Raw genomic sequence first — 72,089 nt, 5'->3', positions numbered from 1 at the left:
GCATGAATAACATAACACAAATCTTCATATATGCCTTTATATTAAACCTAACATGTTCCTATTATTCTTCATGCATACCACAATTTATTGATACATAATCTCATATACACCCTATCATGTTTCTAGATTCACAATTGATTTTAAAACATACAAGAAAAGCAATCATGCTTGAACATCATCCCTAGGCCGAAACACCTAGGATACCCAACAAGAATTTACACAACATCCTCATCTATAAACACATGAAACCTAGCATATTTCTAACATGTATGAAACACTAGAAAATCAAACAACCCAATATGCCCAAACCCCATAGGCTGAAACATACATATATAAAATCATAAAATATTATCAGCACCATATTTCAATAATCATCTCATTACACATATTATGAACATACAACAATAAAAATCAAACCAACACCATAAACCCCTACTTACGCCTAGATCAATCTCCCATGCATCAACATATTGAAAAATAACCACAAATCCAATAACTCAAGAGAACACCATAGCATTAGGGATAGAGATTCAATACCTCTCTTGATTGTAAAATCAAGAACACAACTTGATCAACACCCAAGTGATAATCACCCTTGAATACCCTAGGGTTTTTGAAACCCATGATGAAGAAGAACATAGAAAAAGACTTAAGATAATGAGGAAGATAAACCTAAATCTCAAAACAACAAGGAATCATAAGAAAAACCATACCTAAGACCTCCTCCTTCTTCTTCCTTTCTTCTCCTCCTTCTCTCTCTTTAACGCCTCTCTCTCTCTCTAATTTCGGCTGCCACAGCAAAAGAATGCCAAGGCTTCCATGCTCTCCTATTTATAGCCTCTAGTGACCTAACCTTAACAAAAGGACTCAAGTGTGAAAAGCCAAATTCCTATCCCATAATTTAAGCTAAATCCCATCATTTCCTCTCCTTACACCTCACCTATACCCTTATCCTAATGTGAACCAAATCAAAAATAAACCTTGGCATTTTTTCCTACAAGATGACAACTTATATTTCTTTTCTTTTCTTTTCATAATAAAAGGAAAAATGCCCAAAACTCATATTAGGTCTAGATTCATACAACCCCTTTCCTTTTCTATAATGGGAACAATAACTAAATAAATAAATAAAAGAAAAATAAAACACATTCACATACACACACACATTTCGGCACACTTAAAATAAAAAAAATAACCTATTTTAATCACATCAATTGTCACACTTATTTAAAATGTAACACTAATAGTAAAATAAACAAGTTACACAATTATTCACATATTAAAAATAAATAATCAAACAAACAATTAACAAATTTAAATTCAAAAAGATTGTACCAAACAATTCTAACAATTTATTTAGATTAACAAACAACTAAATAAAGCCAACAACAACTAAATAAAATAAACAACATTTAAATAAAACAATTCACCACACATAACACTTAAATAAAATAAAACACAAAAATTTTAATAAACTAAAAAAAAAATTTGGTGCACTTGATATGATGGTGGCATTATGTCGACGTGGATATGTTTATGTTTATGATATTGATGCCAATTTCATGATGATGCTATGATGTATAAAGATGAATGATAGTGTTTGTAATTTGTTGTATCTTACTTGCTTGTTGTTTGTACTTCCTCACTAGGCTTTTAGCTCACCCCCTTACTTTCCCTTCCAGGTAGCAAATAGGTTTCTCTATGGCACGCGTGGTGATGTGGGGAGTTCTATCGTCATGGTGTGTATGGCGTGGAGGCATCCTATGGACGAGAAATGATCAACTTTAAACGCCATTTTTAATAATGTTATGTTTAATGGGATTTTTCTTAAAATTGTCAGTGGGACTTAAACTTATGTTTGTTTTAGAACTTTGCATAAAACTAATATTTTTCTTTTTTAAACTTTTGGTCCCAATTTGCATGTTTTAAGCGAGACCCCACTGAAACCTTTATAATAAGCGGCTTTCTATTATAAAACATTGAAAATATGAATGTTTTATTAAGTACTAGTTAAGGGCGCTTTGCAAATGGTATCAGAAACGATCGTCCATGTTTCCAAGGACCCCCCCCCCCCTATACACACTAAAGACGGGAAAAACTCACCTCACCTCACTGCGTCGTAAGTATTTGTTTATGTGCTATTACTTGTTTCTGTTTTACTTAATTTTATAGTTTCGTAACTGCAGTAATAAGATGCCTCCTGTATTGAAAATGATTAAGAAACAATTGCTTAAGGAGATCTGCACGATTCCTAAAGTCCAGCTTGACGAGGACCCCTACGATTGGCGCATAGTAGTCTTGAAAACGACAAAGGAGGTTTGTGATCACATCCAAGGGATGATGAATAAAAGGGAAGCCTTACTATGGCCCATTGAGCAACATTGGGTCATGAGGGAAGCATTGTTGATATACTCGAAGGCCTTTCTTCAGTGGGATAAATCATGGAACCTTGTTGAACAACAAGACCTGGAGTTTAGCACCATGGATTACGCAATTCGCGAATTTCTGGGTTACTATGAGTTTAGTCGTCTGGAGTTGGTGCTAGTAAAGGCGGATGACGGGGAACTAGAGGAGTGTTTAGAGACAGTGCATGACGAGGAAGGAGAGTTGGCAGTTGAAGAAGTAATTCGAGCCATACCGCGTCTGACCGCGAGGATGGAGATTATGGCGAGCGCTCCCAGCTATTTCCACATTCCGGAGAACGTCTTTGACTATAGTTCACGGGACGAGTCCACCGTTGAGGACTGGAGTCCATTACGTAATCGTTGCATGGGGTGCTAATAAATAAGATGGAATAATAATAATTTTCTAAGACGTTAAGGGATTTATGTTTTGGTTAATTAAACACTTTTTGGGATCGTTTATTTTTGGAACAATTTGAACATTTTGAATGATATGGATATTCTGTTGCAAACTCTAAATGACGAAGTTTGAATGTATGATTTTACAAATATCTATCAAACCAATATGAAATGTTCCTTCCTTATGATTTTCCTTTGATTGCCATAGAACATCATGTCGACCAGAGGAAGATGAGGAAAGGGAAGAGGAAGAGGCAGAGGAAAGGGTGCCTCCACAAGGTTTGAAACTACGACCACTCCTGATGTTGAAATACCATCGGTTCAACCTGCAGCTCCAGCAGCACCATCTGTGGACCTGGCCACAGAGGTAGCAAGGTTAAGAGAATAGTTGAGACTGAGAGATGAGGAATTAGCACAAGCTAGACAAGCACTGCAAACATCTCAAGCGTACCAAATACCTCAAGTACCACTGGCGCAACCTCAGTCGCAAGTACCACCACCTGCACCACTACAAGTAACCTATGGGTTCGAACCAGTATATGAACGCTTCTGGAAACAGGCCCCACCAAACTTTGAGGGGAAAGCTAATCCAATGGTGGCAGAAGATTGGTTAAGGTTGGTTGAGGCTATTTTTGATCATATGGAGTTAGATGATCGCCAAAGGGTTTCCTGCGCAGTTTATTTACTTAAGATGGATGCACATATTTGGTGGGATATGACTAAACAGACCCGTGATCCAAATACCATGACTTGGGCGGAGTTTTTCCAGGCTTTCAGTAAGAAGTATTACAGTCCAGCTGTGCTAGCAACTAAGGTTGATGAATTTATAACTCTGGTACAAGGGAATCTTTCGGTCACTGACTATTCACAGAAGTTCGATCGATTGGCCAAATTTGCCCCTGAAGTGGTGCCAACTGATGCATTGCGAGTTCAGAGGTTTGTAAGGGGACTCAAACTGATGATCGCGAGTGATGTTAGGATGACCAGTGCTGAAGTGGTAAGTTATGCAGAGGTACTGGATAGAGCTCTTGAGGCTGAATATTTGGAAGAACGGTTATGAAAGGATAATGCTGCTAGAAGAGAGAACAACCGAAACAAGAACTTCCACAAGAGCAACAAAAGAAAGGCTAATGAAGGGCAGAATAGTGGGGTTGATAAAAGACCTAGACCTCCAGCCATGAATAGCAACAACCACAACTCTCAGAACCATAGCAACTGCAATAATCGCTTCAATGACCGAAACCGTGGGAACCAACAAGGCAACCGAGTCGAGCATCCTATCTTCCCTAAATGCTCGAAGAGACACCCAAGAGAGTGCCAGGACAGGCAGGACACTTGAGAAAGAATTTCCCACAATGGAAGGTGGGATAGAATAGCATTAACAATTTGGTGCCAGCAAGAGTTTTCGCCTTAACCCAGAATGAAGCGGCCAATAGCAACACCGTGGTTACATGTCAGCTCCCTATATCTGGCACAATTTGTAGAGTCTTAATTGATTATGGAGCGACTCATTCTTATGTTTCCATGAATGTGATTGATAGACTGAATATGCCTTATAAGATGTTTGAACATAACTTTAGTACATTGTTGCCATCAGGAGATATGGTGTTGTCAAATAAGTGGTTACCGTCAACACCTGTAACGGTAGAGGGCAGGGAGTGCCCAGCAAATCTTATAGAACTGAATATACCAGATTATGATGTCATACTCGGCATGGATTGGTTATCCAAACATGGGGCTACGATAGACTGTCGAAAGAAGACCGTAGAGTTTAGGCCAATGGAAAGAGAGGTCTTTTCCTTTAGAGGCGAAGTAGCGGGCTTTCGAACACCCATAATATCTGCACTGTAAGCACGGAATATGATGCAACATGGATGTTCGGCATTTCTAGCCAGTGTGGTGGATAAGTCCAACGAGTCGGAACTAAAGCCAGAAAATGTACGTATTTTTTGCGAGTTCCCGGAAGTGTTTCCCGAAGAATTACCAGGACTACCCCCGGATAGAGAAATCGAGTTTGTAATTGAGCTTGCACCTGAAACTGCACCGATCTCTAAAGCACCCTATCGAATAGCACCGACAGAGTTAAAGGAACTTAAGAACTAGCTACATGAGTTGTTGGATAAAGGGTTCATAAGACCTAGCCATTTGCCTTGGGGAGCACCAATTCTATTTGTGAAGAAAAATGACTAGAGTTTGAGAACGTGCATTGATTACCGAGAACTCAATAAGGTCACCATTAAGAATAAATATCCATTTCCTAGGATAGACGACCTTTTTGATCAATTGCAAGGGGCTTCAGTATTCTCGAAGATCGATTTGCGATCCGAGTACCATAAGTTGAAAGTGAAAGAGGGAGACATTCTGAAAACGGCCTTCAGAACTCGCTATGGGCACTATGAATTCTTAGTGATGTCTTTTGGACTCACCAACGCCCTAGCAGCCTTTATGGACATGATGAATAGGGTATTTAAGGATTTCTTGGACAAGTTTGTAGTAGTTCATTGATGATATCGTCATTTACTCGAAGACCAAGGAGGAGCACGAGGAGCATTTGAGATTAACTCTGAACAGATTATGGGAACATCAGTTGTACGCCAAGTTCTCTAAATGCGAGTTTTGGCTGGAACAGGTAACTTTCTTAGGGCACATAGTGTCTAAGAATGGGATAGCAGTAGACCCATCGAAGATCGAGGCCATTAAAGACTGGCCCCAGCCAAAGAATGCCTCAGAAGTTCGAAGTTTCTTAGGGTTGGCGGGTTATTATACGAAGTTTGTCGAGGGTTTCTCGAAGATCTCCATCCCGTTGACCAACTGAACCCTTAAAAATCAGAAGTTTGCATGGACAGAAAAATGTGAAGAGAGTTTTTAGACCATGAAGGATAAGCTGATTTCTGCGCCTATCCTTTGTGTTCCCATTGAGGGTGGGAAATTTGTGGTGTATTGTGATGCATCCAAGAACGGCTTGGGATGCGTGTTGATGCAAGATGGGAAGGTGGCAGCTTATGCTTCTAGACAATTCAAGGATTATGAGCAATGGTATCCCACTCATGAACTTGAATTGGCAGCAGTAGTGTTCGCACTAAAGATATGGAGACATCACCTGTACGGAGACAAGTGTGAGATATACACTGACCACAAAAATCTGAAATAATTTTTCACACAAAAGGAACTGAACATGAGGCAGCGAAGGTGGTTGGAATTAGTAAAGAACTAGGACTGTGAGATTCTATACCACCCAGGCAAGGCCAACGTGGTTGCATATGCTTTGAGCAGGCGGGGACATGGGAGTGTCTTAGCACTACATACAATAGAGATGCCTCTTCAGAAAGAGATCATAAATGCCAGCATCGAAATTGTGACGGGAAGTTTGCCGAACCTCACATTGCAATCCTCCCTATTGGAACAAATTTGAGAAGGACAGTAATTGGATGAAGCCTTAGTGAAACAAGAGGCTTTGGTACAAAGAAGATGGTAGCAGTGATTTCACAATGTCCAATGGTGGATTGCTGAGAAACAAGGATAGGATTTGCATGCTTGAAAATGCTGAAATTAAGGAAAGTATTATGAAAGAAGCGCACACAAAGCCTTATTCTTTGCACCCAGGGTCCACGAAAATGTACCAAGACCTTAAGGCATTATATTGGTGGCATGGAATGAAGAGGGACATTGCTGAGTTTGTTGCTAAATGTTTGACATGCCAGCAAGTCAAAGGGGAACACTAGAGGCCAGCAGGGTTGCTACAACCGCTCTACATTCCTGAATGGAAATGGGAGGATATAACAATGGATTTTGTGGTAGGGTTGCCTAGAACCACCAAGCAGCACGACTCAGTATGGGTGATAGTAGATAGACTCACTAAGTTTGTCCATTTTCTGCTAGTCAAGACCACATACTCGGTGGATCAATATGCTGACTTGTATGTTAGTGAGATAGTGAGACTTCATGGGGTACCAAAGTCGATAATTTCTAATCGTGGGTTAGTTTTCACATCAAACTTTTGGAAAGGGCTACAGAGAGCTATGGGATCAAGACTAAATTTTAGCACCGCATTTCATCCTCAGACCGATGGCCAGTCTGAGAGGACCATTCAGATTTTAGAAGACATGTTGAGGTGTTGTGCCTTGGACTTTTCAGAGTCTTGGAATCGATATCTACCCCTAATGGAGTTCTCGTATAATAACAGTTACCAATCTACTATTGGGATGGCTCCCTATGAGATGCTTTATGGGCATAAGTATAGATCTCCTCTGCACTGGGATAAAGTTGGGGAGAAACATATTGTAGGCCCTGAAGTAGTAAGGAAAGCTAGTGAGGCGATTGAGAAGATTCGCCAAAGGATGCTTACTGTGTAGAGTAGGAAAAAGAGCTACGCTGACCTCAAGAGAAGGGACATCGAGTTTTCAGTGGGCGAGTTTGTTTTCTTGAAAGTCTCACCAATGAAAGGTGTGATGCGTTTTGGAAAGAAAGGGAAGTTAAGCCCTAGATATATAGGTCCATTTGAGATTTTGGACAGAGTAGGGCAGGTTGTGTACTATTTGGCACTGCCCCCAGTATTAGCTGAAACACAACGTCTTTCATATCTCGATGTTGCATAAGTATGTGTCAGACCCCTCTCATGTGTTGAGATACGAGTCGTTACAGCTGAAGAAGGACCTGAGTTATGATGAATAGCCTGGGCGCATTATTGAAAAGGGAATCAATGAATTGAGATCCAAAAGGATTCCACTAGTTAAGGTCCTGTGGAAGAATAGTACGGAACAAGATGGATGTCAAAGAACTAACATAAGCTAACTCAGGCCAAGAACAGGGTTTCCATAAGGCGATCTAGAGACTATGTGGTTGTCGTAAGCTTTCAAGTTTGACTCGAGATACTCACACCAAAGTTAGCTAGATATTCTACTTGTACACTTTCTCCATGCGTTTATCTGCCAGCTATACCCCGTGTTGAGTGATTGAGTTCGCATTTATTTTGGGGTACAACATTTGCCCCCCAAGCTCCTGCTCATGTATGACATAACCTCTGACACACACAATAGAGGGTTTTCGGCTTCTGTTATGTGAAATCGTGCCCACCCATTACTCAAGTATGACATGTGTTAGTCTGTAATAGGTCCATGTTTGGGTTTCAAGTAATGTGACAATTGTCCTATCAACTTTATGCCGTCACAGGGGTTAGTTAACCTAGGCCCTTTGATTCGGAACTGACTTGATCGGGTGGCCCAGATTGGTTCTTGAAGTTTATGTATAAATAGGAGAAACAAACCTGAACCTCACCACCTTAACATTCAAAAAATTTCTTTTCCTTCTCAGAACACCTTCAAAATCCTTCGTCATTCCCTCATTTTCCAGAAGCTTTCAGGCTACTATCTTTGGAGCTGTCATCACTTCCCTCGATCGAACATCTAATCTGTAAGTATTTCTGTCCCAGGTTTAAATATCATCCACTTATTTTTCAATATGTTTTACGAAACTTTTTAGTATAGTTTCTTACTTCAGTCATGTTCGAGTTTAATATGGTTTTTTGTTAGGCCAAAAAAATAGTACTAGGTTTGATTATAAATAATGTGCATAAAGAAATGGGTAATTTTCCAGGTTTTGAAAGAGGATTGCCTGAGTATGTGTGTAAAAATTTGAGGGTTTCAGGTTGAGTTCTGGGAAGCTTAAGGGTTACGATTTCCTTAGTTGTTTTGCATTAAACTACTTTGAAAAAGGTATTGGGTATGAACGCAAATCCCGAAGTATCATGGGATTTCCCGAGTTTAAAGCACGTTGTTACTGAACACGCGTGGACACATGTATTGTTGCTAGGGGATATCTTAGGTCGTGTATATGTTAGGTTGAATAGATCAAATTCAAACCCTAGGGTCGCCATAGCTTTATCTCTGTAGAAAGGTTTAATCTTAGATTGCCTCTAAAAGGTCGCTTTGTTGCCAGGCAAGCTAAATCATGGCCTACTAGAAGAAGTCAGTTGCGAGCTCTTCTTCCCAAAGCAATAGTAAGGGTAAGCAGATTGCATCTGAGACCTCTATTCCCCACTATGGCCCAGTAGTGGATAGGGAGATCGTAATTGACCCCAACGCATTTGTTGAGGCTGAGCGCAATCTAGGATAAAGACTTAAGGCAAGGTGAATAAAATTTTGCTGAGTAATGGGATTGAATTGGGATCTAAGGGCCTTGTTGCCCGACCTCCGTCGGAAGGAGAGTGGAGTTGCACTCCACTATAGGGTGACTTCAAGGCCTAGAGTGATGAGAGACTGAAGGCAGGTGCCTTTCTCGCTCTAGACAAGTACTTCATAGATTTTTCGAACTACGTCGAACTGGCACCATTCCAGCTTCCCCCAAATTCGTATCAGCTTTAGGCAAAATGAAATATTTATTCTTGAAGAACGAGTGGGAGGTTCCCATTCCCCCCGACATCATGTACTTCTTTTGTCCCAAAGCCAACCCCGAACAGAAGGGGCGAGATGATGGCATCTACTACCTCACCAAAGTCTCAATTACGACCTCTGTCATTGTCCTCCCCAACCACTCGAATGACTACAAGGATCAATTATTCATGTCAAATGGGTTAAAGAACTACACCCATCGGTAATTCAACCATCCTGTTAAGTTTCTTAGCTCCTTGAACTTTGTACTTGAATTCCTTTTTAATCAAATTTAAACATATTCTGATTGAGTTGTTACTTTGTCCAGCTAAATACAAGAGAGCGGGGCAGTCAAAGACCCTCGAAGGTCAATATAAGATGCTTTCTCGTATTCTTGCCAAGGAAAAGGGGTTATGGATGGTAGTTTGATCTGGAAAGATCAGACACTGGCAATCAGAGCTTGAGGTCCTCCTCATGAGCTCCCTCCTCCTCAAGAAGTCATCCCTATCATTGAAGACATTGAAGAAGAAGAAGAGGTCGCACAACTGGTGCGCAAAAGAAAGGTCTCTGAAGATGGATAACATCCAGACCAAGGTCGAGCTGAATCGGTGGCCGCAGCGGGCACTTCCGGTCAAGGTAACCCATATAGGGAATTAAACTGAGTTGCTGCCATTTTTAGGCTAGTTCAATTCAACCCACGACAGCTAGTGAGTCGACACCCTATTGATCCAGACCTGAACGTGACCCTCCTTCAGTTTGTGGATCACTTGGTTTTACGCTACGACCATAGCTACCACTGGTGTACCCTACTGGCAGATAACACCCTTCACTTTAGATCCACCATTTTTGAAGATTACGGTACAAATATTTCCCTAGGTATTAGGCAAGTCGCGCATGAGTCTAGTTCAGATGAAGAGCTTGAACCCTGTAGGTCCCAAAATGTAATAATATTACAGTACCCCCCCCCCCCCTTCCAATAGTCCAAGAGTTAGAGGTTTTACGAAGCCTGGTTCATAATTTAGAACCAAACATAGTAGTTTCCTACTCTATCTTGGAGGGCAGGGTTCTTGCTCTATTCTTTTCCTTGTGTTACCCTGACTAATCATTTCTTAGATCTGTGTTTTCTGCTCGTCTTTTTGCAGGAAAAGATATGGACCTGAAGGGCACCTTCAATTCTTGTGCGGCTGGAACTGGACCCGTAGTCAAGAAGGAAAGAATATCAAAGAAAAACATTTCTAGATCCAGAGCTATGACTGGATCTCTTGTAAAGGATAAAGATGCCAGCTCCACTCAGAAATAGTAGCAGCAAACACAACCACCAGCTCTAGTAACTGTAGTTACAATTCATGAGGCTCCTCCTCCTCATCCTTCTGAACCTGCTCTAGTTCCCATGGTTTTTCACGGTGAATCCCCATCTGTCCAGCTTCGAGTCAAACCACTCGAGGTTGCAAGGATCCTAGAAGCGCTTTGAGGGCCCCTCCATGACATGGCGAACCACATGGAGGGTCATGCCAACTAAGCGAACATCAAAGACTTGAGAGCCATAGAGGGGCGTTCCCCAGGGGACGTCTTGGAGTCAGCCTTGGGGATGAACTTAACTGTGTTATCCTTCATCATCCTATAGTATTTCCCATTTTGTTTTTACTTTCGCGAGATAGTTTAGTCATGCGTCTTTCTTTTGTAGTCTTAATAGCTCAAATCCGTGGCATTTCTCGGTTCTGAGCTCAAAGAGAGGAGCTCAAGGTCTCCCTGACTGCATCCCATGACAATGAGTGAATAGCCAAGGACCAAGTTATTTAGGTGAGCCAATGACGAGACCAGCTGAAAGTTGAGTTTGACAACCTCAACAAGAAACTTGAGGAAGTTGATGTGCTAAAAAATAAGTTGTTTGAGGTCGGGGTCAAAGCCAAGGAGGATGTCGAGAAGGCGAAGCTGGATGTTTCCAAAGCAATGAACACCCTAGAGGAGATTCTTTATCGGTGTTGGAAATACAACCAGGAAGGGGATTTATCTTTTTTGGATGCGGAGCTTCGGGGATGTTATCTTCTCAAGTTCCAGAGTCGACTTTCACAAGAGCCCTTCGAGACCGCAGATGCTTCTAGAGATGTTGAGGGGGTGACAATTAGTTGACATCACAAGGGCTAGTTGTCAGAGCTCAGTGATGTTTTAGGGTGCCTTCATCTTTTTTTTTTCTTATTTCGATTTTTTTATATTCCTTGTAGCTATGCTTTCGCAAGCCAAAATAATTGCCTTCAGGCTTAGTTCGAGGTTATTTCTCCTCATGATATTCATATAATTTTTAAGACATTTTCATTACATTTATGATCTATTTTTGTTCCCCTTAATCTATTATCTTGCTATGCTTATGAATTTTAAGTTCTTACACACTCACAATCATATGGTTTATCTTTAGATTGAGATAGGTTTCTGATGGCTTGACCAATCAATTCTGGTTGATATCCTGGTTATACGCAGGAATTTCCTTGCCTAATAGCGCTATACCTGTGAGGAATCTGGTCTCGGACCTGGTTATGTCCAGGAGTTTCTTTTCCTAATAGCATTATACCTGTTAGGAATCAGGCCTCAGACCTAGTTATGCCAGGAGTTTGTTCGCCTAATAGTATTATACTTGTTAGGAATTAGGCCTCGAGCCCAGTTATATACAGGATTTTGTTCGCCTAATAGCATTACACTTGTTAGGAATTAGGCCTCAGACCTGGTTATATCCAAGAGTTTGTAGCTGAATTTTGTTTCTTTGAATTTTCCTAACTTAGTTCGTATTTGGAATTTCTTTGAAAATTCGAGCTAGCTATAAAAATTTGATATCAATTTTCCAAATTCTATGTTTCAAATTTTATCCAATCATACTAAATACTTTAAAAGACTCATCGAGGGTTATATGGCCCCCAAGAGATCAGAATTTATGGATATTCTAGGTCGCTTTTACAAAATAAGTAGTTGATACATAATGAGAATAAGATAAACACGTAGTGAACCTGTATCATTTAAGTAGAATGGCTTTTATAAATAAGCCTTACACGAAAAAATACTAAAAACATCAAAAATTAAAAAACTATCCTATTTCTGATAATGATTTTTAAGATGAAGAGCATTCTAGGTTCGTGATACCAACTCTCAATTAACTGAGCTAGTTTGAATTTTCCTTCATGTAAAATTTCCACAATCTAGTATGGTACTTCCAAGTTCGGTCCCAATACAGCAAATATCCCAGCTTGAGTTTGCATCATTTTACCTTCGAGTTAAAGTAACGCATAATTCTCTGTTGATAATGGGGGAGCTGTAATTGTGACTCTTCCCGCTTTCCTTCGATTATATCAAGGGATGCATTAGCAAATTCATGGTTTCGATCTTGAATGAAGGTTTACTATTTATGTGTCATCACTAGCACTTCAATTGGGAGCATAGCCTCACTTCCAAAGGTTAAAGAGAAGGGATTGTGCCCCGTGGAGGTGCAATGTCAGATCCTATAGGCCTAAAGTACTTGCAGCAGTTGCTCGGGCCATATTCCCTTGGCTTCATCTAGTCATTTTTTAAGCTCGCCTTTAGGGTTTTATTTACAGCCTCGACCTACCCATTAGCTTGCGAATATGCTATTGAAGATAAACTCTTGGTTATATCGTACTTCCCACAAAAGTTTGTGAAAAGATCAGTATGGAATTGATTTCCGTTATTAGACACGATCTAATTCAGGAGCCCAAAACGACAGATGATGTTCTTCATGACAAAATCCAGTACTCTCTTCGAGGTTATGGTCGCCAGAGGATCGACCTTGACCCACTTCGTAAAGTAGTCGATGGCGATAATTGCATAGCAAACTCCTTCTTTTCTTGTTGGTAATGAACCAATAAAGTCGATCCCTCATACTACAAATGGCCAGGGAGAGTGAGATCGTGGTTAACTCTATGGGTACTGCCCGAGCAATTGTGGAAAAGCATTGACACTTGTCGCATTTCTCTACATACGAGGCCGAATACTTTTTGAGTAGAGGCCAAAAATAGCCCTGTCTCAATATCTTTAGAGCTAGGTTTTGCCCCCCTGCGTGGTCTCCGCAGAAGCCCTCATGTATCTCTTGTAGGATGGTATGTGTGATGGACCCAAAACAGGTATGTTTTAAATATTTATAACTCGCAAGTGCACGAATCGTATTTATAGAATAGTGTTCGTTTAAGTACAAGGTCGAACCCAAAGGAGTTGTCTAAAATCAAAAAGAAAACTATTTTAAACCAAAATTAATAAATTCTAACTTAGTTCCAAAGATTGATGGGATTTTTGTATAATAAAAATAAAGTAAAAGATAATAATAAAGAAATTAAAGACAATATATAAAAATAAATTAAAAATAGAAATCAAGATAGTAAAAGAAAGATTATTAAGGATTAGAATCCACAAAATACAAGTTCAATAATATTTATAAGTACATTGATTCCCAAGTTTTAGTGATAGTTAAAATAAATCAAACTATCATTTTCCAAATAGATTTATAATTTAAAGCACAAATTACTTCTAAAAAGATAAGATTTTTCTTCACTTTTCAAAATTATAATTTCGAAGCATTTAGTGTAAATCAATCTAATGAAATAACAAATAAATCAATGAACATTATTTATAAGGCAAAACATAATATTTTTGTTCTAAGCATGGATGTGTACAATTTAATAACACATCTTACACAAAGAATATTATGTTTTAGCACTAATGAAGAACAAAGTGTAAATATGTGCTAACAATCCAAAATACATGATATTTAAGATGAAAAAAGATATTTGAACAAGAAAAATCCATAAACTTTGTTGCACAAAATGGGAAATCAATATACAAAATAAATACTATCTAGTTACATATTGTTTCATCATCACCTTAATAATCTTAAAAAGATTAGAAACACATAACTAGATTAGCAAATACAAACTAAAAATTACAAACATAAATAGGAAAATTTGGAAGATGAACCCCCAAATTTTTCCTCTAAAAATACATAGAAAATCACCAAAAAGAAGAAGAAGATGAAGATAATAGAGAGGTTTTGAAATGTGTAGAATTTTTGGTATGGTAACCTCCCCCTAAAATTTGACACCCTAAATGGTTTTAAAAACTCCATATTTATAGCAAAAATGAGGTATTAAAATAATCAATTTAAATTAATTAAATTGATTAAATTAATTTAATTAATTATAATATGGAAAATATGGGTAAATTATAGGGTGTAATAATGATGTTTTGGGGTAAAATGTGTAGAAAAGTTTGGGTAAAAAGTGGTATTTTTAGACAAAAGGAACAATGTTGGGCTCAAGAAAATTGGGCATGCATGGGTTTGGTGGCTGTGACACATGGGCGAGGCGTGTAAGGCAGAGCCTTGGGCGTGAAGGCCATTGGTGGTCTTGGGGCTGCTTGGTGTTGGCAGCTGTAGTGGCAGCTGACAGTCGGATTGCTGAAGGAGCCAGGAGGCACGGCTGGAGGAAGGATTGGGCCAACAGGAGTTCGGTGGGCCTGCTGAAGGCTTTGTTGATGAGGTACAAATGGTGGGTTGGTTGGGTGAATTGGGCCACACGGGATAGCTGAGAAGTGCTTCGGAAGGCATCAGGCGGCTGGCATGGAGAAGCTTCGGTGGGTGCTTCTTCGGCTGGGCAGGAGGCTGTTGGAGGAGAAATTGGGCAGCTGCTTGTGGAATTAAGCTGGATCCATGTGGCTGGGCAGGAGGTTTCGGAATGGGCCTGGGCTGGTGAGGAGCGGGCCCAAAGGCTAGGCTGGTATTTTTCCTCTAAAAAATGCTATATTTTGCTTTTCTTTTTTCAGCTTTAACTCTTTTTTTGTTCTTCTTTCAAAGTACCAAAATACAACATTGTTTCCTACAAAAAAATCATAAACTAAATTAAAATTAAATATTTTCACTAATAAAATATATCATATAACTTCCATGAAAATATTAATTAAAATTTAGTTTACATAACATTTAATTTTAATAAAATCATATTTTTAGCATTCAACTAACAACAGTAATTTCAACTAATTAAATTGCAACATAAAACAATAAAATATCTATAAAAACATATAAAAATCTAGAAAATTACAATAAGACTAATAAATACAAAATTACTTAAAAACTTAATAAATCAATTAAAAACTCAAGAATTAAGCAACAATTAGCACATAAAAAGTGGTAAAATAACTCTATTTTGTAGAGTTATCACACCCCCAAACTTAATATTTTGCTAGTCCTCGAGCAAAAGAAAAATTAAAAACACACACTTTTTGTTTTTTTTTTTTAAAATTGGTGATGTCTAATGTTTAACTCAAAAATTGCATATTGGAAATTGTTCAAAGAAAATCACAAATAAAAGTAATGCTTATGTAATTAATTTGAAAAGTTAAAATTGTTTTCAAAATAAATATTTAACATGCAAACACAAAAATCATCATGTGAATATTTAGACAAACTTATGCAAACAAAAATAAATTAAATCTCAAGAGATAATCAAGCAAATTCTAGGATTTTTCAAATTTTTTTTTTAGAGATTTAAAGAATTTAATGCTTAAATAAACTATATCCAAATATAACAAATTCGAATATAATAGAAAAGTGACATATTATGAAAAATATATATTTAAACAAAACTGTTGACTGTGTTTTTAGCCAACGACGTGAGAACGTCAAATACGACAAACCTTCAAGAGAATTTAAATAACACAGACAGTTTTAATCAAGAAAAATAAATAACACAAGAGATTTTATAGTGGTTCAGCCCCGATTGTCGGTAATAGCCTAATCCACTTAGAGTTGTGATTTATAGATCCGTACTCAAGATCAGATGGACTGAACCAACTGAGTTTCTTCAATACAGATTGCAAAAATACAAGAATTCTCTCAAATGCCAGCACTTTCTCTCTCTAGAATACTCAGTCCCAAATTTTCTCTCTCTAGAAAGAAGAAGCAGAAGAAGCCCCCCTTTAATCACATAAGCCCTCTATTTATAGGCTTAGGGTCATACATACGGTATCCCCTAGAACTGGGATATTTTATTATATATATATTACATTTAAATTACAAAGAAACATTCAAAATTCAAAATGTAACAAACCCCCCATTTGTGGGAAGAATGAGAGATTCCCGCATATCTTGTTGAAGTTGTTTCTGGGAATCTTGACTTAGTCCTCCTCTTGCTAGTTGATCCACCTCCTACTGACCACCCATGCAAGTGCTGGTCGGACATGTGCATGGTGGTAGGACATGTTTTTGTGGGTCGGACAAGTGCATGGTGGTAGGACATGCACTCCTCTCCTCTAACATGGCACTCTCCTCTAGCATGGCATATCTCTCCTCTAACATGGCACTCTTTTATTTGGGCAACCATGCACTTGCTAGAACTATGTATAAAGACCAAATTCTTGGTCTCTCCTCGGACCACATCCTTGGGGTCTCCTAGGACCACTCTCTTGGGGTCTCCTAGGACCACTCTCTTGGTTCTCCTCGGACCAAAGTCCCTTGGGCTCTCCTCAGACCACATCCTTGGGATCTCCTAGGATGCACTCTCCTTAGTTCTCCTAGGATGCACTCTCCTTAGCTCTCCTAGGATGCACTCTCCTTAGCTCTCCTAGGATGCACTCTCCTTAGCTCTCCTAGGATGCACTCTCCTTAGCTCTCCTAGGATCACATCCTTGGGGTCTCCTCCTCGGATGTACTTGGCTTGGACGTGACACTCTAAAGCAATCCAAACTTTTCACCAGTCTACCAAGTCACTTTATCACAACTCTGAGGAGTCAATGTATTTATTGACTATTTAATGTGTCTTTTACGGACCATGAACTGCCATTTGTCACCTCTATTGCCACGTCATCAATCTCCATTTTTGGGGATAAGAAAAACTAACTTAAAAATTAAAAGTAAAGCTTAATAATTAATTATATTTTTCTAAGAACAATTTCAATCATAATTCTTATCATTAGAAAATGAAAATCACCAATATATTTTTTTTCAAACAAAACAAAGAAAATAATTTTTTTTATAACAAATGAAAAACACATAAAAACAACAAGAAAAACAAATAAAGAAATAATTTTTTTTATTTTACAACAAATGAAAAACATGCATAAACACAAAGAAAAACACATAAACATCAAGAAAAATACATACACATTACCCCAAAACTTAAATGAAACATTGTCCTCAATGTTTAATAAAATAGAAAAAATTAAGAACTACTCCCTTTGATGAATGCTTCCTTGATTTGACTCTTTTGTTTTCTTCTCTTCTTTTCTTTTTGGGAAAGAAGTTTCCTTCAAGCTTTTTGGAAATTGAAAAACATGAAACAAAAAACACACAACAACAGGTGAAATATAAAAGGAAACATTAAAGTAAGGGTTGCCTCCCACAAAGCGCTTTAGTTTATAGTCTTTAGCTTGGCTATAATTTATTTTTTTCTTTCAACCAATACCCAATCGATGGTGTAAAGTTTCATTAGTAGGGTGAGTTATGACTTTGGTGCAAATGCCATAAATAATAATTAATAACATCACACCTACAAGAAAATTAGAAATATGCAATTTTAATGGAATATCAATAAAATAATAAAATTGCATATCTATATTAGGCTCCTTTTCATTTTGAGTAAATATACAAATTTGTTCAATTATGGGCTCTTTAAATATAATTATATCTTTTTCATTTTCCTTATCAGCCTCAAAAATTATCTCATCAAACTCTTTGGTTTTATTAGGGGGTTGGATGCATATTACAAGTTCTTCAACAACTTTATTCTCCTTTTCATTTTCAATTTGACTATTTGGATTGAGAATGACTTGGTTGGGATAAACTTGTTTTTCCGACTCTATAACAGTTGCAAGTTGTCCTACTGTTGTTTCAATTTTTGAGATTGACTGAGACTGGGCTACTAAGATTTGGTAGGTTGATTGCATGAACTGTTGTAGGGTATCCTCTAAAGATGAGCTCGTTTCTTGTTCAATGGGATATGATAGGTCGGATTGGGCATGACTTTGATTATGCATGTTGAATTCATGCCCTATTGAAGACTGGGTATGACTCCAAGAAAAATTTGGATTATAGGTGGGGGCAAATGGGATATCAAAGGATTCACCATAATCATGCAAATCATTAGTTTCTCCATAATTTAAATTTGAGTGCTCATAATAGTTGTACTCGGAATTCCAACTATAATTAAAATGATCCATATGGAAAAAACTAGGTGACAAACTATTTTTTTTTTTAAGATGACAATTAAGGAAAAAAAAAAAGAACAAGGAAATAAAATTAAGAGAATAAAAACAATGTTAAGATATTAAACACTTACCCGATACTATGATAAAAGGCAAAGAAAAATAAGATAAAATTAAGTAAGATTATCAAAAATTAGGCAAGAGTAGGGAGGCTTAGCATGCCATCAACCATAACAAAATTAAGGTAAAAAATTAGGAGGCACAAGTGCCATCAACTAAAACATAAAATAAAAGACTAGGAGGCAAAATTGCCATCAACTAGTAACTTGCAAAAACAAAATAAAAATAACAACAAGATAGATAAAAAAAATTACTACAAGGGTTAGGAGGTACAAATGCCTTCAACTATACAAATTAAAAAGATAGATAGGAGGCACAAGTGCCGTCAACTAAAAATAAGACAATAAATATAAATATATAAGTAAGTTTTTTTTTTATGGTTGGTAGAACCGTCCCAAATTTTATTTTTATCTTTTTTTTTTTATAGTTTTTATAGATATATATTTTTTATTTTTGTATATATAGTTTTTTTTCTTTTTTTTTTAGTGCAAAAATTAAAATAACTAGTAGAAGAATTTACTAACCTTGAGATAAATTTCGTTTCTTTTCTCTTGCAACTCCCTGGCAACAGCGCCAAAAACTTGATGGACCCAAAACGTGTATGTTTTAAATATTTATAACTCGCAAGCGCACGAATCGTATTTATAGAATAGTATTCGTGTAAGCACGAGGTCGAACCCAAAGGAGTTGTCTAAAATCGAAAAGAAAACTATTTTAAACCAAAATTAATAAATTCTAACCTAGTTCCAAAGATTGATTGGATTTTTGTATAATAAAAATAAAATTAAAGATAATAATAAAGAAATTAAAGACAATATATAAAAATAAATTAAAAATAGAAATCAAGATAGTAAAAGAAAGATTATTAAGGATTAGAATCCACAAAATACAAGTTCAATAATATTTATAAGTACATTGATTCCCAAGTTTTAGTGATAGTTAAAATAAATCAAACTATCATTTTCCAAATAGATTTATAATTTAAAGCACAAATTACTTCTAAAAAGATAAGATTTTTCTTCACTTTTCAAAATTATAATTTCGAAGCATTTAGTGTAAATCAATCTAATGAAATAACAAATAAATCAATGAACATTATTTATAAGGCAAAACATAATATTTTTGTTCTAAGCATGGATGTGTACAATTTAATAACACATCTTACACAAAGAATATTATGTTATAGCACTAATGAAGAACAAAGTATAAATATGTGCTAACAATCCCAAATACATGATATTTAAGATGAAAAAAGATATTTGAACAAGAAAAATCCATAAACTTTGTTGCACAAAATGGGAAATCAATATACAAAATAAACACTATCTAGTTACATATTGTTTCATCATCACCTTAATAATCTTAAAAAGATTAGAAACACATAACTAGAATAGCAAATACAAACTAAAAATTACAAACATAAATAGGAAAATTTGGAGGATGAACCCCCAAATTTTTCCTCTAAAAATACATAGAAAATCACCAAAAAGAAGAAGAAGATGAAGATAATAGAGAGGTTTTGAAATGTGTAGAATTTTTGGTATGGTAACCTCCCCCTAAATTTTGACACCGTAAATTGTTTTAAAAACTCCATATTTATAGCCAAAATGAGGTATTAAAATAATAAATTTAATTTAATTAAATTGATTAAATTAATTTAATTAATTATAATATGGAAAATATGGGTAAATTATAGGGTGTAATAATGATGTTTTGGGGTAAAATGTGTAGAAAAGTTTGGGTAAAAAGTGGTATTTTTAGACAAAAGGGACAATGTTGGGCTCAAGAAAATTGGGCATGCATAGGTTTGGTGGCTGTGACAGATGGGCTAGGCGTGTAAGGCAGAGGCTTGGGCATGAAGGCCATTGGTGGTCTTGGGGCTACTTTGTGTTGGAAGCTGTAGTGGCAGCTGGCGGTTGGATTGCAGAAGGAGCCAAGAGGTACGGCTGGAGGAAGGATTGGGCCAACAAGAGTTCGGTGGGCCTGCTGAAGGCTTTGTTGATGAGGTGAAAATGGTGGGCCGGCTGGGTGAATTGGGTCACACAGTATAGTTGAGAAGTGCTTCAGAAGGCATCAGGCGGCTGGCATGGAGAAGCTTCGGTGGGTGCTTCTTCGACTGGGCAGGAGGCTGTTGGAGGAGAAATTGGGCAGCTGCTTGTGGAATTGAGCTGGATCCATGTGGCTGGGCAGGAGGTTTCGGAATGGGCCTAGGCTGGTGAGGAGCGGGCCCAAAGGCTGGGCTGGGTATTTTTCCTCTAAAAAATGCTATATTTTGCTTTTCTTTTTTCAGCTTTAACTCTTTTTTTTTCTTCTTTCAAAGTACCAAAATGCAACATTGTTTCCTACAAAAAAAATCATAAACTAAATTAAAATTAAATATATTCACTAATAAAATATATCATATAACTTCCATGAAACTATTAATTAAAATTTAATTTACATAACATTTAATTTCAATAAAATCATATGTTTAGCATTCAACTAACAACACTAATTTCAACTAATTAAATTACAACAGAAAACAATACAATATCTATAAAAACATATAAAAATCTAGAAAATTACAATAAGACTAATAAATACAAAATTACTTAAAAACTTAATAAATCAATTAAAAACTCAAGAATTAAGCAACAATTAGCACATAAAAAGTGGTAAAATAACTCTATTTTGTAGAGTTATCAATGTGCTTCTTTGGGCAAAACACATCACACGAGGGGTAGTGAATGCCCTCATCGGTATATAATTCCCTCAACCATAACCTACTATGGGACTTGATATAAAAAATTTCTTGCGTCTCTTCGATCATTTGTTAGTTTACCGATTGTGAGGTATTCCACTATGGGGGTTATCCACGTCAAGTTTGTGTTAATCACTCTAACCTCAACCAGTTCTACCGTTATGCTTGGTTGTTCTAAGAAATCTACTGGGACCACGTTTGATGCGTCTGCTTCTTTGGTGGTGGCGAGTCAGGCTAAGGCATCAACATTGGAGTCCTGCTCGCAGGGTACCTACTCAATGGAACAGAACTCGAATTTAGACAACTCATCTTTAACCTTAGCTAGATAAGCCACCATTTTGATACCTCAATTTGATATTCCCCAAATATCTTATTAACCATGAGCAGAGAATCACTATAGCACTGGATCGCCTTTGCTTTCAGTTCCTTTGCCACCTATAATCCTGCCAATAGAGCTTTGTATTCTGCTTCATTATTGGATTCTTCGAACCCAAACCTTAAGGTTGTATGGAATTGATGTCCCTCAAGTGAGATCAGAATTACCCCAGCTTTGGATCCGTTTTCGTTAGATGATCTATCAACGAACAGTTTCCACAACTCTTGCACTGTTCTCTCATTGGCTCGTCCTGAAAACCTGTGCATTCTGCCACAAAGTCAATGAGTGTGTGACTCTTGATTGTTGTGCGTGGCATATACAATATCTCAAACTGGCTGAGTTCGATAAAGGTAGTTTTCCTATAAAAAAGTACCCGGATGTTCCCTTGTCCCCCAAGGCCCACTTAAGCAAACATCCCAATGTTTCAGTTAAGATGTGGATTGTGTGGACTAGAAATACGGCCTGAGTTTTCTCGAGGCTAAGAACAAGCAGAACACGAGCTTTTCTATTAAAGGATATCTTGAATAAGCTCCCAGAAGTCTTTTACTCACGCAGTACACTAGTGTCTGAGCCCGATTTTCCTCTCTAACTAATACGGTGTTGATCGCATTTTCTGTCACAACTAGGTATAAGGGCAAACATTCTTCAGCTGTCGGTTTTGATAGTGTTTACCGAGTTTTTCGAAAACGAATACAAACAAAATAATAAAAAGATAAGAATTGTAGAAGTGCAGAAATATAAATAAACAAACAGGCTTTTTACGTGGTTCAGGCGTTAACGAGCCCTAGTCCACGAGTCGATGTTATTATACTTGTAGTGAATTACAGTGAAATGGCTGGTGTATAAGACCCTCACAAACTCACAATGTTTCTCTCGGGTTCTCTTGAAGAAGATGAAGCTAGAGAGATTTTTGGCAGAGTTCCTGCTCTCTAATTTCTTGACCCCCCCTATCGTAAAATGAGGAGGTCTTTATTGCTAGGGTTTTGGATTAGGGTTTCACTCTGCCCCCCTGAGCCTTAATTACACCAGTCATAAATAGGGGATACAATTACCGTAGTCGCCTGGCTACCAGGCTCTATGTGGGTATATTTACATGAAAGTATGGGGAATGCACAAAGGCAGCTGTCTTTTCCAGGCTGTCCGCGGAGCAGTAGGAGAAATGGTACTTTTAGGCGTGCTAGGATGTGTGCGGCCTCGACCTGTCAGGCGTGTCAGGCGGGATCCTGTGTCAGGTGGATATCATTCCAACTATGCCTCCTCCATGACTCGGCCGCTTGGTCTTCTTTCGTGCGAGGCACGGGACTGTATCCGCGAAGGTAACCTGAAGAGCTTCTCCTGGAAGAACCTTCCTCGAAGGATATCCCTTCGGGAGTCCGGGAGAATTGACGAGCTTCCGTGTCGCGGTTGCTTGAAAGAGTAAGCTTGACACTAAACGGGAGAGGCGAAGCCTTTCTGTCCATCCGCGAGCTCTGGTCACCTTTCGTTAAAGACTTTGATAATTCTGCTTCCCCGAGGCTATCCATCTAAACGCTATCCAGAAATCTGGATAACATTTACCCCCCAAGGTCACGGAGCTTTGAGAGGTCCGGGAGCTTGTACAGCCCTCCGGGTATTCTGGTTTCTAGATTAGGCGAGGGGTCACCTCCTGTGTTCCTGGAAGGGTTCCTTTTTCCCACCTGAGTGTTAGTATGAAAAAGAAAGGAAATTTCTTCTGTTTGAACTCAAGTACTCAAGTGTGGCAAGGGCCACGCGTCATGCCGGGAATGGCTCTGTGACCAAGACGTGTGCGTGAGGCGACTGGCTGAGTATGCGTGCATCAGGCATCTGAGTAGTGATTTGACGGTATTTAATGGTACACCGGGCCCGAGATGGTATAATGATGGGAAATAAATACTTTATTCCCATCCGAGGAGTCATAAATAGGACCGGCGCTTCATCTCCAGCCGTCGGATCTGATGCATGCGGTATGGGAAGATCAGGACCGTCCATTTGTAGAATTCGAAAGGACTTCGTTCCTGCTATAAAAACGAGGGAACGGACCTTTCTTCCTCTTTACGCTCTCAAATTCTCAATCTTTCAGATTTTCAGATTCCCAAATCTTCGAACTCTCAAGCTTCCAAGCTTCCTTTCCTTCGAATTTGCCACTTCTTTTGGTAAGGAATCTAGAAACTTTTCTTTTGATTTGGCAATGGGTTTGTTCGCTGAAGTTCTGGGTTTGAATCATCGTTTGTCTTTGCAGCATTTACTTCACGTGATCGTGTGGTGCAGTGACCCGGTTACTCCTTCAATCTTCAACTACCCGAACACCAGTAAGTATTTCTACTTTGCTCCTCCTTCCAAACCTTAGATTGTTGGTAGTTGTTAGGGTTGAGTTCTCTGCCGGTGTCTTCTATATGGATGCATGAATAGGGCTTTGATAGGCATGCGATTGATGTGAGTCGATAAGTCATTTCTTTGCATGCTTTGCCGATTTGCTCTTGGAAAGGTGTTTTTCGTCTGCTTGTGCTGTCCTGGTTTATTATTTTAGGGCATAAGCGTGAACGCCTTTAGGGTGTCTTTCCCTGGGAAAACATTTCTCTCGGCGGGCTTAGGCTCGAAGTTTGAATCTGGTTCCTTGCTGTCATCCGGGTGGCATGATGCCAACCCCTCGGCAAGCTCGGTGGGAGCCTCTCCAAGCAGTTTTCGGGGAGGGTCTCCCCGACGCCTGTAATGCCGTTAGGGTATGACAAGGGTGCTGACTGCTTGGAGTGTTTTCTTCTTTGTTTCTTTTGCTTAGTGACGAACACCTCAAAGGAACAAGTCATTGCTGCGGTAGAGGCTGAATCTGCCCAGGAGCAGGGTTCCCCTGTTGCCGGCGCAAAGGAGAAAACAAAAGCTAAGGTGGCCACGGCTAGCCCACCGATTATCAACAGTTCCATCTGGGAGATGGACCAGAAGTCGAACCTGTTCAGGAACTACGGCATGCTGGAGCTGTATTCCTCAGAAGCGGGCCTGAAGAACATCCCGGGCCTGATGTGGCACCGTCTGTCGGTGCTGGGTGAATCTGCCAGCCAGAGTCACGAGGGTTTTGGTGCCTGGAGCTAGGCACACATAGTGTGTGGGGCACATTTGCCCCTAAGAAGTTATTTTGCCAACTTCTGCGTGAAGGCGGGGATTGCCCCCTTCCAGTTGATTCCCCCCAGCTACAAGCTTCTAGCGGGGTGGTATATCTTCTGCAAGTCTCGGGACCTGGAGGCCCCTACCCCGGAGGAGGTGCTATACTTCTATGGGCTGAAGTCTCAACCCATGAGAGGTCATGCAGACAAGGTGGGGTTTTATAGGCTGGAGAGGTATCCGGACGTGATGTGTCCCACCTGTCTTACTGCGAGGGTTCCAGATCTTCGGGAGTACTGGTTCCTGACGACTGGCTTCCCATTGAAGAGGGTGCCAGCTCTGTCTTTGGACTTCAAAGTTCCCGGTAAGTGCTCCTTCCTTTCTTTTCTAGCTTTGTTTCTTCACTCTTGGTTTGCCATCCGGGAGGATCTCTAACACCCGTGTTTGGATTCTGCAGAAGCCGTCCCGCGGACACCTCGCTGTGCGGAAATGATAAGGAGGTCAAACTTCTACGAGGGGCTCTCGGAGGAAGAGCTGAAGGTGGAAGGACTTGTGACCTCCGAATATTTGAGGGAGTATGGGCTACTCGCCTCGTTCCAAAATATTGAGCCAGTGAGTGGCAGGGGGCAAAGTCAGGTGTCAGCTGACGTCCGGGAGCAGATTGCCCTGAAGTTGTCCAAGGTGATCTGTCAGGCGGCCCAGGACGAGAATAATTTATCCCCCAGTTGGGCAGAGAGGTTCCCCGACCCTCAGTCAGAGGGAGAAGAAATTGAGGCTCGCTACGCCGCAGCTTACCCCAATGAAGGGACTCCGGGAGCTGGTACTTCCGGGAAAGGTAAGACTAGCTTTCGATTGATCCACACCCCCAGCCTGCCTGAGGTTTCCCGGACTTCTCAGATAGGGTTCGATCCCCGCTTCCTTAGGCTAGATCCGCGTAGGATACCCTTTGACAGATATTGCGATAGGGTAGATGAGCTCCTCGGGTGTTTGAGTGACGATAGTTTGCCAGAAGGTGTCACCATGGTTGACCCTTCTTCCCTTAGCATGTTATTCCCGGACTTCGAGGAGCACGGGAGCTTCCTGGAGCAGGAAGCGATGTCTTGTTTTGCTCGGGGAAGGCCATCCACGTTTCTCGTGCATGGTCGTCCCTTTCAAACTTTTCTCTTGCTTGTTTCTTGTTCCCCGCTGGTGGACTTGTTTGCGCTTTTATGTTGTTGCATGTTTTGTTTTCTGCTTATCTTTCTTCACATCGCTTGCTGGTTGGTTAACTTTGCTTCGTGCATTGCTTGCAGAACATCCCGAAGCAAAGATGTTGGGGAGAGTCACCTCACTTATCAAGAAGGCCGCCACCAGCCAAGACCCATCCAAGGGGAAAGGACGAAAAGCCAAAGCTGGTAGGGGAGGTAAAGCTGTCACATCCAAGAAGACAGGTGGCGAGGCGCAAGTGTCTCCGGCGGTGGAGAGGTCTCCTGCCAAGGGGCCTTCCGAGACCATGGCGGCCTCGAGTAGTAGCAGCGATGGGGAAGGGCTTGTGTTCCCCGCGAAGATGACCGGGATGATCAAGCGCCCCGGAGGAGAGGCTGAGGGCGACAAGAAGAAACGCCTCAGACATTCTTCTCCCGGAGGTGATGGAGACCTCCGGGCTGCGCGCAGTCCTCGCCAGACTACTGTCACCCAGCAGCAACCACAACAACAACAACAACAGCAACAGCAAAGACAACCACCACCGTCGCAGCAGCAGCAAAAACAACAGCAAAATCAGCAGCAACAACAAAGGCAATTACCTCCGCCACCGCATCAACAAAAGCAACAGCAATAACAGCAGCAACAACTAAGGCAATCACCTCCGCCACCGCAGCAGCAAAAACAACAGCAACACCAGCAGCAACAACAAACCGGGGCGGTAGTGTCTTCCCTACCGTCCCTAATACCCCGTTTACCTCCTCCTCTAGTCCAAAGGTAGTCCACCCTTCCGGGGTCTCCTTCTTCTCCTTCTCTTCCACTTTCTCAACAAACAAGCCTTCCTCAGCCTGGACTGAAGTTCCAATTCCCTCAGAAACCAACCCGTTTCTCCGCTGCCCTCCTGGAGGGTGTAAGACGGGCTGATAATTTTTTGAAGAGGCGGTTGGAGGCCGAGAAGGCTGTTACTCAGGGAAGGGCAGACAACCTGTCTGCCGTGAAGAGAGCTGACCTGGCAGAAGGGGTGAGATCCCTTCACCCGGCTGGAGCGGTTCTGGATGGCCCAGCCTTGGAGAAGAGGCTGGTGCCTAGACTCGGGCGTGCTTTGGCGCCGTTCGGGGCGGAGATGATGGAAGACATGGCCTTGAGCTTGTGCAAGCTCAATTCTGAGAAATGGGCCATCAGTAGCAGTAAGGACCCACTGTTGCTGACACATGCCGTAAAGCAGCAACTTACTGGGGTGAGCTATCAGTTACTGTGTTCTGGGGTCGTTGGTCTTAGTACATTTGGTTCTGCTTAACTTATTCTGCTGTTTTTCCTTGCAGGCCTCTCTTATCGCGGAACGCTCGTTCCGGGAGGTGGGTGCAGTTCTGGTTCAGCTGGAGGAGAGCCAGGCGGGTCGCCAGGCCTTGGAGGCGGAGAAGCAGAAACTGACCCAACAGGTCGAGGGCATGAAGGGGGAGGCTATGGAGAAGATTAGCCAGGCCCGACGCACGGCCGAGGAAGAGGCGGATAAGAAATATCTTGCCAAATATCGAGAGTACCGGGCCAGCGCGGAGAATGAGTTCAAGCAGTGGTCGGATGACTTGAAGGCCCAGAACTCCAAGCTCCAGGAAGAGCTATCCCAGGCCAGGGGGGAGAAGGACACCCTGGATGCCCGCTTGCAATCGAAAAACGATCTCCTCCTTAAGCAGAACGAGGAATACGCCATTCTTCAGAATAAGCTGCACGAGGAGGAGCAAGATCACAAGAGGAGCAAGGATCTCGCGTCTATGCTGGAGTTGGGGCTTGCTGAGAAGGATAAACAGATTGGAGCCTTGCAATTTACTGTCAAGGGGCATTTGACCGAGAAGCAATCCTTGCTGGATCAAAATAGGGTGCAGCGCAAGGAGATTGATTCCCTTAAGGGAGAGCGGGATGCATCCAAGGCCGAGCTGGAAAAACTGAGGGCTCAATTGGCTGTCGCGGAAGCAAAGCTGGCGACCTCTGAGGCGGAGCGCTTGAAGGAGAAGGAAAATGTCGAGGTGGTGCTGAATAGAATGATTAATCTATCCCACGTGGTCCTCATGCACCAACTTTGGAAAATAAGCCCGGAGGTAGTAGGCTACCTGGGAGAGGACGCCACCGCCATGAGGGAAAAGATACAGGCGTGGGATCAAAGCCCAGAGGTGTACGTCCAGACTTATAACATCGACGAGCCTGCTGGAGTCCCTGAGGCAGAAGATCCCAAAGAGGCGGGGACCTCTGAACTTGCCATTGATGACGTTCCATCTTCCAATGAACTGACTCCGCCAGCCCCAGTTGAAACTGCTGTCTCCGAGACCCCGGTCGTGGATGCCGCTGCCACCCCAAGTGCTTGAAGGGGTCTTATCTTTTGTAAAAAGTATTCTTTAGTGATTATTATTTTTCATTTGTATTTTTCTTTGGGGCGAAGCTCCCTGTACTCTTTTCTCATTGCAGACATATTTGCCATAATTATAGCATTCTTCTTTCCTTTTCTGCCGAGCTCTTTGTTTAACTTTGCATTTAGGGTAGACTTTTATACGGTAGAAACTGCTGTAGGGGCGTATGAGGTTTTGGTTCCAACGGCCAGAACCTATGCATTTCCAACTTGAAGCTCCAACGGCTAATGTCTTTTCCCACGTAGTTTCTAGGTTACGAAGGTTTCTTGGTTCCAACAGCCAGACTCCTTTCACCGTATTTCAGCTTTCCTAAGGCAAATAGCCAATCTCGGGACTTGTAGTTATACTGTTTGCTGGGATTGCTAAGGTGATCCGTTCCATGGTGCCGGAACGTGAGTTCTTTTGGTGAGCGTCGTTAGACTTAGGGTTAGATCTTTGCGAAGCAAAATTAACTGTCATTGCGAACCTCATGGTGGCCGACTTTAGGGACTTGGCATGAAGCCCTGCGAGGCAAGGTTCGTTGCGGTCGGGGAAATTGCCACGCCTACCATGTGCGATCCCGGAGCAGGGGCTTTGCGAAGCAAGGCCTGCTGTAATTGGGGGATCGATCATATCTGCTCCTAGAGCTGAAGCTTGCGAAGTGAAGCTTGCAGTGGTCGAGGAGCTCACCATGCATTATTTTGTGAGATCCGGAGCTGAAGCCTGCGAAGCAAAGCTTACAACGGTCGCAGATCTTGCCATCTTTCGCCTTGCGGGACCCGGAGCTGGAGCTAACGAAGAAAAGCTTACAGCGGTCGCGGATCTCGCTATTCATTACTCTCTGAATGTGCCTCAACCCCCAGTCCTGTTCATCGCTGGGCTACACAGGAGATAATTTTCATGATGCATAATGGCAGACATTTGCATGGCAATTTTCACATAACCACATAAGGCACATATGACACGTAATGCATTTATGTTCATGGAAACAAATCAACTTAAGCTTAACAATTTCAAAATTTCAAACACAATGCTAACACATAAGTGGTGTTCTCTGTATGTTTTGTTCAAGGGGCGTATGGCTATGCCTTAGCCATGTATACCCCCCCAAGTGAGCGTGGGGTCCAGACGTCTCCGGACCGCGTGGTCACTTGTTAAAACGCAGCTTGGAACAAAGGGATAAAAAATGCAGTAAAAGCGGAGTGAATTTCTCCGTGTTTTATTAAATTAGCCTGTTAGGCATGCGTTTTACAGCTGGGAGGATTATCTCCATATTTTACATTTTGGCTACGTCTACCAAGGACTTCCGACAAGATAGTCCGGGGCCTACTGATAGTAACGGCGGAGGTGCTCCGCGTTCCAGGCGCGAGGGACTTTAGATCCGTCGAGTCTCTTTAAATGATACGTCCCATTGCCCACTTTTTCTTGGACTTCATAGGGGCCTTCCCAGTTGGGTCTGAGGACTCCCACTCCCGGATCCTGCGTAGCAGGAAATACTCTCCGTAGGACAAGGTCCCCAACTTCGAATGTACGGCTCTTGACTCTTGTGTTGAAGTGTCGGGCTATCTTCCCTTGGTACATTTTTAGTTGGACCTGCGACTGCTCCCGGAGCTCTTCGATCATGTCCAGGGACTCCTGGAGAAGGGCGTGGTTCCGGGTAGGGTCGTAGGTGTCCTGCCTGTGAGAGGGGATCATAGTTTCTACTGGGATGACGGCCTCGCAACCGAAGGTCATGGAATAAGGTGTGTGCCCCGTCGAAGTTCTCTCTGTTGTGCGATAGGCCCAAAGTACTCGCGGAAGCTCTTCCGGCCAGTGAGCCTTGCATGCTTGGAGTTTTTTCTTCAACGTGGTCTTTAAGATTTTGTTCACTGCTTCCACTTGCCCATTGGCTTGAGGTCTAGCGACTGCGGAAAATCTTTTGATGATTCCATGCGAAGCACAGTAGTCCGTGAAATGCTCACTGTCAAATTGCTTTCCGTTGTCGGACACAATTTTTCGCGGAAGCCCGAAACAACACACTATATTCTTGATGACAAAGTCCAGTGCTTTCTTAGAGGTGACCATGTTCATAGGTTCAGCTTCAGCCCATTTGGTGAAGTAGTCTACCGCGACTATGGCATACTTCACTCCACCCTTTCCAGTTGGGAGGGAACCTACTAGGTCAATGCCCCAAACGGCGAACGGCCAGGGGCTGGTCATTAAGGTAATTTCTGTAGGCGGCGCACGCGGAACCTTGGCGTACCTCTGGCATTGCTCACATTTTCTGACATAATCCACACAATCCTTCTTCATGGTGGGCCAGAAGTATCCTTGACGAAGGATCTTTTTGGAGAGGCTCAGCCCGGAGGTATGGTCGCCACAGAAGCCCCCGTGAATCTCATGGATGATGGTGCTAATTTTGGTTCCAGCAACACACCTAAGGAAGGGTATGGACAACCCCCTGCGGTAAAGCTTTCCATCCATAACCACGTATCGGGGAGCTTGATATTGGAGCTTTCTTGCGTCAGCTTTATCAGTGGGGAGCTCTCCGGTGGTGAGAAATCTGAGGATGGGTCCTATCCAGGAATGGGAATGGTCGATGATGGCATTTACCCTCCGTGTCTCGGTACTAGGCGCTTCTAAGTGCCCGATGGGCACTAGGCCATATTGTTCAATTTCTTGGTCTGTTGCAAGCTTGGCCAGTGTATCCGCGAGTGAATTCTGGTCCCGGGGGACCTGGCGGATTTGGTGGCCTTTGAAATGCTGCAGGAGGCCGCGGGAGAGAGACACGTAGGCAGCCATTTTTTCGCCTTTCGTCTGGTATTCTCCAGATATTTGGTTTACCACAAGTTGGGAGTCGCTGTATACTTCGATTTTTTGGGCTCCGACTTCCCTGGCCAGTTGTAATCCAGCTAGCATGGCTTCGTGTTCTGCCTCGTTGTTGGATGCTGGGAACGCGAAACGGATGGCGCTCTGGAGCTGATGTCCTTGGGGAGAAATTAGGATAACCCCTGCTCCATCTCCTTTTTCATTTGAGGCTCCGTCTACATAGACCTTCCAGGTGGGAAGTTCCGGGACAGGATCTTCCGGGAGGTCATTCATTCATGAGCATTCCACCATAAAGTCCGCGAGAGCTTGACCTTTTATGGAAACACGTGGCTAGTAGTGGATGTCAAACTGGCTCAGCTCCATGGCCCATTTAAGTAATCTGCCAGAAGACTCGGGCTTCTGCAAGACTTGTCGGAGAGGGTGGTTGGTGAGTACTCTGATGGTGTGTGCCTGGAAATAGGGCCTTAGCTTCCGCGAAGAGATTAGTAAGCAGAGGGAGAGTTTCTCAATCATTGAATATCTGGACTCGGCGTCCAGTAACCTCTTGGTCACGTAATACACAGGGAGCTGGAGATGGCCGTCTTCCCGGACGAGAGCGGCACTTACGACATGCTTGGTCACAGCTAAGTACAAGAACAACGCCTCTCCTTCGACAGGTTTGGACAGTATGGGAGCTTGAGTTAGATGTTCCTTGAGGTGTTGGAAGGCTGCTTCGCATTCGGGGGTCCACTCGAACCTCTTGTTTCCTCGCAAAACATTGAAGAAGGGGACACATTTGTCAGTGGCCTTAGATACGAAGCGGCTGAGAGCAGCTATCCTTCCCGTAACGCTTTGGACATCCTTATGCTTTCGGGGAGAAGGCATATCTATGAACGCCTGAATTTTCTCAGGGTTGGCCTCCACTCCGCGGGAGCTGACAATGAAACCGAGGAACTTCCCCGACGAGACCCCGAAAGTACATTTCTTCAGATTCAGTTTCATTCCGTACTTTCGGATCACGGTGAAAGCTTCCTCAAGGTCGTCACTGTGGTCCCCGGAGGTCTTGGATTTTACCAACATGTCGTCTACATACACCTCCATATTCCTCCCCAGCTGGTCCTTGAACATCCTGTTTACTAGGCGCTGGTATGTCGCCCCAGCATTCTTCAAACCGAAAGGCATGACCACGTAACAGTAGACACCCTTGTCCGTGAGGAAGCTGGTGTGTTCCCGGTCTGTGACATGCATCTTGATCTGGTTGTACCAGGAGTATGCATCCATGAAGGATAAGAGTTCATACCCGGAAGTAGCGTCTACCATTTGATCGATTCGCGGAAGAGGGAAACAGTCTTTTGGGCAGGCTTTGTTTAGGTCCGTGAAGTCAATACATATTCTCCAGGACCCATTGGGTTTCGGGACCAGAACCGGGTTGGCCAACCACACGGGATAGTGTGACTCCTAGAGAAAGCCTATCGACATCAGCTTGTCCACTTCAGCTTTGACTGCTTCGGCCCTCACTGGGTCTAACGACCTCCTCTTTTGGCGAACGGGAGTTGCAGATGGGTCGATGTTGAGTGCGTGGCACGCAACATTAGGATTAATCCCCATCATATCAGCGTGGCACCATGCCAGGATATCCTGATTATTCTTCACAGTGGCCACGATCTTTTCTCGAATGGCCGATGGAAGGTTTTTCCCCACCTGAATGACTTTGGTGGGATCTTCCGAGTTGAGGATCACCTCCTCGACTTCCTCCATCGACTCTATCGCCCTCTCGACCCCCAATATAGGGTCGAGCTCGTCAACATATGCCCCTTGGGCACCCCCATTTTCTGGCAGATTCTCCGCCAAATGAGCGGCAACAGTCGCCTCCTGGACCGTGTAGACGGATCGGACGGAGACGTTATAACAGCTTCGTGCACTTCGTTGGTCCTCTCTGAGGGTGCCGATACGCCCGTTGTCACATGGAAACTTTCAACATAAGTGGCGTATCGAGGTTACTGCCCCAAAATCGATTAGGACCGGTCGGCCTAGGATGGCATTATACGCCGTGGGGCAGTCGACCACCACGAATGTGCAGTGCCTGAAGGCACAAGCGTCGCTGTCTCCTCTGAGGGTGACTGGAAGTTGAATTTTTCCTAAGGGCATGAGTGCATCCCCATTGAACCCCTGAAGCTGGATGGGGCATGAGGTCAGATCAGTCTCGGTTAATCCGATCGCGTGGAAGGCAGCTTTGAAGAGGATGTTTACGGAGCTTCCATTATCGACGAGGATCCGTGACACCTTCTTATTGGCAATCTGGGCTTCCATGACGAGGGGATCGTTGTGGGGGAAGTGCACATGTCGGGCGTCATCTTCCGTGAAGGTGATGGGAAGATCCATCATTCGGGGACGCTGAGCAGGTGACTGAACCAAGGCGCACATCTCCCCGGTGTGTTCTAACTCCCTCAAGTACCTTTTCTGGGAGTTACGGGTGCTTCCGGCAAGGTGTGGTCCTCCGGAAATGGTGGCTACGTGTCCGTCAACAGATGGCGGAGCAAGGCCAGGCGGATATGGATTTCCGGGTCCGGGAGCCAACATGGCAATGGGTGCCGGAGAGGTCGGAGCAGGAAGCACTGGGAACTGGGATCCAGGAGCTTGGGGGTGACTGGCTCCAGGAGCGCTAACGGTCCCCCTCTGTCCCAGAGAGAACGCAGCTCCGTGAACTACTCCTTGTCCGGGATAGATTATGGGTATCCTTACCCATTGTTCGAGGTGTCCCGCTCTTGCCAGGGACTCGATCTCATCCTTCAGTTGAAGGCACTCGTTTGTGGTGTGCCCCACGTCTCCGTGGAACTCACACCTTTTATTGGAGTCTCGCAGACGCCTTCCTCCGTGAGACACTTTCGGGGGCTTCCTGTAGTTGACCATATTACAGGTCGCTCGATAGACATTCTCTCGTGAGTCTATCAAACTGGTGTACTCCGTGAACTTGGGCTCATAGTCCTTCCGGGGTTTCTTTGAATGGTCCCCCCGGTTGGAGTTTCTTCCTCCTCGTTTATTCCGCGATTGGCTCAGATTTTGTTCTGGGCCTTCCGCTTGCGGTTGCGACCGGCCGGGAGCGATACTACATCCGGTTTGTACAGCTCCGTACCCAGAAAAATGGGTTTGACTCGGCGTCTGAGCAGACGCGGAAGGCCCATACACGCTTGGAGTGAACTGGGCTCCTGGAAACGTGAGGGCTGGTGCGGGAGCTTGCGAAGCAAAGCTCGGCACAGTCACGGAGGGCGTCGGAGCTGGGGGAACTCCAAAGGCCTGTTGGTAGGCATCTTCAAGGTTGATGATTCCCTGAGCTTTCGACATGAATTTGGACAGAGTTTCTGCCCGTCTCCTTTGCATTTCCCCCCATAGCAGGGAACCGACGGTAAGCCCCGATTGAAGGGCGATCAGCTTCATATCATCGCTGACCTTGGTCTTAGCAACAGCTTCCATCATTCTTTGAATGAAAGCTTTGAGGCTCTCATTGGGTAGTTGCTTGATGTTGGTTAAGGAACCAACCTCCATGTCATGGTCCCGGGCAGCAATGAACTGCCTCCTGAACGCAGACTATAGCTCCTTCCAACTGTGGATGGATCCGGGAGATAATCTTTTCCACCAGTCCTCCGCGGACTTGGTAAGGGTGAGTGAGAAGCACATGCATTTGGCATCCTCACTGACGCGCGCCACTTGCATCATCTTGTTGTATATAGCTAGATGGGTGCGCGGGTCTGTCCTCCCCTCATATAATTCTATATGAGGCATTTTGAAGTTCTCCGGGAGGGGAGTTTCCGCGATTCTCCGAATACATGGTTCCGGGTCTTCCTCCTCAGAGTCTGACAGGGCCCCACTTTGCTTCCGGGCCAGCTTGGTCAAGGCATCTATCTGTTCCTCGAGCCTCTTTGTATCACTCTCCGGGAGGTCACGTCCCCGGATCTTGTCGTTGAGATGATTTCGCAGGTCATCTCCGCGAGGCCGGGCCTTTTCTCCTTTGGCCTTTTCATACTTGGCCTCCAACCTTCTTCTTAGGTCCACCGTGGACCAGCTATCCTCGGAGTGCGTGTCCGCAGCTCGACCGTCCTGGTTGAAGGAATCACTGGGGCGGTTGTTCCTTCCCCTAGGCCTGGGTGCCTTAGCACCGGGCCCTTCAGGCACAGAGTGCCCCCTTGGTGCTGAAGGACGTCTGGGCTTAGGAGCGCCAGAGACCTTCTGCGCGCGGGGGGGGGGGGGGGGGGCAGTTGGCCTGGTGATTCGTGCCTTTAGGAGGTGCTAGTTCGCACAGGCTCCCCAACTTTTTCTTTGCCCTTGTTAGGGGCGGCTTTGGATGGTCCAGCAACGGCTGGATCTGGCATGGTGGCATCAGCACCACCTAAAACAGAGGCGTCCTCGTCCGAGTCTCCTAGATCTCCAAGCTTGCCTTGGAGGCGCTCCATCATGCGCTGCATTTTTTCGGAGACGCGCTCCTGCTCAGCAAGCTTGGCCTTAGTGGCCACCAGTTCCTCGGCTACTTGGACCAGTTCTGGATCCTTCTCGTAGTAGTAGCCGTCTTTGTAGTAACCGTCTCGGACATACTCTTCTTCGTTTTCTAAGTATGTCGTATCTTCAGTGCTGACCCGATCCTGGCGGGATGTCGGGTCTTCACCCTGGTAGTCCGAGTCTTGGGTACTTTCTCCTTCGTTCTGGGCTACCGGGGGTTCGTTCTGTACCGCGGATTTTCTCGTAGTCACCATCTTTTCAGTACGGAGTGAATACAAAAAACGTACACAGAAAAAGAGCTAACTAACAACTCTCTACAGCTCTCAATGAAAGCACCAAAATGTTTACCGAGTTTTTCGGAAACGAATACAAACAAAATAATAAAAAGATAAGAACTGTAGAAGTGCAGAAATATAAATAAACAAACAGGTTTTTTACGTGGTTCAGGAGTTAACGAGCCCTAGTCCATGAGTCGATGTTATTATACTTGTAGTGAATTACAGTGAAATGGCTGGTGTATAAGACCCTCACAAACTCACAATGTTTCTCTCGGGTTCTCTTGAAGAAGATGAAGCTAGAGAGATTTTTGGCAGAGTTCCTGCTCTCTAATTTCTTGACCCCCCCCCCCCCTATCGTAAAATGAGGAGGTCTTTATAACTAGGGTTTTGGATTAGGGTTTCACTCTGCCCCCCTGAGCCTTAATTACACCAGCCATAAATAGGGGATACAATTACCGTAGTCGCCTGGCTACCAGGCTCTATGTGGGTATATTTACATGAAAGTATGGGGAATGCACAAAGGCAGCTGTCTTTTCCAGGCTGTCAGCGGAACAGTAGGCAAAATGGTACTTTTAGGCGTGCTGGGATGTGTGCGGCCTCGACCTGTCAGGCGTGTCAGGCGGGATCCTGTGTCAGGTGGATATCATTCCAACTATGCCTCCTCCATGACTCGGCCGCTTGGTCTTCTTTCGTGCGAGGCACGGGACTGTATCCGCGAAGGTAACCTGAAGAGCTTCTCCTGGAAGAACCTTCCCCGAAGGATATCCCTTCGGGAGTCCGGGAGAATTGACGAGCTTCCGTGTCGCGGTTGCTTGAAAGAGTAAGCTTGACACTAAACGGGAGAGGCGAAGCCTTTCTGTCCATCCGCGAGCTCTGGTCACCTTTCGTTAAAGACTTTGATAATTCTGCTTCCCCGAGGCTATCCATCTAAACGCTATCCGGAAATCTGGATAACAGATAGTATGGGGTTTTGAAATGCCTGCTCGCATTCTTTTGTCCACTCAAACTTTTTGTTTCCTCTGAGCAAGTTGTAAAATGGGAGACACTTGTTAGTTGTTTTTGAAATGAAGCAGTTTTATGGCGCTACTTTCCCAATGAGGCTTAGTACTTCTTTACGCGACCTGGGCGAGGGAATTTATAATAACAATATGATATTTTCTAGGTTAGCCTCTATCCCCCTTGTGTTGACTATGAAGCGTAGAAATTTCCCCGACGAAACCCTAAAGGTGCACTTCTGGGGGTTTAGCTTCATGTCATATTTCTTTAGCACGTCGAAACATTCTTCCAGGTTGGATACATGGTTATTGGCAGTCTTTGATTTAATGAGCATATCATCGACATACACTTCCATGTTATACCTGGTCAGTTTAACTAAAATTTTGTTGACTAGCCGTTGGTACATTGCACTAGCATTCTTTAGCCCAAATGTCATAACCTTGTAGCAGTATACGTTATGCTTGGTCACGAAGATAGTGTGTTCTTAGTCTGTAGGATTCATTGCGATATGGTTATATCCAGAATATGCATCCATGAAAGACATGAGCTCATGACTGGTTGTTGCGTCTACCAACTGATTGATTCGAGGTAGTGGAAAACAATCCTTAGGTTAGACCTTATTGAGGTCGGAGAAGTCATTGCAAGTTTTCCACTTTTCATTGGGTTTTGGGACCAAAACAGGGTTAGCAACCCAGGTAGGATATTTTTCTTCCCTAATGAATCCACACTTAAGTAGGCGAGCTACTTCTTCTTCTAATGCTTCTGATCGCTCGTTCCCCAAAGCCTTTGTTTATGTTCCTTTGTAGGCACATTCCAGTCCAGATTGAGAGTATGCATTATTACATTCGAACTAATTCCCACCATATCTTCATGTGACCAAGCAAAGACATCCAAGTTATTTCTTAAAAACTCGACCAGCTCCTTCTTCCTTTCGATTCCAATATTTTTTTCCAACTTTTACAACCATGAAGGTACTTCTGGGTTGATACTAATATTCTCATGCACTTCCAATGCTTAGAGCTCAAACTTGTCTTTTCCTAGTGGTTGATCAATGTCGTCTTCCTGGGCGACCTCGTTACCTCCTTCCTGAGGTTCTTCCGCCCCTTGGGCAATTTTAATTACTTGAGGCTCCTATCCTCCCTCAATAATGACCATTGCTTGTTGCCCGGGTTGTGATTTTCCCTTTATGTCAATGCTCTAGAATTCTTTGACAGGGAGCTAATCTCCTCTCACAGTACATATACTTGAGGTTTAGGGGAATTTCATTGCTAGATGTCAGATCGAGGCGACAGCCTCAAAAGTCATCAGCGCGGGTCGTCCCAAAATTGCATTGTATGCGGCTGGACAATCGATTACGATGAACTCGAGTATTTTAGAAACAGTTTGCATATCATCCCCTAGTGTAACTACAAATCCAATCGTCCCTATGGTTACTGTTCCTTCTCATGATAATTTGTATAGGGTCATCGAGGTCACCTTAAGATCGATTACGGACAATCCCATATTTTCTAGGGTTGACTTGAATAGCACATTTAGCGGGGTCCCATTATCAACAGATATTCTTCGATTGGCGAGCCAAGCGGTTATCACTAGCAGATCATTATGTGGAAACTAGATGTGGCCAGTGTCCTCTTCCGTGAACATGATTCATTATTTCTCCAACTACTGTTGCTTTTATGACCTTTGATCCAGAATAAATTTACTATCATTGTGGGTTTATAGCTCCTCTATCTACTATTTTGGGTCCCATTACTTGTGCCCGCCTAATGGGGTCCTCCGACGATAATGTTTATATCACTTCCTACTATTGGAGGGGGTGCGATTTGATTCCCCTGATATGTCTCAACTCGGAGTTGACTGACCAGATTTTCTGGACATGGATGAGTATTTTTCCTGGTTGGCTAGTTGGGTACTCGGTTTTGGGCATATTGGGCTAATAGTCCGGCCCGAATGAGAGTTTTGTTCTCATCCTTTAGCTGTCAAAAATCATCAGTGTAGCGTCCCGAATTTGCAAATAAGGCTTAGGGCCTTGATTAGCATGCAAGGAGGGCAATAATTGATTTAATTATGCTAATATGTGAATTTAATGAATATATGATTAGAAATACATGTTAAGGTGAATTAAATATGCATGTGGGCCCCATTTGCTTATTAGGGCCATATTTGTAATTTTAGCCCGTTGAGGGCATAATTGTGATATATGTGTGCATTATGATTAGTATCACAAGGATGTGGTGATATATTTGTGTTGTGCGAACCAAGATAGTCTTAGGGAGTAGATTAGCTAAATAGTCATAAGGGGGTCGAATACTCGGCTCGATAGTAGCCTAGGGGTATTTTGGGAACATAGTTGGTGTTCGCAATTCACTAGGTAATGGGTGGTGATTTAGCACTAGTTTAGGTGTATCATGGATAAAAGTGGGAGTTATAGGAACACTCGAAGATTTAGCAAGATGTGGCAATTGATAGGATTGCCCTTGGTCACACATGAGGATTTAGGAAAGTCTTGATGGCATTTGGGACATTTTAGAAAAGGGATAAACTTGGACTTAGGCAGCTGAGACTCTAGAGTCACTTAGAAAGAACAAGAAGGAAAGAAAAACCAAAAAAAATCTCAGTCTTCTCTTGCTCTCTCTCGGTTTCCTCTCCCTCTCTTGGAGACTTTGATAAATTTGGGAAATTCTGGTGTGGGGCTTAGAATTTGAGGCTAAGGCTTAGAACACTTAACGCTTGTGTTGGTTAAAAGAAGCCCAGGTCTAATTTCCAGCTGAGGTATGAATTTTATAGCTTTTTACTGTGTTTTAATTGTGGTTTTGAAGTTTATGGGGTAAGCTGTGGGATGTGATCTTTGAGTTTTGGTGAGTTGGTGGAGCAAGTATTGGGGGTATTTAGTTTAGTTATGCTGCTGTGAAATAAATTGTAGGCTGAACTTTGAGTATAGGGAGTTGGTTTGGCTAAATTAGTGAGTTAGGTTGGGGAAAATGTAGACAAGTGCATGGCATTTCTGGGTTTGGAGTCTCGAGTCATGACCTTGTTCATCAGGCGTCGCGACCCGTTTGAACATTTAGGCCTGGGGGCCTCGGAGATTTGCCCAGGCATTGCGGCGCAGGGCTTAGCGTGCCACGAACCATGTCCTCTAGCAGAGAGGGCTTTTTCTTTTGACTTGTAGCAGGCGCGGCCCTAAAGGGCATGTCGTGGCCCAAAATGGAAAGAACGGGGAAATGGATGTTTTAAGCTCGGGAACTCGAATGTTAAGGCTCAGGAAGGATTCTAATACCCAGTTTAGTAGAATCCAAGGTCCTGGAGGCTAGATTAATATTTCGAAGTTATTTATTTGTTTAAGGCTTGATTGATGGTCATTATGAATGCGTTGTGACTAGGTTTTCAATGAGGCTCAAGTTAGACAACTGTGCTCGAGATTGCGGTACGCAGACAGCTCAAGGCATAGGAAGGAAAATTGTTGTACTTGTATAGTAGGGCATGGTCCTATTGTTTGTGTTTTAGGGTGCGACCCTATCATTTGTGTTTAATATATCTGTGAATATCTGTGATTATTATGTTGTGTTATGCATGTTTATGAGTGAACGACGAAGGCTGGGAACAACAAGAAGTTGAGTATGGAAATGGGCCGGGATCGACGTTGAACATGCTGAGTGCAGGCCGCTAGGGCGAGACAATCCTAGGGTGTTGTATCCACCCGCTCAGTGAAGACCGCGAACCTAGGACCTGGTAAAGCACCTGGGTCAGCATATGCCACTATGTGTTTAGTTAGTTGATTGTTTTGTCGTATCTTGTTGGATTGATATGTTATATGTTGAGTTTTCTTGTTGAGCTTCGACTCACGGGTGTTCTAAGGTGCAGGTAAGGGCAAAGGGAAGGTTGACCAACCATGAGTACGGAGAGCATGGAGCGACGAGTACATATTCGGCCTACCTGGCTGCCACGACCAGGGTTATTATGGGAAATGTACTGTAATGAACTTCTTTGTCACTTAGGATGATCAAAAGTATATTTTTGAGTTGTAATATAATTTCCAAACAGTATTTTAGGCTCCCAACTGTATAACTTTTTATTTTTTCAATGAATGTAAAATCTTTATAATTTGTGTCATTAAACGAGTTTTATTTCAATTTAGTCACAATTTTAACCTAAAACCTCGATTAGCAAGCTAATGGAAAATTTATAACTCACATAGTAACGACTTTAAGGTAGTAGGGTGTTTCAACTTGGTATCAGAGCGTGACAAGGTTTATGGTTCCTGGAGATCGACAGATCATGTACGCTCGCTGCAATTGATAAGCTCGACTCAGGGTTGGTTGGTATTTATTAAACTATATGCTTAATTGCATGTTTAAGTGCCATGTCTGCTTGAATGTATGGATGGAGCATGATGATTGTGTTTATATATGCATGATGCTAGGACATGGCTCCTTGATTGTTGTCTGCTATGTGTGACATGTGGACTTCCTGATTGTTGTTGATTGATGAGATTGGGAGGTTTTTTTGGATGTTGTTATTGTGCCTGATGTGCAGCGTCATTGATTGCAGGCATATTATTGTAATGCCTCAGCTATCACTCAGACTCCGCGACAATAGGATCGAGGATGACAACCAGGGTCAGGACCCTCCACCTACCCCACTGAATTGGCAACAATTATTTGGCGAGATGGAAGCTAGACTTCATCGAACAGAGGAAGAGCTTCGAAAATTAAGGTAACAAGCCCCTCCTCGAGGCATTGGGTATAGGTTCAACAGGCTGTGGCACCAGTGGCAGCCCAACTTGCTATGGAAAATAAGTGGGAACCTTTGCACGATATGTTCAAGAAGTAGCATCCTCCCACCTTTGAGGGTGGCCCAAACCCACTGTAGGTAGAGTAGTGGATGAACATGATTTCTTCCATCCTGGATTTCATGAGGGTGGAAGGGAATGAGAGAGTAGTCTGCGCCAGCTACATGTTGAGAGAGGATGCCCGCATATGGTGGGATGTTGTCTCCTAGAGGAGGAATGCGACAGTTATGACTTGGGAAGAATTTAGAATCATTTTCAATGAGAAGTATTACAGTGTTGCAGTCTGAGCTGCAAAGGTGGAGAATTTTTTTAATTTGCCTCAAAACCGTATGAGGGTTACAGAGTATGCTTTGAAGTTTGATCGGTTAGAGAAGTTCGCGCCAGACTTGGTGCCTACTAATATGGCATCGAGGGATCGATTTGTATGAGGATTGAATATTATGATCGCCCGTGATGTCAAGATAACTTTGGATCTAGGAACTACAATCTATTCACAGGTAGTGGAGAAGGCCCTTACTACTGAGGGGGTTGAGGATCAGAATTGGAGAGAGGGCACCGCTAGGCACAATGCCCAGAGGACGGTGCCTCCTTTTACTGGATCTAGGTGGGGTAGTTGCCCCAATGAGCATAAGAGAAAGGCCCCGGATTCTTTTATTCCTCCTAGCTGAGATAGGAGGGAACAAGGTGCTTTCAATGGCTGTCAGGGCGGGGGAGACAACTGGAGGAGTTTCCCAGTGTGTCCTCGGTGTAGACGACAACATCAGGGAGAGTGCAGGATTAGGGACTGCTTTACTTGTGGGAGCATTAGTCACCTGAGGAAGGACTGCCCACAAGCCAGGAAAAAAGACAAAAACTGAGTGACAGCCTCACTCCTGCCAGAGTATTTACCTTATAAGATCAATGAGTTAGTATATATCTGGATCCTGAGGTGGTTCAGGGGACTATTGAGATTATTAAAGAGTGGAGCTTGGATGCTCACTTCTCAAAATAAATGGAAAAGTTTGCTGAATTGAAAAGTAGAAACGTGGAATTCCAGGTAGAAGAATGTATCTTCTTTAAAGTATCACCATGGAAAGGGGTGAGGAGTTAGGGCAAGCTAAGCCCTAGATTATCTCGACAGTTGAATCCTATATAGGTCTGATTAGGTTGAGTTTGGATCAGCCTTACCTTTGGCACTGTCAGTTGTATACAGTGTGTTATGTACTTCCATGCAGTGGACATGGGTTAAAGGAAATCATAAGTTGAGTAATAGGAATCTGAAGGTTAAGGTTTAGTATTCCGGTAAAGAATAGCCAGTTCAGACTGTAACAGAAGTAACAAGGTTCTGATGAACAGAGAGTACCTTAGGTTAAGGTAATGCTATAGAGACAGTGAAGTCGAAGTAAAGACCTGGGGAAACTGGAATCAGTTGTGCGGAATTTGATGTTCTAGCAGTTCAGGTAAACTTCGAGGACGAAATTTCTATAAGGAGGGGATAGTTGTAATGCCCTGAATTTCCTAATAAGGGTTAGGACCTTGATTAGGAGGCCGGGAGGGCCATAATTGATTTATTATGATATTACATGATTATATGCATGTTAATGTGAATTATATTATTATATGATGGTAAATGCATGCACATGGGTTCATTTTTAATTATAAGGGCATTTTGGTCATTTGGCCCATTGAGGGTGTGATTGTGTATTTTCATGCATGTGGGTGAATTATAAATAATACCACATTATATGTGGATTGGTTCAAGCCATTCGGCATGAGACGATCATGGAATGCAAGTTTTCGGTCTAGTCATAACGGGATTAAGTTCGGGGCTCAAAGTGAGTCTCGGGGTAATTTGGCGATTAGAACGTTGCCGGGAATTCGAGGGTAACGGGATATGAATTATTCGTGTTTGAGAATATTGAGAATAACGGGAATTGGAGGGTGTTAATTATAATTAACGAGATAGGCGAGAAAGGATGACTTTACCCCTGGGAGTCTTCAGAAGCCTTTATTTGACCTAGGGGAAAAATGGTCTTTTCACCCTTAAGATATATATCAACCCTTGAGTTTAGAAGGCTGTGGAATTGTTGAAAACAGAGCATCCTCATCTTCATTTCTTCTCTCCTTCCCGTACACCATTTCTCCTCCTTCTTCCTTTCAATTTTTGAGAGCCAACTTGAGGTATCAAGCTAGGAGATCAAAGGTGGGGGCTTAGGACTTTGGTTCAATCATTGAAGGGGATCTAAATCAAGCTTGAGGTGACCGCTAAAGGATCAAAGGATTGATTGTTCTCAAGGGTCGTTCTTTTACTAGTTCTTGCTAGAACCTGAGGTAAGAAAATTACACCCTGTGTATATGTGACATGCATGGTTATTATTGAGGCATGTTGGACTATTAAATGTGGCATGCATGATTATTGTTGAGGCATGTCAAGTGGTTAAATATGATGCATGTGATGCATGAGAAACTTGTGATTAGGACATTCTTTGTATATTGAGTATGATACTGTTCAAAGCTTGAGCCTCTGTGTTAATGCATGATCCTAATTGTGCTAGTAATTATTGAGTAAGCATGCTGAATGCCCTTAATTTGGATATTTGACATATGATATATGTTTGGTGGCATTGCTTACTTGTATATGTACTGACTAGTCAGGGATACTGACCTAAGAGTCAGAAATGACATAGCGTCATGAACGCCGAGCCAAATGAAGATTAGATCTAATCGATATCAGCGTTGAATGGCTTTAAGGAATTAATGCTGGAACGACCCTAAGGTCGATGAACTTATAAGCGCTTGTCTAGTCTAAGACTAGTTACTAGAGTCAGGGCCTAAGGCCCCGGTGACTGTTTGCCACATGGCTAGGGAACGCTATTCCAGGGTTATGACTCTAAGGTCATGGGGAAGGTCATATTGGCGACTAGTCACCATGCACCATACCCAATTCAATGACTTTTGCGACTGTCACCTATTTCTATTTTGGGCTAAAAGCCCTGGATGGCTATTATGGTCATTGTTTGATGTGTTATACTCAACATTACGTGGATCTGTTGCCTGCTGGAATAGGACTATATCTGCTAGGCGTGTGCCTTAGGATTTGATGACATGTTATTACTGTTCATGAGCATATTAAGTTTTCTTGCTGGGCTTCGGCTCACGGGTGCTATGTAGTGCAGGTAAAAGCAAAAGAAAGCTGGACCATCCTTGAGTTGGAGAGCTTAGGTGATGATGTGTACTTATGCAGCTGCTCGACCACCACGGCCGAGGTTTGAAGAGGAACTAGGGTTTAACCCTGTTTTGCCGCTTCAATCGGCCTGTTGTAAATGTTTTCTTGTAGTAGACTCTGAAATTATATTTTGGGATCCCAATGTATATATTAAACATTCTAATGAAACGTTATATCTTAACCAAAAATTTTAATCCCTAAACCGCTAATCATACTTAGTTACACGATTTTGGCCAAATGACTCGATTAACAAGTTTAGCACTGTTTACAAGGCACACCATAATGGTCCCTGGAGTTAGGGTGTTACATGTAGACCTAGTGATTTGTATGCTAAAGGATTCAAGACTTTGTTGCTGTTTGGGGAACTGGTAGTCTCTAGGAGATGGGTTACAGCATTGCCAATAGATATAGACAGTAGAGAGTTGTCTGTTGGCCTGATTGAGTTAGTGATGGATGACTTTGATATGATCCAAGGGATGGATTGGTTATCAAAGTACAGGGTGACAATTGACTGAAAGCGCAAGATGGTGACCTTTGAACCGCAAGGGGAGGTACCCTTTGTATTTTTGGGGATGGTGAGTAAACCACGAGTACCAATGATTTCAACACTAAGGGCTAGAGACCTAATGCAAGAGGGTTGCATGGGATTCCTACTAAATATTGTAGATACCACTAGGGTTGTTTCGATTGGACTAGGTGAGACCAGATTAGTATGTGAGTTTTCTGATGTGTTCCCAGCAGACTTGCCAGGATTTCCACCACATCGAGAGATCAAGTTCGTCATAGAATTGGCGCCAGGGACAGAGTCAGTATCTAGGACACCTTATAGAATGGCTCCAGCAGAGTTGAAGGAACTGAAGATTCAGTTGCATGAGTTACTGGATTTGGATTTCTTCAGACAAGTTTTTCGCCATGGGGTGCCCCAATATTGTTTGTTAAGAAGAATGATGGATCCTTGAGGATGTGTATTGACTATAGAGAGTTGAACAAGTTGACCATTCAGAATAAGTACCCACTGTCCATGATCGACGACTTGTTTGACCAACTACAGGGGAAGACAATGTTCTCCAAGATTGACCTTTGGTCGGGCTACCACCAGTTAAGGATCAAAGAGGAAGACATACCAAAGACCATATTCCGCACGAGGTATGGACACTATGAATTCCTGGTCATGTCCTTTGGATTAACCAATGCCCTAGCAGGCTTTATGGAGTTGATGAATAGGGTCTTCAGGGATTATCTGGACAGGTTTGTGATCATACTCATTGATGACATAGTGGTGTACTCTCAGTCAGAGGCAAAGCACGAGCAACATCTTTGCCTGGTACTACAGGGATGAGAGAGCACAACTTATATGCTAAGTTCAGCAAGTGTGAGTTTTTGTTACCCCAATTACATTTCTGGGCCATATTGTCGGTAAGGAGGGGATTCTGGTGGACCCAAGTAAGATTGAGGTAGTGAGAGATTGGCCCAGGTCGAGCAATGTACTAGTGGTTAGGAGCTTTTTGGGATTGGCAGGGTACTATCGGCGCTTCATTGAGGGATTCTCCATAATAGACACACCATTGACCGAAATGACGCATAAGAAGACTAAGTATGTGTGGAAAGATAGGTGTGAGAACAGTTTCAAGGAGTTGAAGTGCGACTGATCACCGCTCCACTATTAAGTCTGCTGTTAAACAATGAGAAGTTTGTAGTCTACTGCGATGCTTCTAGGCAAGGTTTCGGGTGTATGTTAATCCAAAATAGAAAAGTGATAGCCTACACGTCGAGACATATGAAGGAGTATGAGCAGACATATCCCACACATGATCTGGAATTGGCAGTGGTGATATTTGCACTAAAGGTTTGGAGGCATTAATTGTATGGTGAGAAGTGTGAAATATACAACGTCCATAAGATTTTGAAATACTTCTTTACTCAAAAGGATCTGAATATGTGCTAGAGGCGTTGGCTAGAATTGGTAAATGATTACAATTGTGATATTCTATACCATCCTGGGAAGGCCAACACGTTGAGTTGGAAGGGCCCAGGACAGCTGTTCAGTTCGAGGTAGATATAAGATAGGTTAGCTGAAGAAATGACTAGAGCAGGTATTGAGTTGGTAGTTGGTTAGGTAGCCAACATCACTCTTCAGTCCACGCTCCTTGAGAGGATCAACGAAGCACAGGGGGAGGATCCCCAGTTGAGGGAAAATACAGAGGGCGTCTTAGCCGGAGTGGCTAAGGACTTTCCTATTTTGGAGATGGGTCTACTGAGGTACAAAGGTTGGATTTGTGTTATGATGGATTCAAGTATCCAGCAAGAGATTCTAGATGAGTCTCATACTAATCCTTATTCCTTACATCCGGGTACAATGAAGATGTACCAATATTTGAAGACCTTGTATTGGTGGCTGAGAATGAACAGGGATATGGTGGACTACGTGGCCAAGTGTTTGACTTGTCAGCAGGTAAAGGCTGAACATCAGAGGCCAGTAGGGTTGCTGCAGCCTTTAAGGATTCTGGAGTGGAAATGAGAGAATATCACCATGGACTTCGTGGTTGGATTACCGAAGACTGTGGGACAGTATGATTTAATATGGGTGATTGTGGATAGGTACACCAAATCAGGCCACTTTTTTCCTATTAGGACAACTTATACAGTGGAGCAGTATGTTGAATTGTATGTGAAGGAAATTGTACGACTACATGGGGCTCGAGGTTGATATTATCCGACAGGGACCCCACCTTCACCTCCACATTTTGGGAGAGCCTACTGAAAACTATGGATACACAGTTGGGGTTTAGTACCGCCTATCATCCTTTGACGGATGGACAGTTTGAGAGGACGGTTCAGATACTCGTGGATATGTTGCAAGACTGCGTAGTTTGAGAGGACGATTCAGATACTGGTGGATACTGGTGGCCAAGTGCTTAACTTGTCAGCAGGTCAAGGTTGAACATCAGAGGCCAGCAGGGTTGCTGCAGCCTCTGGGGATTCCATAATGGAAGTGGGAAGATATCACCATGGACTTCGTGGTTGGTTTGCCGAGGACCGTGGGACAGCATGACTTGGTGTGGGTGATTGTGATTAGGTATATCAAGTCCGCCCACTTCTTACCTGTCCGGACGACTTATACTGTGGAGCAGTATGCTGAGTTATATGTGAAGGAAATTGTTCGACTTCATGGGGCTCCGAGGTCGATAGTATCTGACAGGGACCCCACCTTCACTTCCAAGTTTTGGGAGAGTCTGCAGAAGGCTATGGGCACGCAGTTATGGTTTGGTTCCGCTTATCATCCTCAGACATATGGACAGTTTGAGAGGACGATTCAGATACTAAAGGATATGTTGCGAGCCTGTGTGATAGATTTTGGGGGATCTTGGAGTAAGTATCTCCCTTTGATTGTGTTCTCGTACAACAACAGTTATCAGGCGACTATCGGAGGGGCTCTGTATGAGATGCTTTATGGAAGCAAGTGTAGATCACCTATATATTGGGATGAGACAGGTGAGAGGAGTTATTTGGGTCCTGAGATGGTTCAGAAGACCAATGAGGTGATTGAGAAGATTAGAGCGCGAATGCTTGCCTCCCAGAGTCGCTAGAAGAGTTATTCAGACTTGAATCGTAGGAGCGTGGAATTTCAACTTGGTGACCATGTGTTTCTTTGGGTTTCACCTTTGAGGGGAGTGAAACGGTTTTGTGTTCGGGGCAAGCTGAGCCCTAGGTTTTTTGGCCCCTTCGAGATTCTGGAACGGGTTGGAGAGGTAGCTTACAGAACTAGCGATGCCTCCAGCTTTGTCAGGGGTTCATGATGTTTTTTATGTGTCCATGCTCCGAAAGTATGTGTCAGATTAAACGCATGTGCTGAGTTATGAGAATTTGGAGCTGGATCAGGATTTTGCCAATGAGGAGATGCCGGTTCATGTTCTTGACCGAAAGGATAAAGTCTTGCGAAGCAAGACCATTGCCTTGGTGAAAGTGTTGTGGAGGAACAACAAGGTTGAGGAGGAAACATGGGAACTTGAATCAGAGATCCAGGAGTGGTATCCCGAGTTGTTCAGGTAATTTCGAGGATGAAATTTCTGTAAGGAGGGGATAGTTGTAATGACCAAAATTTGCTAATAAGGCTTAGGGACTTGATTAGCGTGCCTGCAGGGCAATAAGGGAATTATTGTTATAATTTGTGAATTTATGTGAATATGTGAGTAGAGATGCATGTTTAGTTGAATTAAATATGCATGTGGGCCCCGTTTGGGTATTAGGGGCATGCTTGTAATTTTAGCCTGTTGAGGGCATAAATGTGATAAATGAGATAAATGCCATATACCTGTGATATATATGTGTTGCACGATCCGAGACAGTCCTTGGGAGCTGTTAGCCAGAAAGTCACAACGGGGTTGAGAATCCGACTCGGGGTGAGTCGAGGGGTATTTCGGGTATTAGATGTTTTATGGGGTTATCGGGTTATGGAAATAAATATTTGGAGATATGTTATAGGTTAGAATGTTTAGGAGGGAATATTGGGGAAATTTACCATTTTTCCCTCGAGGACGTTTTTGGCACCCCGAGCCTTATAGTAACCTTAAAGACCTAAGTTAAATAAAACAGAAATCAAGAAACACTTAGAAACTTGGAGAAACCGACCCAAGCCTCTTCTTCTTTTTCTCTCATTTTCTCTATACCATACTAAGGGAAACTTTGAGGAGATTAAGTTAGGAAACTCAAGATTCAAGGTTGCAACATTGGGGGATTGAAGCTTGGAACTAAGAAGGTTAGCTCAGAGATTTAATTAAGCAAAAATAAGCCTTTAACTAGATAAATTATGTTGTTTTGCTACAAATATTTTAGTGTTGCATGTGAGTAAAGTGGTGAATTGCTCTTGATTGTTTGGATGAGTTTCTGGGGTTAGTTTTTGTTGGGTTTTGTTGATGGGGTCACTTTGGAAATGTTGTGATGGTTGAATGGGATTGTTGGGTTGATTTTGGGATAAATTGGCTGGGTTTCGTTGCAAAAAATGGAGGATTTTTCTGGGTTTGAAGGGTCAGGTCGCGGCATTGTTCTTGCTGAGTCGCGGCCCTCTGAAGCACATTGGTGGCCAGGAAGGAGGGCGGGCCGCGGCATGCCCTTGCTAGGGCCGCGGTGCGCTTGCCCTGATTTGGGGTTTCTCTCATTTTTGGGGGCGGGTCGCGGCATGGCCTTATGGGGTCGCGGCTCTTAGTGCAATTTTGAGCTTTAAAGTGTGTTTAGGCTTTGGTACTCAAAGGTTAAGGCTCGGGATGGATTTTATCACTCGGATTGATAGAATTCAAGGTCCCGGAGATTAGAATTATGGCTCGAAGTTATTTAATGGATTAGAGCTTATGGATGAATATTTTTAATGCGTTGTGACTAGGGTTTCAGGGAGGCTCGGATTAGGGGACTGTGCTCGGGACATCGGTGCTTGGAAATCTCGAGACACAAGTAAGAAAACTACCAGTTAAGGATTAAAGAGGAGGACATACCAAAGACCGCTTTCTGAACGAGGTATGGGTTTTGGACTTTTATGAGAACACTTTGAGTATTAATCAAAATTAGGAAGAACATGGGTGTATTTGTGATATAATTTTGGTTTTATTATGAAAATTAAGAGTTTGGCATTCTATGTTGTGACTTGGGCTCGGTAAGGGAAAGAAATTATTGTTACTGCTTAGACCTGAGGTAAGAAGAGTGGACACCTGCACGTAGGGTGTACGCTTGACGTAGTTAAGAATAGTTTATTATATATCATGAGTATAATGAGTATGTATGTTGATTATATGTGTATTGGTGATATGTGTATGTATGTTTTACGTGGCATGGTTATACTCTTCCTCCTCCCACTTGATTTGGGCAGATGCTATGGCAATCACACCTTCCATAGTCCTGCGAGGGTATTTTGCTAGCTCCTTATAGAGTTCGTAATATAGCAGAAGACCTTTTAAGAAAATTGTGATGGTTATCTCCACATTACAGGCCTCTATTGACACCTTCTCAACATTGAACCTGGCTACAAGGTATCTTAGTGACTCACCCCTTCTTTGTCAAATCCTATAGAGGCTATAAGACAATTTTTCTAGTTTCATGCTACTTGCAAACATTTCTACAAAGACAACAGTTAGTTGAGCAAAACAAGCAATTGAATTATTATGCAAATTTGCATACCATTAGAGGGATGGGTCTATCAGTGTGATGACCCAAATTTGCTAATACGACTTAGGGCCTTGATTAGCGTGCCTGGCGGCCAATATGTGAATTTTTGTGAATATGTGATTAGTGATGCATGTTTAGGAGAATTAAATATGCATGTGGGCCCCATTTGGTTATTAGGGGCATGCTTGCAATTTTAGCCCGTTGAGGGCATAAATGTGATAATTGTGATATATCTGTGTTGCACGATCCGACACAGTCCTAGGGAGCGGTTAGCTGGAAAGTCACAACGGGGTCAAAAATCTGACTCGGGGTGAGTCGAGGGCATTTCGGGTATTAGACATTTAATGGAGTTATCGGGTTATGGAAATAAATATTTGGAGATATATTTGAGGTTAGAATGTTTAGGAGGAAATATTACGGAAATTTATCATTTTTCCCTTGGGGACGTTTTTGGTACCCCGAGCCTTGAGGTAACCTTAGGAACTTGAGTTAAGTAAAAGTAAACCACAAGAAGCCTTTAGAAAAAAGAAAAAAAAAACCGACCCTCCCTTCTGAACTCTCTCTCTCTCTCTTGGAGTTTCATCCTTTGGAAGCTTGGGGAAACCTTGGTGAATCTAATCAAAGACTAAGGAATTTCAGCTGGGATTTTGGGAGCTAGAGGCTTGGAGCTTAGAGAACTGACTTGGGGATTCACTTCAGCTTAAGGTAAGCTTTAATCTCAGTGAATTGTATTAAGTAGCTGCTGGTTTTTCTTAGAGTTTGCATGTGTGTTGGGTGAAGGATCATTCTTGAGAATTGATGAGGTTTAGGGCTGGTTTTTTGTTAGGATTTGTTGCTGAATCTATAGTATAACCTCTGTGATGATTAGTTTGGATTGTTTGCTTGATTTTGTGGTTAATTGGATTGGTTTTTGAGGTGAAATTGGTGAGATTTTCTGGGCTCGAGGGGTTGGGCAGCGGAACTGTTCTTGCTGAGCCATGACCCCTTAGAACATAGGGGCGTCTGGAATTGGAGGCGCGCCGCGGCGCCCTTCAAGAAGGGCCGCGACGTGTGTAGGCTGATTTGAGGCAGGGCCTCGGGTTGAGCTGGGGGCCGCGGCATGAGTTCCTATGGCTGCAGCGCTTAGTGCATTTTTGGGTTCTAGAGAGGTTTTAGGCTTGAGAATTCAATAGTTAAGGCTCGGGATTTATTTTATCACTCGGATTGATAGAATTCAATGTTCCGGAGACTAGAATTGTGACCCAAAGCTATTCAATGGATTAGAACTTGATGGGTGGAAATTTTTAAATTGTTGTGACTAGGGTTCCGGTGAGGCTCGGACTAGGGGACTGTGCTCGGGACATCGGTGCTTGAAAAGCTTGGGACATAGGTAAGAAAACTACTATTCCCATAGAGCTTGAGTTGCAGGGCACGACCCTTAATGATTGAGTTGCAGGGCTCGGCCTTATATGATTGTCTTGCAGGGCATAGCCCTTTGATTGAATTTATATGTGTTTAAGTATCTATTTAGTTATGTTATGTGTACATATAAATGAATGAACAGAAATGGCTAGGAATGGCGAAAGCTGGGAACCGCGAAGGCCAAGAACGACAAGGGGCCAGGGGCAGCGTTTAGCACGCGGAGTGCGAGTTGCCAGGGCGAGACCCCAAAGGATACCTGGGATATCCTCGCAGTGTGGACCGCGAACCCAGGGCCTGGTAAAGCACCTGGGATGGCATGGCCATATGTGTATAGCCTGATGATGGCTTGTTTATATGTTAAGTACTTGATATGCATTTATTATCTACTTATGAGGGTTTTCTTGCTGGGCTTCGGTGCACGGGTGCTCTATGGTGCAGGTAAAGGCAAGGGGAAAGTCGACCAACCTTGAGTATGGTGAACGTGATGAGCGGCGTGTACATGTCTGGTCTGCTTGGCTGCCACGGCCAGAGGTACTTTTGAGGGATGATTGTACTAAACTTAAATTTTTTCGTTAGCCGACTCTTGTTATATCTTTTAATTGTAAATATTTCTAGACAATATTTTTGGGATCCTAAATGTTAAACACATTACAATTTTCAATGAATGGTTTATTTTCAAAGTTTATGACTCTTGTTATGGTTTAATTACACTTTTGTCTTAAAAACCTCAATTAGCGAGTTAATTGCACCCTTTAAACTCACTTAGTTAGGGCTCTAAGGTAGTAGGGCGTTACAACTTGGTATCAGTGCGAGGCAAGGTTTATGGTTTCTGGAGAATGACCGAACATGTACACTCGCTGTCAGTGGCATGCTCGACTCAGGGTTGGTTGGTAATTGTAACGACCCAAATTTCCTAATAAGGTTTAGGACCTTGATTAGGAGGCCGGGAGGGCCATAATTGATTTATTGTATTATTATATCATTATATGCATGATTGTGTGGGTCATATTATTATATGATGATAAAGGCATGCATGGGACTATATACTCTACTGTGAGGGTATTATGGTAATTTGGCTCATTGAGAGCGTAATTGTGTATTTGTGTGTATATTGGTAGGCTAATGTTGAGACCACATTATTATGTGGATATATATTGTGATCTGTGACTCGAGACGATCCTAGTGAGCAAAGTGGCGAAAAGTCATGGCGGGGATTTATACCTGGCTCGGGGTGAGCTTAGGGGTATAAATGGGAATTTAGTGAATATACTGGAGTCTATTATGACATTGAGGAATAATATTGATAAATAATTAGGTATCGGGAATTAAGCGGGAAATATTAGAGACACTCGAGGAATTAGCGGGAATTGGGTAAAATGACTAAAATGCCCTTAAGTGGATTAAAGGGTTTAGACTTAATGGGGAGGGCATACTAGTAATTTAGCTTACAGAAGTTAAATAATACCAGGGCTTTATGTTAGTGGGATTTGTAGAATATTGGAGAAGTCTGAAAAAGAAAGAAAAGAGAAAAGGAAGGGAAAATAGAGCTGTACTCTCTAAGTCGGTTTATGTTTTCTTCACCAATTTCTTGAGGGTTTCTGGAGTAAAACTCAGAGGAAAGTTAGTCCAATTAAGCCATAAGGTTACTGAGCAAAGATTGAGGATTTGGCAAGGGTTTAGCAAGATTAGGCCATCACTTGAGGTAAGGTTCTGTAATCTCTTCAGTTGCTGGTTTGGTTTTTGTTTCTGGTTTTTGAGCTATGGTGCTAAGTTGAATTGGATGGAACTTTAGGAATTCAGGCTTAAGACTGAGGAGAGGCAAGCCAAGAAGGTTTAGAGACAGCTTGTGGTCGAAATTCTATCAAAGGTATAAAGCCTAAACTCTAACTTTGTAGTTCAGCTGGTTTTGATTGAGTTTTAGAGCTTAGGAGTGGCTATGGTGAATTCTGAGGTTGTGGATGCATGTGCTTAAGTTCTAGATGTTTGGAGTGCTTGGGATGAGTGGACTATGGTCATGAGGTTGTTTTTGAGTTTGGGAAAGAGTTGGAAGAGTTTTGGTTCGAGTTGGTTTGAGAAAATCGCAGAAGAGAAAAATGGTGCTGGGCTGCCTGTGACTAGCGCTACAGCGCTAGCCTTTGGGCACCGTAGCGCTAGGCCATAATGCTGAGGGGACTTTGGCTTCTGTCTGTAGCGCTGTAGCGCCCTCCCAAGAGCGCTGTAGCGCTACCCTGCTTTCTGAAGGGGATTTTAGGGTTGTTTGCAAGGGTTTTTGACCTAAGGTTTGGGGTTTGGTTCCACAACCTTGTTTGGTGGAACTAGGACTTCCCAGGGGCTCGGGATTGGCCCCGGGGCTAGGTTTTGAACTTGGAGATTTTTAGTGACTTTGGCCATGATTGTTGTTTACCGAGTTTTTGGGAAACGAATACAAACATAATAATAAAAAGATAAGAACTGTAGAAATGCTGAAATATAACTAAACAAACAGTGTTTTTACGTGGTTCAGGCGTTAACAAGCCCTAGTCCACGAGTCGATGTTATTATACTTGGAAAAGGTTACAGTAAGATGGCTGGTGCACAAGAACTTCACACACTCACAGTGTTTCTCTCGGGTTCTCTTCAAGAAGATGAAGCTAGAGAGATTTTAGTAGAGTTTTTGCTATGTGATTTGTTGGTCGTCCCTCTTCTTGTAAAATGAAGGGGTCTTTATAGCTAGGGTTTCGGATTAGGGTTTTTCTCTACGTACATGGGTCTTAATTACACCAGCCATAAATAAGGATACAATTACTGTAGTAGTATGGCTACAAGACTCTATGTGGGTATATTTACGTGAAAGTATGGGGAACACACAAAGTCAGCCGTCTTTTCCAAGTTGTCAGCGGAACAGTAGGCGAAAAGGTACCCTTAGGCATGCTGGGATGTGTGCGGCTTTGACCTGACGGGCGTGTCAGGCGGGATCCTGTGTCAGGCGGATATCATTCCAAATATGCCTCCTCCAGGACTCGACCGTTTGGCTTTGTTCCGTGCGAGGCACGGAACTGTTTCCGCGGAGACCACTCGAAGAGCTTCTCCTGGAAGGGGCTTCCCCGAAGGATACCCCTTCGGGAGTCCGGGAGAGTTGACGAGTTTCCGTGTTGTGTTTGCTTGGAAGAGTAATCCGGACACTAAACGGGAGAGGCGAAGCCTTTCTGTTCATCCGCGAGCTCTGGTCACCTACCGTGAAAGACATCGATAATTCTGCTTCCCCGAGGACATCAATCTAAACGCTATCCGGAAATCTGGATAACATTTACCCCCCAAGGTCACGGAGCTTTGAGAGATCCGGGAGCTTGTACAGTCCTCCGGGTATTTCGGTCTCTTAGATTAGGCGAGGGGGCACCTTCTGTGTTCCCGGAAGGGTTCCTTTTTCCCGCCTGAGTGTTAGTTATGAAAAAGAAAGGGAATTTCTTCTGTTTGAACTCAAGTACTCAAGTGCGGCAAGGACCACGTGTCATTCTGGGAATGGTTCTGCGACCAAGACGTGTGCGTGAGGCGTCTGGTTGAGTATGCGTGCGTCAGTCATCTGAATAATGATTTGACGGTTTTTAATGGTACTCCGGGCCCGAGGTGGTGTAATGATGGGAAATAAATACTTTATTCCCATCCGAGGAGTCATAAATAGGATCGTCGCTTCATCTCCAGCCGTTGGATCTGATGCACACGGAATGGGAAGATCGGGACCGTCCATTTGAGGAATTCGAAACGACTTCTTCCCTGCTATAAAAACGAGGGAAAGGACCTTTCTTCCTCTTTACGCTTTCAGATTCTCTATCTTTAGGATTTTCAGATTTCCAAACCTTCGAACTCTCAGGCTTCCCAGCTTACGTTCCCCCGAACTTGCCATTTCTTTTGGTAAGTATCTGGAAACTTTTCTTTTGATTTGGCAGTGGGTTTATTCGCCGAAGTTCCTGGTTTGAATCGCCGTTCGTCTTTGCAGCTTTTACTTCTCGCGATCGTGCTGTGCAGTGATCCAGTTACTCCTTCAACCTCCAACTACCCGAATATCAGTAAGTATTTCTACTTTGCTCTTTCCTCCCAAACCTTAGGTTGTTGGTAGTTGTTAGAGTAGAGGTTTCTGCCATTATCGCTTATGTGCATGCGTGAATAGGGCTTTGGTAGGCATGTGATTGATGTGAGTCGATAAGTAGCCTTTTTTGCCTGCTTGGGCGATCTGCGTTCGGAAAGTCGTTCCTTGCTGCCCTTCGGGTGGCATGGTTCCAATCCCTCGGTAAGCTCGGTGGGAGCCTCTCCAAGCAGTTTTCGGGGAGGGTCTCCCCGACGCCTTTGATACCACTAGGGTATGACAAGGGTGCTGACTGCTTAGAGTGTTTTCTTCTTTCTTTCTTTTGTCCAGTGACGAACATCTCAAAGGAACAACTCCTTGCTGTGGGGGAGGCTGATTCTGCCCAAGAGAAGGGTTCCCCTGTCGTTGGTGCAAAGGGGAAAGGAAAGGCGAAAGTGGTCGCGGCTAGCCCACCGACTTCCAATAGTTCCATCTGGGAGATGGACCAAAAGCCGAACCTTTTCAGGAATTATGGCATGTTGGAGCTGTATTCCTCCGAGGCAGGCCTGAAGAACATCCCAGGTCTGATGTGGCATCGTCTGTCGGTGCTGGGCGAGTCGGCTAGCCAGAGTCACGAGGGCTTCGGTGCCTGGAGCTGGGCACACATAGTGTGTGGGGCGCACTTGTCCCTACGGAGCTACTTTGCCAATTTCTGTGTGAAGGCGGGGATTGCCCCCTTCCAGTTGATTCCTCCCAGCTACAAGCTCCTAGCAGGGTGGTTCATCTTTTGCAAGTCCCGGAAATTGGAAGCTCCTACCCCGGAGGAGGTGCTGTACTTCTACGGGTTGAAGTCTCAGCCTATGAGGGGTCTTTCAGACAAGGTGGGGTTTTACAGGCTGGAAAGGCACCCGGACGTGATGTGCCCCACCTGTCATACCGCGAGGGTTCCAGACCTCCGGGAATACTGGTTCCTGACGACTGGCTTTCCGCTGAAGAGGGTGCCAGCCCTATCTTTGGACTTCAAAATCCCTGGTAAGCGTTCCTTCCTCTCCTTTTCAACTTTGTTTCTTTGCGTTTGATTTGCCTTTTGGTAGGATCTCTAACGCTCGTATTTGAATTTTGCAGAAGTCGTTCCGCGGACACCTCGCTGCGCGGAGATGATAAGGAGGTCCAAGTTCTACGAAGGGCTTTCTGAGGAAGAGTTGAAAGTGGAGGGACTTGTGACCTCCGAATCGTTGAGGGAGTATGGGTTACTTGCCTCCTTCCAAAACATCGAGCCAGTGAGTGGCAGGGGGCAAACTCAGGTGTCAGCTGACATCCGGGAGCAGATTGCCCTGGAGCTGTCTAAGGTGATCACCCAAGCAGCTCGAGACGAAAATACTTTATCTCCTAGTTGGGCGGAGAGGTTCCCCGACCCCCAGCCGGAGGAAGAGGAGATCGAGGCTCGCCACGCCGCGGCTTACCCTAACGAAGGGGCTCCGGGGGCTAGTACCTCCGGGAGAGGTAAGACTAGTTTTCGATTGATCCACACCCCCAGCCTGTCTGAGGTTTCCCGGACCTCTCAGATGGGGTTTGATCCCCGTTTCCTTAGGCTAGATCCGCGTAGGATACCCTTCGACAGATATTGCGATAGGGTAGATGAGCTCCTCTGGTGTCTGAGTGACGGTAGTCTGCCAGAAGGTGTCATCATGGTTGACCCTTCTTCCCTCAGCATGTCATTCCCGGACTTCAAGGAGTACGGGAGCTTCCTGGAGCAGGAAGCGATGTTTTGTTTTGCTCGGGGAAGGCCATCCACGTTTCTCGTGCATGGTCGTCCCTTTCAAACTTTTCTTTTTCTTGTTTCTTGTTCCCTGCTGGCGGGCTTGCTTGTGCTTTTATGTTGTTGATTGTCTTGTCTTCCGCTTATCTTCTTTCTCATTGCTTGTTGGTTCGTTAACCTTGCTTTGTACGTTTCTTGCAGAGTATCCAGAAGCCAAGATGTTGGGGAGGGTTACTTTGCTCATTAAGAAGGCTGCCACCAGCCAAGACCCGTCCACGGGGAAAGGACGGAAGACCAAGGCTGGTAGGGGAGGTAAAGCTGCCTCCCCCAAGAAGACAAGTGGCGAGGCGCAAGCGTCTCCGAGGGTAGAGAAGTCTCCTGCTGACGGGCCTTCCGAGACTATGATGGTCTCGAGTAGCAGCAGCGACGGGGAAGGGCTTGTGTTCCCCGTGAGGACAACTGGGGTGAGCAAGCGTCCCGGAGAAGATGCTGAGGGCGCTAAGAACAAACGCCTTAGACACTCTTCTCCCGGTCGAAGGCAACAACAACAGCAACGACAGCAACCACAACTACAACAACAGCAGCAACAAGAACAACAGAGACAATCACCAACGTCACAGTTGCAGCAACAACAACATCCAAACCAGCAGCAGCAACAAGGGCAATTACTTCTGCTGCCGCAGCAGCAAAAGCAACAGACCGGGGCCTTAATACCCCGTCTGCCTCCTCCTCCAGCCCAAAGGGGGTCTACCCTTCCGGGGTCTCCTTCTTCTCAGACAACCAACCTTCCTCTGCCTGGCCTGAAGTTCCACTTTCCGCGGAAGCCAACCAGTTTCCCCGCTGCTCTCCTGGAGGGTGTAAGACGGGCCGATAGTTTTTTGAAGAGGCGGTTAGAGGCGGAGAAGGCTGTTACTCAGGGAAGGGCAGATAACTTGTCTGCCGTGAAGAGAGCTGAGCTGGCCGAGGGGGTGAGATCCCTTCACCCGACCGGAGCGGTTTTGGATGGTCCAGCCTTGGAGAAGAGGCTGGTGCCTAGGCTCGGACGTGCATTGGCGCCGTTCGGAGCTGAGATGATGGAGGACATGGCCCTGAGCTTATGCGAGCTCAATTCTGAGAAATGGGCCATCAGTAGCAGTAAGGATCCGCTGTTACTGACACACGCTGTGAAGCAGCAACTGTCCGGGGTAAGCCGTCAGTTGTTATTTTTTGGGATCATCTGTCTTTTTGTCCGGCTTTAGCTCATTCTGTTGTCTTTCCTTGCAGGCCTCTATGATCGCGGAACGCTCGTTCCGGGAGGTTGGTGCAGTTCTGGTTCAACTGGAGGAGAGCCAGCTGGCTCGCCAGGCCTTGGAGGCGGAGAAGCAGAAACTGACCCAACAGGCCTTGGAGGCCTCGGAGAAGATTGATCAGGCCCGGCGCACGACTGAGAAAGAGGCGGACAAGAAATATCTTGCCAAATATCAAGAGTACCGGGCCAAGGCAGAGAATGAGTTTAGACAGCGGTCGGATGGGATGAAGGCCGAAAACTCCAAGCTCCGGGAAGAGCTGTCCCAAGCTAAGGTGGAGAAGGATACCCTGGAAGCTCGCTTGCAATCAAAAAATGATCTCCTCCTTAAGCAGCAAGAGGAATATTCCACTCTTCAGAGTAAGCTGCACGAGGAGGAGCAACTCCATCAGAGGAGCAGGGATCTCGTGTCTATGCTGCAGTTGGGGCTCGCCGAGAAGGATAAAGAGATCGGGGCCTTACAATTCACTGCCAGGGGGCATGTGACCGAGAAGCAATCCGTGCTGAGCCAAAATAGGGAACAGCGCAAGGAGATTGATTCTCTTAAGGGGGAGCGTGATGCCTCCAAGGCCGAAATGGAAAAATTGAGGGCTCAACTAACTGTCGCGGAGGCACAGCTGGCAACCTCCGAGGCGGAGCGCTTGAAGGAGAAGGAGGATGCTGAGGTGATACTGAACAGGACGATTAATATATCGCATGTGGTCCTCATGCATCAACTCTGGAAAGTGAACCCGGAGGTATTAGGCTATCTGGGAGATGATGCCGAAGCCATGAGGGAGAAGCTACTCGTGTGGGATCAAGGCCCAGAGGCGTACATCCAAACTTACAACATTGACGAACGTGCTGGAGCTGCTGAGGTGGGAGATCCCGGAGAGGCGGGGACCTCTGAACCTTCTCATGACAAAGTTCCCCCTTCCAATGAGCCGACTCCACCAGCCTCAGTTGAAACCGATGCCCCCGAAGCTGTGGTCGTGGAAGCTGTAGTTACCCCCAATGCTTGAAGGGGTTTTATCTTTAATTATTTTTCATTTTGAGTTTTTCATTGCGAACATATTTGCCATAATTATAGCATTCTCCTTTCTTTTCTGCCGAGTTCTTTATTTATCTTTGCGCTTAGGGTAGACATTTATACGGTAGAAACTGTTGTAGGGGCGTATGAGGTTTTGGTTCCAACGGCAAAAATCTATGCACTTCCCACTTGAAGCTTTAACGGATGATGTATTTTCCCACGTAGTTTCTAGGTTACGAAGGTTTCCTGGTTCCAACGGCCAGGCTCCTTTCACCGTATTTTAGCTTTCCTGAGGCAAATAGCCAATCCCGGGACTTGTAGTTATACTGTTCGCTGGGATTGCTAAGGTGAGCCGTTCCATGGTTTGGAACGGGAGTTCTTTTGGTGAGCGTCGCTAGACTTAAGGTTAGATCTTTGCGAAGCAAAACTAACGGTTGTTGCGAACCTCATGGTGGCTGACTTCAGGGACCTGGCATGGAGCCCTGCGAGGCAAGGCACATTGCTGTCGGGGAAATCGCCACGCCCACCAGGTGTGAACCCGGAGCAGGGGCTTTGCGAAGCAAGGCCGGCTGTGAGTGGGGGATCGACCATGTCTGCTTCGGGAGCTGAAACTTGCAATGGCCAAGGAGCTCGCCATGCATTATTTTGTGAGATCCGGAGTTGGAGCCTGCGAAGCAAGGCTTACAACGGTCGCGGATCTTGCCATCTTTCGCCTTGCGGGAGACGGAGCTGGAGCTTGCGAAGCAGAGCTTTACAGCGATCACGGATCTTGCCATTTTTTCGCCTTGCGGGACCCGGAGCTGGAGCTTGCGAAGCAAAGCTCTACAGCGCTCGCGGATCTTGCCATCTTTCGCCTTGCGGGACCCGGAGCTGGAGCTTGCGAAGCAAAGCTCTACAGCGATCGCGGAGTATTCTGCAAAGGACTTGTCAGGGAGTTGGGGGTGTTTTGGCGTAGCTCTATGAACGTGCCTCAACCCCCAGTCCCGTCCATCGCTGGGCTACACAGGAGATAATTTTCATGATACATAATGGCAGGCATTTCCATGGCAATTTTCACATAAGCACATAATGCACATATGACACGTAATGCCAGCATGTTCATGGCAACAAATAAACCTAAGCTTAACAATTTAAACATTTCAAACAATTTAAAAATTTCAAACACAATGCTAGCACATAAGTGGTGTTCTGTGTACGTTTTGTTCAAGGGGCGTATGGCTATGCCTTAGCCATGTATACCCTCCAAGTGAGCGTGGGGTCCGGACGTCTCCGGACCGCGTGGTCACTTGTTAAAACGCAGCTTTGAACACAGGGATAAAAAGTGCAGTAAAAGCGGAGTGAATCTCTCCGTGTTTCATTAAATTAGCCTGCTAGGCGTGAGTTTTACAACAGGGAGGATTATTTCCACATTTTTCACTTTTGCTAATTTCACCAAGGACTTCCGACTGGATGGTCCGGGGCCTACTGGTAGTAACGGCGGAGGTGCTCCGCGTTCCAGGCGCGCGGGACTTTAGATCCGTCGAGTCTCTTTAAGTGATACGTCCCATGGCCCACTTTTTCTTGGACTTCGTAGGGGCCTTCCCAGTTGGGTCCGAGGACTCCTACTCCCGGATCCTGCGTAGCAGGAAATACTCTCCGTAGGACAAGATCCCCAACTTCGAATGTACGGCTCTTGACTCTCGTGTTAAAGTGTCGGGCTATCTTGCCCTGGTACATTTTTAGTTGGACCTGCGACTGCTCCCGGAGCTCTTTGATCATGTCCAAGGACTCCTGGAGAAGGGCATGGTTTCGGGTAGGATCGTAGGTGTCTTGCCTGTGAGAGGGGATCATAGTTTCTACTGGGATGACGGCCTCGCAACCGAAGGTCATGGAATAAGGCGTGTGACCCGTCGAAGTTCTCTCTGTTGTGCGATAGGCCCAAAGTACTCGCGGAAGTTCTTCCGGCCAGTGAGCCTTGTAGGCTTGGAGTTTTTTCTTCAACGTGGTCTTTAATATTTTGTTTACAGCTTCCACTTGCCCATTAGCCTGGGGTCTGGCGATTGCGGAAAAGCTTTTGATAATTCCATGCGAAGCACAGAAGTTCGTGAAGTGTTCACTGTCAAATTGTTTTCCGTTGTCGAACACAATTTTTCGTGGAAGCCCAAAACGACACACTATATTCCTGATGACAAAGTCCAGTGCTTTTTTAGATGTGACCGTGTTCATAGGTTCAGCTTCAGCCCATTTGGTGAAGTAGTCTACCGCGACTATGGCGTACTTCACTCCACCCTTTCCAGTTGGGAGGGAACCTACTAGGTCAATGCCCCAAACGGCGAACGGCCAGGGGCTGGTCATTAGGGTAATTTCTGTAGGCGGCGCTCGCGGAACCTTGGCGTACCTCTGGCACTGCTCACATTTCCTGACATAATCCACACAATCCTTCTTCATGGTGGGCCAGAAGTATCCTTGTCAAAGGATCTTTTTGGAGAGGCTCAGCCCGGAGGTATGATCGCCACAGAAGCCTCCGTGAATCTCATGGATGATGGTGCTGACTTCGGTTCCGGCAACACACCTAAGGAAGGGTATGGACAACCCCCTGCGGTAAAGCTTTCCATCCATAACCACGTATCGGGGAGCTTGATATTGGAGCTTCCTTGCGTCAGCTTTATCAGTGGGGAGCTCTCCGGTGGTGAGAAATCTGAGGATGGGTCCTATCCAGGAGTGGGAATGGTCGATGATGGCGTTTATCCTTCGTGTCTCAGTACTGGGGGCTTCTAAGTGCCCAATGGGGACTAAGCCATACTGTTCAATCTCCGGGTCCGTTGCAAGCTTGGCCAGCGTGTCCGGGAGTGAGTTCTGGTCCCGGGGGACCTGGCGGATTTGGTAGCCTTTGAAATGCTGCAGTAGGTCGCGGGAGAGAGACACGTAGGCAGCCATCCTTTCGCCTTTCGTCTGGTATTCCCCGGATATTTGGTTTACCACAAGTAGGGAGTCGCTGTATACTTCGATTTTTTGGGCTCCGACTTCTCTGGCCAGTCGTAACCCAGCTAACATGGCTTCGTGTTCTGCCTCGTTGTTGGATGCTGGGAACGCGAAACGGATGGCGCTCTAGAGCTGATGCCCTTGGGGAGATATTAGGATGACCCCCGCTCCAGCTCCTTTTTCATTTGAGGCTCCGTCTACATAGACCTTCCAGGTGGGAAGTTCCGGGACAGGATCTTCCGGGAGGTCATTCATTCCCGAGCATTCCACAATAAAGTCCGCGAGAGCTTGACCTTTTATGGAAACACGTGGTTGGTAGTGGATGTCGAACTGGCTCAGTTCCATGGCCCACTTAAGCAATCTGCCAGAAGACTCGGGCTTTTGCAGGACTTGTCGGAGAGGGTGGTTGGTGAGTACTTTGATGGTGTGCGCCTGGAAATATGGCCTCAGCTTCCGTGAAGCAATCAGCAAGCAGAGGGAGAGTTTCTCGATCATTGAATATCTAGACTCGGCGTCCAATAACCTCTTGCTTACGTAATACACAGGGAGCTGGATACGGCCATCTTCCCGGACGAGAGCGGCACTCACTGCGTGCTCAGTCACAGCTAAGTATAAGAACAACGCCTCTCCTTCGACAGGTTTGGACAGAATGGGAGCTCGGGTTAAATGTTCTTTGAGGTGTTGGAAGGCTGCTTCGCATTCGGGGGTCCACTCGAACTTCTTGTTTCCTCGCAACACATTGAAGAAGGGGATACACTTGTCAGTGGCCTTGGATACGAAGCGGCTGAGAGCAGCTATCCTTCCGGTAACTCTCTGGACATCCTTATGTTTCCGGGGGGAAGGCATATCTATGAACGCCTTTATTTTCTCAGGGTTGGCTTCCACTCCGCGAGAGCTGACAATGAAACCGAGGAACTTCCCAGACGAGACCCCGAAAGTACATTTCTTTAGATTTAGTTTCATCCCGTACTTTCGGATCACGGCGAAAGCTTCCTCAAGGTGGTCACTGTGGTCCCCGGAGGTCTTGGACTTTACCAACATGTCGTCCACGTATACCTCCATGTTCCTCCCCAGTTGGTCCTTGAACATTCTGTTTACCAGACGCTGGTACGTCGCCCCAGCATTCTTCAAACCGAAAGGCATGACCACGTAACAGTAGACACCCTTGTCCGTGAGGAAGCTGGTGTGTTCCTGGTCCGCGACATGCATCTTGATCTGGTTGTATCCGGAGTACGCATCCATGAAGGATAAGAGTTCGTACCCGGAAGTAGCGTCTACCATCTGATCGATTCGCGGAAGAGGGAAACAATCTTTCGGGCAGGCCTTGTTTAGGTCCGTGAAGTCAATGCACATTCTCCAGGACCCATCGGGTTTCGGGACCAGAACTGGGTTGGCCAACCACACGGGATAGTGCGACTCCTGGAGAAAGCCTATGGACATCAATTTGTCCACTTCAGCTTTGACGGCTTCGGCTCTCACTGGGTCCAGCGGCCTCCTCTTTTGGCGAATTGGAGTTGCAGATGGGTCTATGTTGAGTGCGTGGCACGCAACATTGGGATTAATCCCCGTCATATCAGCGTGGAACCATGCCAGGATATCCTGATTATCCTTCACAGTGGCCACGATCTTATCTCGAATGGCCGACGGCAGGTTTTTCCCCACCTGAATGACTTTGGTGGGTTCTCCCGGGTTGAGGATCACCTCTTCGACTTCCTCCATCGGCTCTATTGTTTTCTCGATTCCCACTCTTGGGTCGAGCTCGTCAAAGTATGCCTCCTGAGCACCCCCAGTTTCTGGTAATTCTTCCGCCAAAGGAATGGCAGCAAACGTCTCTTGGACCGTGTAGACGGATCGGACGGAGACGTTATAACAGCTCCGTGCACTTCTTTGGTCTCCTCGGAGGGTGCCAATACGCCCATCGTCGCATGGAAACTTCAAACATAAGTGGCGTATCGAGGTTATGGCCCCACAATCGATCATGACCGGTCGGCCTAAGATGGCATTAAACGCCGTGGGGCAGTCGACCACCACGAATGTGCTATGCTTGAAGGCACAAGCGTCGCTTTCTCCTCTGAGGGTGACTGGAAGTTGAATTTTTCCTAATGGCATGAGTGCGTCCCCATTGAACCCTTGAAGCTGGATGGGGCATGGGGCCAGGTCTGTCTCGGTCAATCCGATCGCGTGGAAGGCCGCTTTGAAGAGGATGTTTACGGAGCTTCCGTTATCGACCAAGATCCGTGAGACCTTCTTATTGGCAATCTGGGCTTCCACCACGAGGGGATCGTTGTGGGGGAAGTGCACATGTCGAGCATCGTCCTCCGTGAAGGTGATGGGAAGATCCATCATTCGGGGACGTTGAGCAGGTGATTGAACCAAGGCGCACATCTCCTCGGCGTGTTCTAACTCCCTCAAGTACCTTTTCTGGGAGTTGCGGGTGCTTCCGGCAAGGTGCGGTCCTCCGGAAATGGTGGCTACGTGTCCGTCAACGGGTGGCGGAGCAAGGCCGGGCGGATATGGGTTGCCCGGTCCTGGAGCCAACAAGGCAATGGGTGCCGGAGCGGGTGGAGCAGGAAGCGCCGGGTACTGAGACCCGGGAGCTTGGGGGTGACCGGCTCCAGGAGCGCTAGCGGTCCCCCTCTGTCCCGGGGAATATGCAGCTCCGTGAACTACCCCCTGTCCGGGATAGATAATGGGTATCCTCACCCACTGACCGAGGTGTCCCGCTCTTGCCAGGGACTCGATCTCATCCTTCAGCTGAAGGCACTCGTTCGTGGTGTGCCCCACGTCTCCGTGGAACTCACACCTTTTATTGGAGTCTCGCGGACGTCTTCCTCCGTGAGACACTTTCGGGGGCTTCCTGTAGTTGACCATATTACAGGTCACCCGATAGACATTCTCTCGCGAGTCTATCAAACTGGTATATTCCGTGAACTTGGGCTCATAGTCCTTCCGGGGCTTCTTTGAATGGTCTCCCCGGTTGGAGTTTCTTCCACTTCGTTTGCTCCGCGATTGGCTCAAATTTCGTTCTGGGGCTTCCGCTTGCGGCTGCGGCATGCCAGGAGCGATACTACATCCGGTTTGTACAGCTCCGTACCCAGAGAAATGGGTTTGACTCGGCGTCTGAGCAGACGCGGAAGGCCCGTACACACTTGGAGTGAATTGGGCTCCTGGAAGCGTGAGGGCTGGAGCGGGAGCTTGCGAAGCAAAGCTCGGCGCAGTCACGGAAGGCGTTGGAGCTGGGGGAACTCCAAATGCCTGCTGGTAAGCATCCTCAAGGTTGATGATTCCCTGAGCCTTTGACATGAATTCGGACAGCGTTTCTGCCCGTCTCCTCTGCATTTCCCCCCATAGCAGGGAGCCGACAGTAAGGCCCGATTGGAGGGCGATCAGCTTCCTGTCATCGCTGACCTTGGTCTTTGCAGCAGCTTCCATCATTCTCTGAATGAAAGCTTTGAGGTTCTCAGTGGGTTGCTGCTTGATGTTGGTTAAGGAACCAACCTCCATGTCGTGGTCGCGGGCAGCAATAAACTGCCTCCTGAATGTGGACTGTAGCTCCTTCCAACTGTGGATTGATCCGGGAGCTAATCTTTTCCACCAGTCCTCCGCGGACCTGGTAATGGTGAGTGAGAAGCACATGCATTTGGCGTCCTCACTGACACGCGCCACTTGCATCATTTTGTTGTATTTAGCTAGGTGGGTACGCGGGTCTGTCCTCCCATCATATAATTCTATGTGGGGCATTTTGAAGTTATCCGGGAGGGACGTTTCCGCGATCCTCCGAACACATGGTTCCGAGTCTTCCTCCTCAGAGTCTGACAGGGCCCCACTTTGCTTCCGGACCAGCTTGGTCAAGGCGGCAATCTGTTCCTCGAGCCTCTTCGTATCACTCTCAGGGAGATCACGTCCCCGGAGCTTGTCATTAATATGATTTCGGAGGTCATCTCCGTGAGGCCGGGCCTTTTCTCCTTTGGCCTTTTCATACTTGGCCTCCAACCTTCTTCTTAGGTCCACCGTGGACCAGCTATCTTCGGAGTGCGAGTTCGCAGCCCGACCGTCCTGGTTGACGGAATCACTGGGGCGGTTGTTCCTTCCCCTAGGCCTGGGTGCCTTAGCACCGGGCCCTTTAGGCACGGAGTGCCCCCTTGGGGCTGAAGGACGTCTGGGCTTAGGAGCGCCAGAGACCTTCTGCGCGCGGGGGGGGGGGGGGGGGGGCAGTCGGCCTTGTGATTCACGCCTTTAGGAGGTGCAGGGGCGTCAGCGCGCACAGGCTCTCCAACTTTTTCTTTGCCCTTGTTAGGGGCGGCTTTGGATGGTCCAGCAGCGGCTGGATCCGGCATAGTGGCATCAGCACCACCTAAAACAGAGGCGTCCTCGTCCGAGTCGCCTAGGTCTCTGAACTTGCTTTGGAGGCACTCCATCATGCGCTGCATTTTTTCGGAGAGGCGCTCCTGCTCAGCAAGCTTGGCTTTGGTGACCTCCAAATCTTCGGCTACTTGGACCAGTTCTGGGTCCTTCTCATAGTAGCAGCCGTCCTTGTAATAACCGTCTTGGACATACTCTTCTTCGTCTTCTAAGTATGTTGTATCTTCGGTACTGACCCGATCCTGGCGGGATGTCGGGTCTTCACCTTGGTAGTCCAAGGGTTCGCTTTGCACCACATCTTCCATCACGGTATCGGGGTTGACCGTAGCATTTTTTTCAACAGCGGATTTTCTCGTAGTCACCATCTCTTTAGCACGAAGTGAATACAAAAAACGTACACAGAAAAAGAGCTGACTAACAACTTCCTACAGCTCTCAATGAAAGCACCAAAATGTTTACCGAGTTTTTCGGAAACGAATACAAACAGAATAATAAAAAGATAAGAACTGTAGAAATGCTGAAATATAACTAAACAAACAGTGTTTTTACGTGGTTCAGGCGTTAACAAGCCCTAGTCCACGAGTCGATGTTATTATACTTGGAAAAGGTTACAGTAAGATGGCTGGTGCACAAGAACTTCACACACTCACAGTGTTTCTCTCGGGTTCTCTTGAAGAAGATGAAGCTAAAGAGATTTTAGTAGAGTTTTTGCTATGTGATTTGTTGGTCGTCCCTCTTCTTGTAAAATGAAGGGGTCTTTATAGCTAGGGTTTCGGATTAGGGTTTTTCTCTACGTACATGGGTCTTAATTACACCAGCCATAAATAGGGATACAATTACTGTAGTAGTATGGCTACAAGACTCTATGTGGGTATATTTACGTGAAAGTATGGGGTACACACAAAGTCAGCCGTCTTTTCCAAGTTGTCAGCGGAACAGTAGGCGAAAAGGTACCCTTAGGCGTGCTGGGATGTGTGCGGCTTTGACCTGACGGGCGTGTCAGGCGGGATCCTGTGTCAGGCGGATATCATTCCAAATATGCCTCCTCCAGGACTCGACCGTTTGGCTTTGTTCCGTGCGAGGCACGGAACTGTTTCCGCGGAGACCACTCGAAGAGCTTCTCCTGGAAGGGGCTTCCCCGAAGGATACCCCTTTGGGAGTCCGGGAGAGTTGACGAGTTTCCGTGTTGTGTTTGCTTGGAAGAGTAATCCGGACACTAAACGGGAGAGGCGAAGCCTTTCTGTTCATCCGCGAGCTCTGGTCACCTACCGTGAAAGACATCGATAATTCTGCTTCCCCGAGGACATCAATCTAAACGCTATCCGAAAATCTGGATAACAATTGTGATTAGGTAAGCACTAGGGCTCGAGGGGGATCGTGCTCAAGGAGTCAAGTGATCAAAGCTAGTGAATTAAAAGGTAAGAAAGCTGCACCTAAGTATGTGGTTAGGATGGGACTAAGTGTTCCCTATGTTTGTATGCATTGTTATGTGAATGTGATTAACCATGTGGACACGATGGGACTAAGAGCTCCCTACATTTGTATATCATGTCGTGAGATGGTGTTATTATGCCATGGGACATGCGATTACTGGCCTAAGGGTGTCGGAATCAATATTTGCGCACTGGGGCGCGGCTCGGCCACTGGTAGCTGAGGCGGCTTATTTATCACTGAGCTCGGTTAAGCTGGCCGGAGTCAGTGAGTATTACACTGGGGGCGGCCCTAATGAGCCGAAGACAGTGTGTTAAATAGAGGGTGCGACTAAGGGCGCCAACCCTGAATGTTATTTGATGGTTGGGACAATCTATTGGCTATGAATGTGAATATTGTGTTATGAATATAGTTGGTTGACTGTTTGGATGACAAACTGTTATTACTGATTGGATAAATGTTATGAAATATCGAATTCTTAGTTGAGCATTGTAAAATATTAGATAAGTGTTGCTGATCTTGCTATGTTATTATGCTTTCTTGCTGGGCCTTGGCTCACGGGTGCTACGTGGTGCAGGTTAAGGCAAGGGTAGGCTGAATCAACCATGAGTTGGAGAGCTCTGGGGGCGAGGTGTACATCGTCAGCTGCTCGGCCGCCACGGTCGAGAGATTGTACAGGAACGGAAACCTAAAATGTATATTTTGCCATTAGAGTGGCTTGAACTATTTGTAACTTCTATAATTTGTCGTATCTAAGACACCTAAACCCTGTTTTGAGTCTCCATGTATTAAACCGTCATTTTTAATGGAAATAGCCTGTTTGTGGCCAAAATCTTTTTATTCTTACTCTGATAATGGTATAGAGTTTACACTTTGTCTGAATGACTTGGTTAGCAAGTCTTGCACTATTTTAAACACACAGTGTAACGGTCTTGGTTATCCAGGGCGTTACAGTAATAATGGAATTGTATGTCTAATTATGTGTTTAAATGCCCTGCTTGCCTGCTTATTCCATATAGAGCATGATGAATGATTTAACGTATGCACAATGTTAGGGCATGGCTCGTTGTGTGTTATATGTTATTTGTGTGTTATGTGGATTGTTGCTTATGGTTGATTGATGTGATTGGGAGGTGGTTTTGGATGTTGTTATCATGCCTGATGAGCGGCGTCCTTGATTGTAGGCATATTTGTTGAGATGCCTCGACAATCATCTAGACTTCGCGGTAGTCAGGTCGAGGATGATAACCAAGGTCAGGACCCTCCACCTGCCCCACAGAATTGGCAGCAAATGTTTGCCAAAATGGAAGCAAGATTGCAACGAACAGAAGAAGAGCTCCGACAGTTGAGGAAATAGGCCCCTCCACAGGTCACTGGGTTGCCAATTCAGCAGGTGATGGCGCCAGTGCCAATTCAACCTGTTGTGGAGAATAAGTGGGATCCTTTATATGAGAGGCTCAGAAAGCAGCATCCTCCCACCTTTGAGGGTGGACCAGACCCACTGTGGGCAGAGCAGTGGATGAATATGATTTCCTCTATTCTCGATTTTATGAGGGGTGAGGGGAACGAGAGGGTAGCTTGTGCAAGCTACATGTTCAGAGAGGATGCCTGCATTTGGAGGGATTTAGTAGTTCAAAGGAGAAGTGTGATAGCTATGACCTGGGAAGATTTCAGGAACATCTTCAATGAGAAGTATTATAGTGTTGCAGTCCGAGCTATGAAGGTTGATGAGTTTATCAACCTGACCAAAAACCGGTTGACCGTGATAGAGTATGCTCTGAAATTTGATCGATTGGCGAAGTTCGCGCCAGATTTAGTCCCGATAGATGCGGCAAGAAGAGACAGATTCGTATGGGGATTGAATGTTATGATCGCCCGTGATGTGAAGATCACCTTGGATCCAGAGACTACTACCTATGCTCAGGTTGTAGACAATGCCCTTACTACTGAGGGGGCCGAGGACCAGATTTGGAGAGAGAGCATTGTTAGGCGTGATGCTAGGAGAACGGTGCCTCCTTTTATTGGATCCAGTCAAGGTAGTGGCTCCAGCGAGCAGAAGAGGAAGGCCCTAGATTCCTTTGTTCCTCCCAGTTCAGATAGGAGGGCACGGGGTGGTTCTAGTGGCCGTCAGGGCAGAAGTGACAACTGGAGGAGTTTTCCGGTGTGTCCCTGATGCAGATGACGACATCAGGGTGAGTGCAAGATTAGGGTCTGCTTTGTCTGTGGGAGTGCCAATCATCTGAAGCAGGACTGCCCACAAGCTAGGTAGGAGGAGTTGAAGTATGGCGACAGTCTCGCTCCTACCAAGGTGTTTACTTTGACTTAGACTGAGGCGGAGGCTAGCCCCTCAGTTTTGATAGGTCAGATTTCTAGTGATGGTTCTTCTTATACTGCATTGTTTGATTCAGAAGCTATTCAATCATTTGTGTCTTCTAGAGTGATAGATCAGCTGTGTAGACCTAGTGTTCTGTATGCTAGGGGTTTTTAGACTTTGTTTCTGACTAGGGAACTGGTAGTCTCTAGGAGGTAGATTAGAGCTTTACCAGTATAGGTAAATGGCAGGGAATTATTTGCTGATCTGATTGAGCTTGCGATGGATGACTTCGATGTGATCCTAGGGATGGATTGGCTATCGAAGTATAGGGCAACAATTGACTACAAGCACAAGATGGTGACCTTAGAACCGGAAGGGGAGGTACCCTTTGTATTTGTGGGAACAGCTTGTGGACCGCGGGTACCTATGATTTCAGCATTGAAGGCTAGAGATCTGATGCAGGGAGGTCGCATAGGGTTCCTGGCGAATGTTGTGGATACCTCTAGGGTTGTGTCGGTTGGACCAGGAGAGACTAGATTTGTATGCGAGTTTCCAGATTTATTTCCAGCAGATCTGCCAGGGCTA

The sequence above is a fragment of the Humulus lupulus genome, chromosome 1 (assembly GCF_963169125.1).
Source record: "Humulus lupulus chromosome 1, drHumLupu1.1, whole genome shotgun sequence".
Classification (NCBI taxonomy): domain Eukaryota; kingdom Viridiplantae; phylum Streptophyta; class Magnoliopsida; order Rosales; family Cannabaceae; genus Humulus; species Humulus lupulus.
This window is presented reverse-complemented; position numbering follows the sequence as displayed.